A 72,089-nucleotide genomic window follows, 5' to 3' on the forward strand; every position below is an offset into this window, starting at 1 on the left:
AAATCTAATGGGCTACCTTTGGCCTTGGATAAAGACATAAAAAAGAGAAGAAATCTGAATCTGCAGGTCACCCTTAGAGTCCTGACTAAATAATAGACTCAGTGTTGTAAGTGACCCCTCTTATAAGATGGTTACCTGCTGTTTCGCTTAGAGCAAATTGGACCTGCATGTAACCGATCCCACTGATATCCTTACAGCTCTAAGCGCATTACAAGGGCTGAAAGGTTTTAAATGAAAGAAGAAAAATATATGTGTTTTCTGAAATTTATGTCTATAGACAAAGCAGAATGGTGGTAGTTTAAAGAATCCTGTGTAAACAGAAGTCGAGTACTGATCCTCTTTTATTTCTAATCTCTGCAGGAGGAGTAGAAGGCTCCAAAAGCAGCAGAAATTCTTGCTTGAGAGAAGCAGCAACAAGGATGAGAGCCTTTGGATGTCCTCCTGAATACCAGGCGGAAAGCCAGGTCACTGATGCAGGAGAGTCAGGGCATAGGCTACAGGCTTGCTGCTCTGGAATGGAAGGACCTAGTCCTCTTCTGCAGAAATCTCCCTTTCCGTTGTGGAAGCTGCTGCTATGGTAACAGGATCAGAGGGCTGCACTAGTGAACCTGATCTCTCTTGCTGAAGTGGATGGGTTGCTGCTGTAGCTCAGAATGAAGCAACGCCTAGCAGGTAGTCCATATACCCATTGTAATCGCAGTTCTCAGTACAAAACAGGTCCTTCTCACAGCACTCATCACTGAAATACAGCCACACCATGGAAAGACAGTGTCGCAGAGAAAGACGTTTTCCTGCTAAGCAAGAGCTACCCTTGTCAGCATAGACAAGCAGAACATAATGCAAATTTCTGCAAGTTTGCCATAAGTTTGGGAGCCACAACCTCTGTCTTGCACAGCCTGACACTTCCTGATTAAGTCTTACAAATAACCAGGCCTTATTTCATACCTTGTCTAGAAGGCAGTTCGTGAGGAGGCATCATGCATCCCAACATCACTCTGTACATTTGGCTTGTACAGGGGCCACGGAGAAGGGTATGATGAAGTATTGGCTTCAGTGGCCTACGCTGTCTCGAGTGTTTCTTTTGGAGATTTGCTGTCCAGTTGTGGCCATGCAGCCTGCACAGCTCATGACTGCAGACACACCCAGGGTCCATAAGGATTAGGGTTCTGGATGTATTCTGGGAAAATCCAAGCTGCTTGGATCCACCCTCAGTTGACTCCATCAGCTGTTGCAGGACAAACTGTTCTGTATTATACAGGGAAATTCCCACTATCACTGCCTAGTGAAAAATGACATTCTTGTAAACACTGCATTATTAGTTTCGGAAAGTTTTGGTGTTAATTAACAGAGTGGCCCAAAGAATCCAACCACTTTCATTGAGCAAGGCACATGCCAAAAAATGTGCTACCTCAAAGAACTTGTTGCTAGAGAGGACAAGATTAGAAGCAGGAAATCATTACATCTATCTGTCACTCTAAGAACTAAACGACAAGATCGAAGACATTCTTTCCTTTCTAAGCCTAGCACATGACAAAAAAATTCAGCTTGATTTTGAGCCTTCTATTTCATTTTAATTTGACTACAAAAAGTAGTACTGATTATCCCAAGAGGAAGAAAATATTTCTTTGCTTCTTTGAGGTACTATGACAATTAACATGGATATAACTTTTTAGGAAGCTACAGAAATGGAAGGCACTGTAAAAGTTCAAAGCAATATTATTATATGGCTCAGAAAATGATACAATATGCTGACAGAAATTATGCAGTATAGTGCTTAATAAACTTACAGCCAGCATAATAAAAATTCTGTCAGTAATAAACTCCTGTCCCAGTTGACTGAGGACCTGCATTGCCAAAACCTATCTCCTCCTTGCAGATCCTACAGCATTGCACCTTCACAGACAGTAAAACGGTACCCCAATGACATTGTCAGCCTTTTTATTATCTACAGTAATGAAAAATACAAATGCTCCACTTTACAATTCTTGTGCTTAATGCTAAGTAGATGCATTAACAGAGCGATACAAATTTATGCACACTCAAGTGAATGCGTTTGCAACTAAGTGAGTAAGTAACCGTCCTGAATAAAATATCTTAGAAATAACCTCTATTCCCTCCTTACTGATTCTCTTCTTTGCCATCCCAGATGTTAAAATGCTGCGTCTTATTACAAAATCTGGACAATCCATTCTTCTGCTTTACCTGGCCCACAAAGCAACCAACACATGTGAAAGCCTTAAAAAGTGATACAAAATAACAACGTAGAATTAGTGGATATTTGTTCACTACTAGTAAAATGGTAGTTTTTCCTATTTATCATGTAGCCATGTGTGATGTAGCTGTGTGCCCAAGTGATCACAAAAAATAAACATGGCACCACAAATGCCAATGCCCACTAACATCCATGCATCCATTTCTAAGGGCCTTTGATTTACTTGTTAGTTGTAAATGATTTGGTCATTGATTATCTGATTGAGAATAACATCTTGTCCACTCAGCTGTCAGTACACTACAGAAGGAGAACAGGAGGAAGAATAATTTGTAAATAACAGGGAAAGCTGTTTACACAAACAGATCGATAGACAAAATGCATAGAGAAAGTGGGGCCTATTGATAGATGAGTCATAAAGAGAATTGGCTAGAATTCATTAAGTAAGTATTACCAGTTCACAACCTTTAACCATCACACCATGGCAGATGATGTATTTCAGATGACAGGCTTCAGTAGTCGCAGAACAATGTTCTGAAGTGTTTAAATACCTATAAAATACCAGTTTGAGTGAAGCATCAGCACCATTTTTCCCCCTTTACGGAGGATAGGCTACATTTCAGGGTTTTAATTGAATGCACATAAGACTTAGAAAGAAGTATTCCTTGTCTGAATATTAACAGTCATGAATTATCTTCTCATTAAAGGAAAAGAATTAATCAACAGTGTCATGAGTCAAACTTCTGAAATCTAGCACGAGTGCACTATGCATGATCCACACCTTTCTGTTCACTTCAAAGCTGCCAAGAGTAGCTTTTTGTGCTATACTACTTATTTCTGTTTCCATTCAGTACTTTGTCTTGTGGTATTTCAATCTGAAAGTTTAATACAGACCATAAAAGCCCAGATGCAAGCTGTATCTTCTATTCTTACACTTCATTTACCATACTATACCATAACTAACATTATTAACACAGAGAAACTGCCTGTTCTATGCGAACTGAACAGCAATCCATAAGCCAAATTCAGTCTAATTCTAACACAGAGCACAGAGCCATAACAAAAAAAGCACACACAAGCTGTGAGGATTGGGTCAAAGGGGTGGAGTGAGAACGGAGCCCTGGGACACCCTGACACCAGAGTGGAGTTATCCAGTCTCTACAGATACCTTTTATTTCAAAGGCTGTTGCAGCTGTGTGTCTTCCAGAGAGATCACAGCAGGTCAGGATGGCAAAGTACTCGTCTCATCCGTAGGTGGGACATCCAGATTAAAGGGAAAGTCGCTGTCTGCATCATCTCATTCAAGCACAGTAGACAGAGCTGACTCTATCCTTAACTAGTCAAGATGAGTGATAAAGTATGGCTGGTCAAATAGCTTCAGAGGGGAGCAAAATCCTTTACAGGACACCAACTGTGAGGCTGGAAAAGTGCTATCACCAATGCTACAGCCACAAGTCTTTATCTGAATCCTGAATAGCCATCAGCTATTGATGCTTAAGCATCAATAACGAGATTCTTTTCTTTGCATATGTTGTATGAGAGCTCACAACATGGAACTGATTCACAGAAAAAATATTCTGTGAAATATATGTTGCCTAAGAACAGCCTGAATCTTTCTTGTAACAAATATTTTCTTAAGGATCCTAAAAAAACTGCAACAAATACAACAAAATAGATGAGCAAGTCATTTGACATAGGAAATGTCTAAGAAGGAAGTACTTTTTCAACACACTGATGTGAAGAACAGTACAGATTTATTGTACTGTGAGAAATGCATGAATTCTTTTGATATATTTACAGTGCTGTTATCTTGTGTTAAGCCTTCTAAGGATATTATGACCAAACACCACAAGGCCTTCCCAGAAATGTAGCATTAACCTAATAAACACATAAATAAACCAACATTTCTTTGTCATTTATTGATTTCCTAGAGGCTTGTGGAATACAAAAAACAGGCCTCTGGAATTTAAAGCAGCATTGTCTTAGGCAGTTGAAAGGCAGAAATCAGAAGGATTTTCTGCAACCACAGTCTGAGATGTGAAGAGAATATAAGAAGTTGAAAGTTGAAGGAGAGGAAACAGATATAGAGCTTCTGTGAAGCCAGAGATAACATGGGTATCAATCTCTTATTCGCAGAACCCCATCAGTTCTCTCTGTCACAGCGACCTATGATCAGCATTTAACATTGGTAGCCCACAGTGGAATCTAGAATTTAGAGTTTGGCAGTTTGAGGTGAGTTCTCATGCCACAGTGCCTTTGCTGAGATTTCTCCTTTGTCCACAGAATTGTGATATGGATATAACTAGAATAATTCAATGAAGAAGTAAGAAAAAGAGCTTTGCTCTCCCAACACACCTACTTCTTTTCTTTGTTTCCTCTCACCTAAATGGCAGCGGCAAGTGGCAACACATTTTTATCATTATTCAAGCACTCAGTCTTTATACAAGTTGCTTTGAAACGTGGTTTATGAAGATACTCAGTTTGGACAAGAAGAAACATTTGGGGGAGGATTTCGTGAAGCAGAAATAGCATAATTGTTGATAAGTGATAAAACGCTGTGAACACCACAACATCTGTGGTTAAAAAGGGTTGTGGATATAAGCAACAAACGGAACCACAAAACTATAAATGCAAACACTTTATAGTTCTATGTATATAAAGGAAAGCGGAACATAGAGACAGCGGAATAGCTCAAATTCCAATTCAGCTATCGTATTTGCAGAGCTTGATTTATAGATTTTAATAGTGCATCTTCTCTACACTGGAGCTGTCTTAAGCATCATTAAATTACTAAAATTTGTTGCAAGCTAAGAACATACATATGCGCTTACAACAACTCAGTTCAAATAGCATAACTCATCTGACAGCAATTGTAAATTACTGTAAGACGAGTCTGAATCAAGTGAACCCTCATGTATCACCCTACTCCCATTACCCCCAAAATAGCAAATAACTCCAACATCGGAGAAAAAAATAACAACCATCTTCATTTCCAAGACTAAATCAAGGAAATCAACGATCTGAGTATTTTCCTTCTTCTAAAGCCAGAACCGCCAATCTGGCTACTAGGCTGTGTGATGCTCTGAACCACAAAAAATTCTGATCTGCTGCAAAATTATAATCTATCTTTAGGAGAGAGTCTTCCCGTGTCCACTATGAGCCATAAAATCTACAGAGGAAGCACTGAAGTCAAGCCTGTAGTTGTTTGTTTTCATTCTTTTACTTGAACCCAAAACAAAAAAAACAACAAACATGCCAGGTAAAGTGGATTCAAGAAAGGACAGCATTGAAAGATTCTTCTGAACACCTTATGTTCCTCAAGTAACAAATCCAGGAAAAGTATTAGACCTCTTATCTCACCTTTGCACATTTTTCTGAGAATATAATTGACCTAATGTTGCCTCCCAGCCTGCATCCCCCTTGAGTTAAAATCCTGATCAGTATATAATCATTAGAAGCTCAGAAACAGAGATGAGTGAAGCTACAATTTTGCTGCAAATTATAAAATCCTTTCGTTCATAACCATGAAGAAAAATATCACTGCCTATGTCTCTTTTTGTCTTTCAGTCCAACTAGATGCACAGGTGACAGGTATACTATATGGTATATATATTATGGCCAAAAGGATGCTATGGCAATGAGATGGCTTCAAAAGTTGCCCATTGGTGGGTCTTTCTCTGCAGTTTCGGAATACCGAACGTGGCACAAGGAACGCATTGCTATCCCTTTGCTACCCCACCAGCTGCTTGTTAAATATCATCTTCTATGTGTGAAAAGCTGATTCTGATTTACAGAGAACCAGCTGCCTTGAGAGAACCTAGGAAGAAATCAAAACTATGTAGTCATTGTTCTTTCCAGTTTGAATGTTTCCCTGTAATTTGCCAAGATTATTTTTTTCCCCACACCAAGTAAATATATTTTGCCACAGGAAGGAAATTCCACACTGCATTCTTCCAAATGAAATTAAATATTTAGTCATACCTTTTTTAACAGATGAATATCTTTTAGGTCTTGGCCACAATTTCTTGCCCTGTAACAAAAGCAAGACCCATTTTCAGAGCTAAGCTTAAACCATTTTTGCATGCATAGAGGCTGATCTATTTCTCAGTTGTTGAGCTGACATCTCCTAGCTACAGTCCAAGTTTTAGTATTTCAGTTCTCCTGGGTAAACTCTATTACATGATGCTGGCTTTCGACCATGTAAGCTATTATTTCCAAAGGGCAGGACAAGTGTGTGGAATTTTAAAAAGCAAGGGCTATATTTCTAGCATTTCTCTTCTGAGTGATAACCATAATTTTCCTTTGGGGTAGCATTTTTATGAATGGATTTCAACGCTAGAGAAAATGAAGTAGTCTCACTGGTACACTGTTTTACAGACAGGGAATGGTCAGATACAAGAAACTTGCATTCATGGCAAAAACTTTACTCCAAAACTGGAGTCAGGACTGCGTCATTCTTCAGTAATCCACAAACATCTCAATTTTGGGTACACAAGGATTTCTTGCCTCCCATAATGCAGCTCTTCTAAGGCGTTAACAACACTTCTGTGTTTGGCCTATGACTCTACAAGAGTATCAGTACTGCTATTAAAAGCCTATAGCAGATCAAGGTTGAACATTTTGTCCTCTAGGCCTGAAGGTGAAGCCCTACCCCCTAAACTTAATCACCTGGCTAACCTTACTTCCCTTTCAACAAGAGAGTACTAAGGACAGACTGCATTTAATAAGCCTTAACCAGAAATCCTCAACAATCTGACCTTAGAAGGGCTAACTGGCAACAGCTCCAGCTCCCTCAAATCCCCTGTCTTCTCTTCCTCAGGGAGCTGGTTCAATTGCCTCACTTAAACCATTGTATGACAGAGGTTTGTTACTCAGCTAGTTATTCCCAGGTCCTTACTTACTTTCCTCCTTTCCCCTACTTTCCCCAGGTCCTCCTTACTTACCTTACTTTCTTATTTCTAGAGACTGGCATAAGCCTTCTCTTTGATGTGGTATTTTCCATATAAAGCTTCTCAGTAGAAGACTGTGCTCTGCAGAGCGTTATGTATGGCTCCCAAAGGCATTGAATTATACCTCAGCTCTGTTACTAGAACTCCTTGTTATTAACTTTACTGCTCTGTGCTATGTATTACAGTACGAAGCAGCCCAGGCGCCCACCAACACTGGAGCACTGGGACCAAACAGGTGGTTAGTCATTAAGAAGGGAAAACCAGAAACAGAAGTGCTTGCCAGTGGCCAGGAAGAGTAGATTTACAACAGCAGCTCATCCAAGCTCTTCTTTCTCTCTTAGGAGATAAAGGCTACATTTTAAGTCAGTTCCCCCACCAAATAACCCAGAAGGAATTCTTTAAAATGACTCAAAACATTCCTAACGCACTTCCAAACCATATCCACATGAAACACAGTTGTCATGAGCAGTGTTCTGGTGTTATCTTACTGGCTGAGACAGACATATAACTCACCTGCTAAAAAATACTTGTAAATAGCCACTGTTCTCTACAGACCATACCAAACTTTGGGATATCTCTTCCACTCTCCTGTACATTCTCCATTTATTCTAGCACAGTTTTTGGTAAGCAGTTTGTCTGCAAAGTACTCTGAGTCAAAAAGAAAACCTATCAAGTTTTAATGATCATATTTTAGTCCCTTAACAATTTGGAGAATGATTTCTTTCTCACTTTCACAGATGAAGCTAAAAGTATACCTAGGAAAGGCAAAATAAGAATGTGAAGTGCTTCTGAAGATCACATTTTGTCAGAACAAACAACAAAGAGCCATGATCCAGACAAGACAGAGCACCTAAGGGGCTATAAAACTAACAACACTCAGAGGAATTTCATCAAGAAAAATAGACAACAAATACGCAGACAATATTAAGATTATAAAACACTAAGTGAAATTTTTGTAGTTCCTCAAAGACAACTTTCCCTTTCATTAGGCAGTGGGGCACAATACTCCTAAAGAAAACACAATCTTCCACCTCCGCAGAATGTCATATTAAATACTGTTCATAAGAACTCAAGATAAATAAGCATTCAGTTCCCACCCTCTTGTCCATAACACAAATGATGCATTGATCTTTTTGAAAAGCAAACCTCACTGACACCCTACATAAAAGCAGGATGGAAGAAGAGCAACCCCCATTTCAGTTTCACACTACAATCTCCTCCAAAATGGAAAACATTTCTCATTTTGCCTTCTAGGGACTAAGGCAAAGTGATACTTTTCTGTATCAGAATCTTGTGCCTCAGTTTTAAGTTAAACAAAGTGCCTCTGCCACCTGGGTCTGTGTGCCTTCTTCTGCCTCTGCTGGTCCCTCCTGTGACTACAGAGACACCCTGTGAGCCCACTGCCACAGACTTCCCTGAGGCAGCAAGATGCTATCAGCCAAGCAGGGCTGATATAGCCCATGCTTATGTCCAGTGTTGACTGGCCACAATCATGGTCTGTGAAGGACACCACCTCAGGAAGCCCAGAGTGAAAGCAGATTTCTGGCTTATTAACCTAGATACATAAAGCTTTAGAAAACCTGGCAAGAGGGAGTAAATTTCTGTCCAGGTAATCACTGCTCATTTACTCCCATATTTCTGATTGTGCTGTTCTGAGACACTCAGTAATGGCCAAACATTTTCTGCTTTCACATTCCTGACCCCTTGATCTTATAAGTCACCCCAAAGTCAATCATTTCCAGTTCCCATTGCGTTCCTTGTATCCTTCCTTCACACATTCACACAACCTTACAGAGCTTCCATCTCTCCTTGTCTTCAAATCTCTTCGAACAAAGAATCACCTTCTTCAAGGACAAACTGGATGACAGCTTCTCAGCTTGTGCAGACATGCTTATTCGTTCCTCTCAGAGTGCTTCTATCCCTTGAAGTTCATTATTTTAAAATTAAAGCAGAATATTTGAGACCCACTTCAGAGAAAACCTTGAATTGAAATAGTCTTACAGCTGTGTGCTGTGGAAAGCTCTTATGTACCATTCCCATCCATCATCACATCTAATCTGGAGTTTAGTGCCAGATCCCATCCACACACACGTTCTCCTGTACAGCCCTAGCCAGGTACACAAGGCTGCATGAAGCAGCCCAGGGGTGCAGGTTCCTAAGGATATTTTCTGAAACCAGAGCTTAGCATTTAAAAGGCTTTTAGAATACAGGCTCAAACACAAGAAAACCACAAACTCATTGTAACACTGAAAAAAAGTCATTGCAGGTCCTTTCACAACCTGAACACACAACTCAAAGATTACTGAGACTTGGTACAACTGCTAAAGTTGTGCTTCTGCCAGCAATGGGACTTCTTTGACTCATTATAATGACTTTGATCCAAAAAGACTACTGCAGGTGATAGATGCCTTAGAAAGCATTTGTTTTATATATGTTAATGTGCTTAGAGCAGATGCAAAATTATGTTAAAAGATGAATTACTATTCCTTGTAAGGAATGCTGTAGAGCTCTGTGCACAGGAGGCTGTCCATAGTCTTAACGTTGTTTTTCTTCTCAAACAAAGCCACCTCCATCCTTATTTTCCCGGCTCAATGTAGCTGCCCTGAACTCATCCAGACAGCTACTTTTTTTTCCTTGTAATTACACTGCCATCTAGTGCTTCTGGCACAAAATGCAACTCCTCTCTTCGCGAACTTGTACAAAAAGATTAAAAAGTTCTAAGGCTCATGTCAAATATCAATTTTTCATTTGAAAATCTATCTTTGTGATACTGCTATAGATTTTTCACAGCATAGATCCGACTTGCTGTAATGAGGTATTTTTGTAGCCTGAAGTATGAGCTCACCATCCTGACTGCCTTGGCCGCAGGATGCTTTCAAATCTCATGTCAGTCACACTCAAGGAACTGAAATAGCGTTGCTGTTTATCTGGTTTGGGTTAGGATTAAGAGACTTCACAGGGAATTAGGTCTCAGGAGGAAAAGGAGCAGCTACCGTTAAGGAGCAATGTGAACAGTGTTCATTAGCTTCAAGAATGCAGTGTTTGAAAAAAGATGACCACAGATTCAGCAAGTAGACTAGGCCTTTAGTTTTCCTTTCATGTCATTTTACTTTTTTTTTTTTTTTTTTTTTTTTTTAAAGTAAGAATTACATCAGCTTCCTCCATGAAAAGAGAGTGCCTAGAGGTTTGCATTTCCATGAGCATATTAGGTACTCCAGTATTTTATAGATGCATTAAAACAACTCTCATCTCATGTCATGATATATACAGAAACTGTGGAAGCTCTACATCACTCCCACTGCATTCACACAGTTTTTTCCAACCTACCCTATTCATCTCCATTCTACTGGTCTTACTTTCTCCGAAAGATTTTCTTGTAGGCAGTGGCAGTTTTTGATGCTGTACCCAGGTTTCAGCTCCCTTATGCATCACTTCTGTTTTTCTATACTGTGAGACTGTTGGACAGAGGAAGTGCTAGACACCCATGTACTACTGATGGTACATGGCAGCAGGAGAGTACCCTCAGAGGACAAACCAGACATCAGACAGCAACGTGCCCTTGCAGCCCAGGAAACCCACCATACCCTGGGCTTCCAAGGAACCGTGGCCAACATGGCAAAGGAGAAGATCCTGCCCCTCTGCTCTGTGCTGGTGAGACATCACCTGGAGTACTACATCCAGATGTGGAGTACATTGAGAGACACGGACCTGAATGCTTCATTCCTGGAGACATTAGAAGTCAGACTGAATGGGGTTCTGAGAACCCTGAGCAGTAGGTATCCCTGGTTGTTGCAGAGGAGTTGGACTAGATGAGTTTTAACAGTCCCTTCCAATTTAAGCAATTCTGATTCTATAATTTACCTTCTTGCTCTTAATGCAAAGCAGGTATGAGGATTTAAGTTGCAAGATCCCAGTGTTTCTTGAAAATGGTATCAGCGTGTATAATTAGTAAATATTTGCTTTCCTAGAAACAAAGTATTTGATTTTCCATAGGCACTTTTTTTTTTTTTAATGAGAAACAATAAGGAAGCTACCTGTACTTCTCACCAAAAAATGAACAAAGAAATTCAAACTAAATGAGGACATTTCCTTCAATTACTTGGAAATGTGAAGAGTTGTGGTTTTTTTAGATAATCCTTATGGCGGTAATTACTTCATCTTAGACCAAAGGTTCCCAGACCTGGGCTGCACCACATTAACCAGGGGTACTGGGCTCTATTTTCTGTTGACAACTGTATTGCACTGAGCCATCCTCTCTTATAGTTGAGCATTTTGAGATGCGTTCATAAACAGCTAAAAATCAAAATGACTGTTTTCCTGATCTAAGTGCTTACACTCAAACACTGAACACGAACAGAAAAGACATTTTAAAAACAAAAAAAAAAATTACCACTCTAACACTTCTAGACTAATTTGATCTCCAGTTTCCAGAGATATGCCTCATCTTAACCTAGGGCATGCAACAGAAGTAAAGAAGAGGTTTAATGCAATAATTACAAAGTTACTTTTGTCCTCCAGGAGATGAGATTCTGAAGGACTGTGATCATAGTGGTTTGTGATTACCAAATAGTGGTGTTGAATGGTAAGAAGAAGCCTAAAGGGCACAGAAAAGACACCCAAGGGACTTAAATTAAATATCAGATAAGACTCACATAATAAGTTCGGTTGTTTTCAACTCACCATTCCAAATTCAGAACTAGAAATTTACTTTTGATGCAGTGAGAACAAGATGAGGCTGCAAAATGAATGCTCGTGAGTAGCCTAAAGAAAAACAGTGCTGTTTTGCAGAAATTTAAAAACCCCAAGAATTTTGTTTGTAGGAACTAACCTAAAAGTCACATGGCAGAGAATAAAGGACAGAATCAATTTTAATGCAGTGCTATGTAATCAAAGTGGTAACTCCAGTAATACTTTCTTACTGGAGAGACATCTTTTACCAACAGAAGCAGAAAACAGCATTTCCAGAGCAATTCATGTCCATTGGCATGATAGCCAGGAAAACGTGTCTAGCATCATGGAATTTCTCCTCCCCTTTTAAAGTTGAATCCAGAAGTTTGAGGTCTGGAGAGGGGAGTAAAAAATAATTCAAAAAACTGAAGCTAGACCCAAAAGGTTACTCAAGGTAAAAAAAAAAAAAAAAATTCTCATGTAAACTTTAGTATATACCTGAATTGCACTACCTGCTTCCACACTTGTAAAAAGACTGTCAGCTTAAGCTCACAAGACTTCAGTACTCAGCAGTTTTGTACAAATGACCCTTAAGTACAGTTTAATCCCTTTAAATAAATGCAAAGGGAAAAAAAAAAGAGGAAAAAAAACATACACAAAAACCATCATAATAAAGAGAAGCAGAATGTATACTGAGCACTATAAATAATGTTCATATCAACAGCAAAAGTCCTGATTTTATGATATTTGTTAACAAGGATTGTTTGGCATTTGAAAAATTGTTCCAATCCAGTTAACATAGGGGCAATCATCTTTACTAGGAATCACAATGATAAAAACTGGCAGCTTTCTTGCTGGAGGACATCATGATCCATTAACAAAAGCAGTCACCACAAATAAAGGGGTTTTAAATGCTTTATTTGTCCATTTGAAATGATTAGTATTTATAATCAACAACATAAATCTACCCCTCAGTGAAAGACCTGACAGCTTGTTACTGGCAAGGATATTACAGCCTGCTGAAGGGTGAAGAATTACACACAAGAGTGAACAACATTATATCACTATTAGATCCCTTGTTCTCTTCATAAAACAGTTTAATCCTTTAACATTAATAAGTTAAGATTAGAAAAAATAATCAATATTTTCAGTGACAAAATACATTGTGCTTAGTACACAATATGACAGTAGTTTATTACATTAGTGCATTAAAGGGTAGTAAAAAAGACCAACTGGACAACTCCTTTGGATAAACTGCATCTTTGCTAATCTCTCTTATACGACACTGCTTGCAGCCCACACAAGCTAACATGAACTCTTTAAGAAACGTGCTACTAGGAAAAATTATCACAGCTGAAACAAGTTTATTCTGAGAACTTATTCTTCTGTATTCATATTACTTGAATATAAGGACCTTAAGTTAAATTCCTTCACATCTGGATCCCAGTGACATCCCTTCTGAAATCAAGCAAATAATGAACAGATTTGCACCCACACTGTGACTATCAAAATGCAACTCAACTGGAAAGCTGGCTTTCATTTTTTACCCAGTTAAATAAACAGTTAATATTTGAAAGTCCTCTACAAGAGTTTTAAAGTTCAGTCATTTAGATCATTCTTCAAGGTTACTGCTTGTGTGAAATCTGCACTTATGAATGATTCATAACCAATTAATAGTGGTATCAGTGGTAATTGTTGAAAGAAATAAAACACTCATCTCTACTAAGGAAATTGAGATCTCTCCAAAACTTGACTTGGAAGATAACCTTCTTAAAAAAAGTCTAGTAATAATTTGTGTTGCATTAACTCTACCTTAGCTGAAAATATCAAAAAGCAAAGTCAATGCTCACTGAAATTAGCTTTCAAAATAAAATGGATCAGAGTAATATTTAGTATAAGTTGAAGTATATTGCAAATCTGTTTCTCAAAGATGAGATACTGCATGCTACAGAGAGCCTCACACAAATATTAGTGCCCCATCACACCTCCAGAACTTCTTGTTCGCCAGTTAGAAAAAGGATGCAGACATGGGATACTTTTTTGTTATGGAATAGACATCATTTTCATTCAAAAATGACCAACAGAAAAATTCAGAAGCCAACTCATGAAGACAGCATTTGCTATCTCACTACAATCTGGATGGTTTTTTTTTGATAGCACAGTAACTTCAAAAAACAGTGAAGTAGCAACAAAAGAGAATCCCTCTTTTCTGAAGGATCCAGAATTCAATCTGAACTTTACTCCATGCAGCCTAGGAGTAGGGATACTGTTGGACAGTAGTGCAGCCTGATACACCAAGCCATTCCATCTGTATCCATCTGCTGTCACCTTATGATTAGACTTCAAGGCCTTAAGATATGTATATTTTTCATTTCCTTTTATGCAAGGACATGATAGTACCCATACCTTCTCTGTGCTACCAAAACAACCAAGTAACATTTTTATATACTTCAATTTCTGCTCAAAGTTTTAGATCCATCACAAATGAGAGATGGATGCTCAAGCTTCTAAAAGACAGTTTTTCCACATTTAGCCTGGCATAAATTAAGTACCCAGGACCCATTTTTTATTCTTGTACAATGCAAAACAAAAATAAACCACCAAAACAAACAAACAAAACAAACAACAACAAAAAACATCATTCCATAAAGGCTATCAATAATTAATTGATTATTGATCTTTTAATCTATTTCAATCCTTTTTTTTTTTAAAAAAAAAAAAAAAAAAAAAGGAGGTAGTTGAAACTTAAGGCACATCCTGCATTGCCTAATCACCCATAAGAGATTTCCCTTCTGCTCAAAAGAAATATTTATAAGGCTAGAGATAAAAGTTGGAAGTTGTAATCAAACACACCTTTAGCATTGTAATGTTGAGACTCAGACTGTAGCATAAATAGACAAAACATTGTTTTTCTTAATACAGGAAAAAATAGGTTCTTCATCCAAATGAAATCTGAAAGTAATTATAGTACAGCTGCATGGGGCCACTAGATCATTAGGCTTATTGGTATTTAATTCTTACAGTGAAAGGAATGGACACAGTCACGTTAGTGTAAAAAAAAAAAAAATGCAGCTTGAGAGGCCCTTATCTTCTGTTAACTTTCAAATTTGGCTTGAAAATGAGATAGGAAGTTAAGATCTGATCATTCTTGAATAAAAGGATCTATGATTTTGTTTTCATCGTTACCTTGAACTAAAATTTACCCCCAGAATTCTAAGAGTAAAAATTCCATAGCAACCAGGGGATGAAACTTACACTGGTAACTAGTAATGTAAAGCTTTATAAAATAACAGGGTGAGAATTCAGATTCTTTGCCAACAGATCAGTGTCAGTGTTAAGCTGTCCCCAAAGTTTGAGCTGACTCTTCTTCAAAGTATGATGATGACATTCTCCAAATGCAAAAGCTACCTCATCTAGCTTCAACATGGAAGTTGTCAAACTGCGCAAACTCAAACGAGCGAGTTCCAATAGCAGCCCAGCCATTACTTGGTTGAGAAATGGTGACGTTCTCCCAGAGCGGATAACCATTTAACAGTCCTGAGGCAGAAGTGCCCTGGCAGAAAAAAGGGAAAGAGTTTGTTTTGTGAAATCCAGTGATCAAGTGTATTCACACCAAGACAATCTGTATGGCAGACGAGGCAAGTCAAAAAGATGTCCAGTGAATTTTCAACTACACTTCACATGCTTTCCATGCAGAGGCGCTTCAAAATATTGCTCATCCAGTGCCTATCAGCTCTGTGAAACAGATCTAACAGGCTTTTATATAGTGTATATAAAAGATTTATCTTTCCCAAACTCTCAGCTTGCAAACTCAGTGCAGAATCTCAAAGGTAAACTGTTTTTCCTCTTGCATCTGTATCATATTCCTTCAAATGCTCACCTGTTTTGAGGTGTTTAACAAAACTAGAACTACCTGGAACTACAAACAGTTCTATTACATGACACACCTGGCATTAATTCTGCAGAATTAGACATAGGTCAAAATAAAAGAGTTATGTATTTTAGTCATCAAACCAAGGAGAGAAAGGAATTTAGGAACTTTTAAGTAGAATGTTACCATTAATGTTCAGAACAGTTAAAATTTATCTTGCCAATATTAAATTGAAGGGGGGGAACATTCTAGTTTACCTGTACTGAATCTATAAAAATTACAAATATATGTAAAAACAGACTGTTTTTCAAAAAGCATCCTCTACAATTCTTTTATTACCTCAAAGGCATTTTTGGTACATGCAACTCTACAGCATCATGATTTGAAGACCAACATCATTGTTTTCTGTTTTAGATAATTTACTCATTTTTAGTACTCTGTTCAGGCTAGCAAGTCTCAAACTTCATTTTACAGATAGCAATTACTGTCATAAGTGTGGCTATACAAACATTTGTGAATGCCTCAGATAAAAGCATTCCTTTGTCTATCAACACAAAAGCAGAAAAAGCAAATAAACACCAAGCCAAACAGCTTCTAATGTTCATAGACTGTTTATCTGTTAGAGACTTAGCACAGAATTTCACAGAGTTCGTTACAGTACAAGATATCTTCAGAGGGGATTTAAGCTTCCCAATTATTTTAGATCTCTTGCAGTTGCAAAGGTTGTATTAGCCAAGGGGGTTAGGCACCCAGCTGAGGAATTTAAAGCCCTTTAGTTGCAACAGTGTCATGTCCAGATAAATTGCACAGGTATATTTAAAGTTTGGTATCACTCTTCTCACTATGATAAAAAAATGCAGAAACACCACACGAAGATCCCACACTTTGAGTAGGCTTCTAATCAACAATAGGCCATTTTTCACATCAAAACAATGCCCACGCTTTCTCAGCACAGGAAAGAAAAATGGCAGTTCATTCAAGTTCCCTAGATCCAAGTCCTTAAGAGGCATCATACACAGGGCCTTAACATGCAAAGATAATTGGAGTCAGACTTATAAAACAGTTAAGTAGTTCACCAAGAATCTTCAGAACAGGTAGCCAGGTCATAATCATTCTTTTCCAGTTACTTTCTATACCCTCTCCATTTTCTCAAGATCTCTTCAAAAATACAGGAAATAGAATGAGTGGTATTTTAGTCTTTGTTTATATTAAAATATATATCAATGTTTTATGCAGGATCACCTCATGCAAACAGTAAAATAGCATGCTTTTGTCTAAACCATTTAGGAATGGAATTTTCATAGCAGATTTTCCAGCTTCTTGACCATGCTCTTACCTGGATGTTGAGAGTAAGTGTGTGCCAAGCATTATGTCGGACACCAGAAAGCCCTTTCATTAATATTTCTTCTCCAGCTGCAAAACATGCTCTAGGTTAGCAAAGTGTCATTTAACTTTTGCTTAGACTGCCAGATAGCATCAAGCTAGCAAAAGGAAAGCATTTCATTTTCAGACATGTTCAGGACCACCATCTTACTACAGAGGTGTAGTTTACTGTTCTGTTAGGAGCTTTTTTCCCACTGAAGATTTCATCTTTTGGGAGTACAGGTTAACCAAGTGTGACAGTAGCTAGCACACCACTTACTCTACTAAACTTTTTTTATGTATTAGAAGATTTTAAATTCAGAGGTTTTGAGATGCCACAATGTAACATTGTTTAGTTCTAGTCAAAATTTAATCAAAGCTAAAATCAGGAGAGAGACTAGGGGAAAAAAACACAAAACAACTAAGCACTAGAAGAAGAATCTTCAATTATTCAGTTGGCAGTTTCAGCTGCGAGGTAATTTACCACACAGACACCTTCTTAGAAAAATATAAAGATGATGAAAAATAGCTATGGAGGAAAAAAATACCTTATGGCCTAACAAGCATGCCCATCTGAAATAATGAAGTCATTAATCACATTCCCCTCATTTCAGCATGGAAAAAAGTTATTTTCTACTAGGCAATGCTGACATGTCTCAAGAAATAAACAGTGCAGTTCATTCTAAACCCAAGTGTATGCATGTATATACAATAAATATATATATCTATTACACCCAGGTGAAACTTAAGTTGTTGTGGATTTAAACATGAGGTTCCCCTGGAATCAGTGTGTTAAGAGAAGGTAATAGAATTCCCAAGCTACACGTACTCTGCCTACCCATAGAGAAGAAGTAGAAAATGAGCAGGGGTCTTACCAAGACTTATACATATCTAAAGAGAGCATTAAGAGGCTGGGGCCATGTTGTTTTTTCGTGGTGCCCAGGGACAGAACAAGGGAGAAATTGGCACAAACCAGAATGTAGAAAGTTTCACACAAACGAGGAAAAACTTTACTTCAAGGGTTACAGAGCACTGGGACAGGCTGCTCAGAGCAGTTGTAGAGTCTCCTCTTAAGATATTCAAAACCCTCCTGGACATTTTCCTGTGCAACCTGCTCTAGGGAGCCTCTTAGCAGGAGAGTTGGACTAAATGATCTCCTGAGGTCCCTTCTAACCCCTACAGCTCTGTGATTCTGGAAATATTTGAAAGGATATCCAGAAAGCTGAGAATGAGAAGTAGAGCAGCCAGTAACCTTCAGATGATCTAGCCATATACAAAATGCAACCACTGTTACAGCACAATGAATCAAATTCATAGTGATTGCAGCTGAGTAACAAAACCAGAATGTTCATCATTTCTATCAAGGCTATCAGTGCAATACGTCCATCTATCAGCATCCAGTTTAGGAAAGGGCTTCTTACCTAGGTCACCAGTGACTCTGTAGGTGCCATCTGCATAAACCCAGAAGAAAACTCCTTTGGTACGACGAACATATATCCCACCATTGTCTACTCTTCCAGCAATGAACACACCCCCATCAAGTGGTTTTTCTATGTAGATGTCACAAGTGACTGTCAGATTTACCCTGTAAGAGAAACAGTGTGTTTTAACAGGCTGAAATTATTTGATTTTTTCCTGAGGTAATACTTCATCTCAACTGTAAAGTACCACATTATACATTTAATTACAACTGTTAAGGAAAATAACCTACCATCAGGCAAAGAAATACCAGAATAATTTGATAGCACTTAGAAAATTTACTTAATAACCCTCCACTCCTCAGACTGCAGTACAAGCCTCTCACAAGTAAAAATTAACCAACCCTATTAATGCTTGCTCAAGAAATTCAGTACCTACATTCCTTATCTTAAGTTACTTGTGATGAACTGTTGCTAGTATGGATACAGTCAAAAGGTCATACATAAAGAAAGTTTCCAACTATACATAGGTTTTGTTTTTTTAAATGTGTGAAAAACTCCTGTATAAACTCAGCTTACAGATAAATCAATAATATGTATTTATGGTAGTCTTCTCCTCCATCTCTTGCGTCAGAATTGAATAAGATTTTTTCTTACTGCTTAAGCATCAGTTTATTGGATACATTTTCATTAGACAAGTCATTTAAGACCTTTCTTATCTTCCTTTGTATTAAACACAAGACTCCCACATTTTTCACAATATTATAATGACACTGGGAGCAAAGTGTATTAAATATCAATAATTACAGCATGCAGCTAGGTTTGAACCTAGCTTCATGCTTCATCAGAGCAAAACAAAAAATTTCAAGAGTAGCTACATAAACTTTCACAAAATTAAAATCCGAATTAAAACCAACTAAACTCTTGAGTGAAATCAAAGAATTGCTATTGATAACTGAAATGAAAACATCTCAGAAATTCAGAGCAAATTTAATTTAATATTTTTATATTGTGCATTAGTAGTAGAAAACATGTACCCAAGAAAAGATCAGGCAAACTGGACCTGAACTTGAAAACTTTCCTTATAAAAGTTAAGAGGTGAGTAAAGCTTCAATAATCAGTTGAATATTCAAGAAACAAGCTTTATTTTGAAAAGACACTAATCCAGAAAAAAAATAGAACCAAAATGAAGTGGGAAGTTTCTAGAGATTTCAGTGCAGTAATTTAAGTGTACTATCTGTTACACAGATCATGAGATATGACTGGCTCAATGAGGGGAAGCTGGTTATAGGGGAAAACACGAAGCTTCAATACAGGACTGCAAAAGTACACATCTAGAAACTCAAAAACAACCTTCAGCTACAAGACAGCGGTGTGCTTATGGGCTTCAAAGCAAAATGATTCAATAACTTGTCAAGGCCAGAAATAAGAATCATAATACATGTTCTAAAAAAGCATCACTGATCTGATAACAGTGAAAAAAACAGACAAAACAGTTATTTGATACGTTCTCTAAAAAGAATTAAAGTCTCTTCCAAATCGTAAAAATAATAAATCAAACTTAATGCTTAAGTTTATTAATTACTGTTACTAAGCCAATTATTCAACAGGTTCTTATCCAAATACTTTTTAAATTTAAATATTATGCCAAGATCATAGAATCACCAAGGTTGGAAAAGACCTAAAAGATCATCCAGTCCAACCGTTCACCTATTCCCAGTAGCTCCTCCCACTAAACCATGTCCCTCAACACAACATCCAGCCTTTCCTTGAACACCCCCAGGCTCGGTGACTTCACCACCTCCCTGGGCAGTCCATTCCAGTGCCTGACCATCCTTTCTGAAAAGTAATACTTCCTAATGTCCAGCCTGAATCTCCCCTGCCATAGCTTGAAAGACATACTGCTTCATTCAAAATTATCACCACTATACCTCCTAGAATGAATGATAACTGTACTCTAGTAAATCTTTGCTACATCTACCCAAGAATACAACTGTTCTAAGCAGTAGGTAAATTAAATATACACAATTCTAGGAACTGCTCAGAAGATGGCAGTCTGCAACAAATATAACAGAATTAACTCCCAAACTATCACAACATGAGATAGATCAAATTAGTAATGATCAAGCAACAATTCAAAATCAAGTAAAATAAATTGAATCAACTTTTTGTCTTTTTTAAAAACAGTGGGGAAAAAAAATATCTGTGCAAACTTCAAAATTCAGATCCTGCTTTTTTGTTAGTGCTATTTTAACTTAGTCTCCCTAGTGAGCCATCTCACATAATTATTCCCAAAAGTAGCTTGAACAAATGTGCCCCATAGGAGTCTAAGAAATCTTTTCCCAAGGCAGTGGACCACTAGGAGATGAAACGAAATCTTCATCTTTGGATGTTTTGAAGACTTGTTTAAATAAGGTCTTGTTGATCTGACCTTTTAATAGTGATGGTAATAGCACCATGCAGGGCTCAAGAACTTAAGTCCCTTTAATCATCATTTCTACATGACTACAGACTGTTTGAAGGTAAAAAACATTCAGTGCAGGAGAAATATAGAGAAATAAGAGAAATGAAAAAGACCAACAAATAATAATTCAAACTATTAAGGACACCATTTCCTCAGCTGTCAACAAAAAGTAGTATTTACATACCACTGAAAGTTTCCTATGATGCTGATTGTCTGGTCTGCATCAGAAACCCAAGTGATGGGTCGCTGAATCACCACCTGTCGGAGTGTGAAAACATGATCTCCTGGGTCAGAGCCATTTACGAAGTACTCAAACACACCCGTCTGATCTGCAAAATTTGGAGCTTCGCTGAAAGGTGGATTACCTGTTCAGAGAATAAGATGTCAGCACCAAAACATTTATTTTTCTTTTGTGGACCTTGATGTCAGAGATTTCCTCTGAAGCTACCCTCCAGGCTTCTGATTTATTGTATCAAAGTAGTCTTTTACACTAGAAAAAGATGCAAAATCAAGTTTTAGAAGTTGGAAACAGGACCATTTTTGTAAATATACAAAGTTTCTTTTTTTTTTTTTTTTTTCTCTCCCTTTTAATGTAATCGTGGAATTGTTTGGGCTGGAGTTTGAGCTGGAAGTGACCTTTTAAAGGTCATCTAGTCAAGCTGCCCTGCAAAAAAAACAAGGACACTTGCAGCTAGAACAGGTTGCTCAGACCTTGTCCAACCTGACTTTGAGGATCTCCAGGTTTCTTGGTATCCAGTCTAAATCTTCCCTCTCTTAGTTTAAAACCATTTCTCCAAATCCTGTCACCACAGATCATGATAAAGAGTCTGTCTCTTTCCTTGTAATAGACATCCTTTAAATACTGAAAGGCTGCTATCAGGTCTCCAGAGACAATCTCTCATCAAGGCTGAAGAGCCCCAGCTCTCTCAGGCTATCCTCAGAGGGGAGGTGTTCAATTCTTTTTACATTCCCTTAAAAAAGTAGTTCACTACATTCGAGATATAATTTCGCATCAAGAATTTTAAAACTGTAGCAGTCACTTAGTTAAGAGCTAGAATAAAATTAGCTGTCTTGGAACTAAGGTATACATACACAAATTATCAGAGAAAAATAATGAAACATTCAAATTACTTCATGTCTTCTACATCAGATGACTCAAATACCACAACTGTTATGGCCTTCCTACAGTGAGACTATATCTGTATGAGAATTAAGCTTTTGATAAGAGATTTCTGACTTACGAATATTAAAGTCATCTTTGTAATTTGAAGGAAAGGGTTGAGGTGGTGGAGGCTCTGGGCAGCTACACTTCCGTCCTGTCTTAAGTGTAGTTAAAGTATAGACTTCATCCACATCTAGGTCTAAAGAAAAACTTCCCCTCCAGATCTGGAATTAAAAGAAAGTTCAAGTCGCAAAAATCAAATTGCAACATAAAAAAAAAATCCAAGCTTCTGAGTTCAAGGATATCCTCTAAAGTTCGATTTAAGGCAAAAATTGCCTCAACATTTTAATACCCTCAAGTTTTTATTGCTTCCAGGTAAGTTTGTATACAGCTAGTAAAACTTTAGTCAAAGAGAGCTAATAAAGCATGCCTGAAGTATACAGTTAAAGCATAGAGGTGCAGCAGTTCAGGAATGGGGGAAAACACACACCTGAAACTACAGAGAGTATACTAGAATACTCCTTCGCGGGCAAGATTTAAGTCACAGTACATACAATGCTCTGTTTTTGAGAAATGCTGCTTTAACAGAAATCAGTTTGTGTTGAATATCCTGCATTCTCACATTCTCATATTTAGGGTAGTACAAAAAAAAAAAAATCTCAAAGGTTCTCTTCTAAAAAATATTTATTATAAACGCACCCAGTGAGCACATAATTCCCAAAGTCTTGGAAAAGAATACAGGTAGAGAGGCCAGAAAGTTGGAAGGTTATAACCTTTAGGCCACATAAATACTATAGATATCATCCTGCAAATCCTTCTGTAGTAGGAACAAAATTGCTAAACCTGACTACTTTTAACACTCAGCAGAGTATAAGGTAGCATAAGCACAACAAACAACGCTGAGGTACACTATTGCAAACATTTCACTGTAATTCAAATGTATAGGTTGAAAATGTAGTAAAGTGGGTCCAAAAACTGAAAAAAGGACATCCACAGTCTTCATTATCACACTAGAACCAATTAAATCATTACTCTCAAAGCACATACCTATTGAAATGCTGCAATGTTTCAGACCTACAAAACAATTTGTACTACCAGCCTAATGAACGCTTATCTTCATGAATTCACACGAAAGACCATAAAGCTTCTCTGAAAAGTTACCTTAGATTATTTTGATGTGTGGGATTTTATTTCTTACTTTGCAAATATTTTGTAAATTGAAGTAATTTTATTTATTTTTTGCAATACCAATTCCAAGAAGTTACAGTAGAGTATTAAAACTAATCAACTTACCTTTACAGGATGAAGTTGCTCAAAAAGACTAGAGTTTGCAGATTCAAATCCAAGCCTAGAGTGCCACACCTGAAGAGTTTTCAGGAAATACTACAATGAAACATAGCATTAAATTAAAAAAGAAACCAACACAACAACAATTTTACTTTGGCTTTGAAAACTATCAGTGTCTAACTTTTGTTATTTTAGAATTGCTGATCTCATCAGCAGCCACCAATTAACTCAGATAGCCATTACAAACCTTACCTTTTCTTAACTATGCAAGGGCCGATTCAAAAGTAATGCTTCCTACTATATTACATTGGCCCACTGATGCTTGCTGAATGCTTATGGGTACACCAAACAGTTGATGTGAGCACAGTGAGGTGGTGGATGGTACATTTCAGCAGCAGCAACATGAAAGACAAGTCACCCAGAGAACCATGCAGATTATTACAAGCACAGCATGAAATCTATTGATCACAGCTGATAGAAATGTATAGCTAATGGTGATGACTACATTGAAAAATAGTGTTCTGAAGCTGAGAATTTGCTCTATTGAGTTGTGTTCTGTTGTCGTGCTCTTTGTTTTATATGTTGTGGTTTCCATGGAAATAAATAGGAGACTTTACTTTCAGAGCAATCTACATATATCAGTAAGCTATTATCCTAATAGCATAGTAATATTACTAATATGAACAGAATATTCTAATACAAAACATGGAGATTCTCAGAATATCTTTTGCTGGGACAGAACAACAAAACCTGTGTCATATAGTCAGCTGCATCACCTAGTTGCTTTCCCTGGAAAGCAACTGATGACAGCTAGAAAGGTCACGACCATGCCAGCCAAACTGTATCAGCACTTCAGAGCAGTAGCTGCAGAATAAATCCTAATGACAAACCAAATTGTATCTCTGTTCCAGCAATTTTTTTCTTCAATATACACAAATATATTGGAAGGTAGTAATAATACAAATTCAGTTTTGACATTGTGTCTTATGGTAAAAAGCAAAGAAGAACATTTAAAAGTTCAGCAGGCATATAACCTCTAGCACAGGAGATGAACAATTCTGATCTCTTGACATCTTGTCATAGTTTGTGTGTACACACAAGATGCAGTGCAATTCACATTACAAAAGTGACCAAATGTATTTAATGCCTACTTACAAAAGACCCTCTGAGGTAGAAAGTTGCTCGCTGAGGTGAAACTCGGAAGTGAGGCAGTGGAGGTCTGATACATTTAGAGTGATTGTGTGTCTGAAGAAAGGAAAGAACGAAAGGAATATACATTACTGGAATCTATCAGATGACAGTGTTCAAGAAAAACATAGTACTAACTATAAAAAGCAACACAGGATTAATTTGTAAATATTTATTTCACTATCTTAATGATGATTACTATTGCACAAACTATAATATTTTTAACTCAGCTTTAAAAAAACACAGTTTCAATTTCTCACAGAGTGTCATCAAATAAGTTTGTGATATAATGATTATACAATGTTTAGATAGAAAAAAAAAGTACTTCTGGTGGTCTCAGTAATGAAGCTACAGAAGCATTATAGAGGATATTTACAGACAAGGCATAAATTGAAGCAGGCACTTTGTAACAAAATATTTCCTTTATTTATTCTACTTCTGTTGATGTACATTACCATAGTTTCAATTATTATTGTAAGGTTTCCTAGGCCGTCTGTCAGAGCTACAAAGCTTCCACCTCCTTCTAAGTGTCCATCCACCTGCAAGTAGGACCATCCTGGCTGTGTAAATTGTGTTGTGTGCGCTGAGATGGAACAGAAAATCATAAGAAAGTAATTAAATCTTAATAAAGATAACTATAATTTAATATATGAAAATTCCCAAAATGAAGTAACGGAATTTCAAAGCAAATTCTACCCATACGAAAGCTTACAGAATTAAACCAAAACACATTTTAAAACATCTGTTCTGTGGCAGAGAAAACAATCAAGTCAGAAAAAGTACAGAAGAGCTTTTCCTCCAGGAATAATCAACTACATGAGGTAGGGGTTTTTTCAGCATAAGTAACTGCCAAGCGTATGACATTATAATAAGCGTATGACTAAGCAACATGGAAAAAAGAAAACCAGCTCAGGTATTCCAAACTTTTCAGATGACATTATAGCCATTTTTTTTTCCTAATGCTGGGCAACTAGCAGAAGTATAAATATTTAGACATTTGCCTCCATCTTCCTTAATGGCATAGTATATGCCATCTGCTCTGTGGCAAAGACAGTAAAGACTACAGAAGAACTACGGAGTAGCCACCCTGTTTTCAGACAACACAGAATAAAAGTATTTCCATTTTCTTATGTGCAAAGAAATGAATTACAGAGGCCAAGAACCTCAAGTAGTACAAGACTATATATGTTCTTCATTCTATTTTCTCAAATTGAAAGGTATCAGATATCTAATTTAGGATAAAATAAAAAAGTGAAGCAAAAAGAACTAGGAAAGTACACTAACCTCTACAGGCACTTCAGAACAAAATAGTTTAATAGTGATAGCTGTAAAAAGCAGCAGTTTATTTCTGCATATAACCTAATGGTCAAATTTGCCTCCTTTTAGATCTTTCTGCTTCCTATTGAAATAAGCAATTAAATTCTTTAAAGAGTTTATAAGACATTCCATGAAGCTTCAATGTGTTTTTGTACCACTTCAATGTGGTATAAAAAATAACACACACAGAAAAAAGACTCTCACAATACTGTTATGGAAACTTTTTTTTTTTTAACCTGTAATCCAAATAGGTGCTTCTACTTTATAGTGGCCACTCCATGGTTCTTGTGCTGTCATCAAACCACATCGACCAAAGGGCAATTCTTCATAATAACTTGCCACTAAGTTCCATGCAATAGTTCTGGAAAAAAAAAAAAAAAGGTTTTGCTTATTATTAATATGGATAGCATTAGATAAAGTTAAAACAAGAATTTACTGTTTTTTTCCCTCCAACACACAGCGAAAAAACAGCTTCCTAGCTCACAGTAAAAAATAAAATAAAGAAGTATTTCAACACAAAAAGAATTTTCCCAGCTAAAAGGAGAGAGAATACAAACAAGCCCTTCCAGAGCCCCCTCCAAAAAAAGCAAAATGATGGTAAATCCACAGCAGAGACAAAAAGAATCAGTTTCCAGAGTTGAGAACTTCATTAAAAAAACAACAACAACAACAACAAAAAACAATACATCCTCTGGCTGTATCACCATTAAAAGCTGCACATTAAAGGAAATGTGCACCTGAGGATTAAAGACTCCATCCATACTTCCTAACCAAATCAGTAGGGAGAAAAAAAGTAAAAGTTCTGATGCTTCACAATTTTTTTTTTATTAGCTTTGTGATTGGTGGTGATCTTTTGATGGGCTTGCATTTATTTGCTTTTTAAGCACCAGTGAGAAATATTAACAGTCTTTTCTGCACACATAAATAAAGAATGTAATATAACCCTAACCAGCCATCTTCCAGGATTTATTTTGAGAATTTATTGGGACAGCGACACGGTCAATTCTTTTTAGGTCTTCTGATTTGTTCTTCAAAGCAATCTCATGCTAGGACCTTAAAGTCTGTGCAGCCATAGGTATGCAAATACAGTTTATGAAAGGAGTTCTATAGGAAACAAAAGCTGGCATGAAATAACGCATTTGTACATAGATGAGCACAAAAGGCTCATGTTCTGAAGTTATTACCTAAGACTTATCTATCACAGGATATATGCATTTCAGGAAAGATTATAAATTCCTCTAAAAATGTGCTCAGAAAAAAGCCCTCAACAAGATTTTCAACTCAGCAGCTTCCTCAAGATAAAGTTCTGCAAAAATTCAATATAAAACAACCATAATGGAAAGGAACTCAAACTTCAAGGAGAGGAGGTTTATATTTTTGCTAATAAATAAATTCATTTCATTAGGAAGAACTGATTTTCAGTATAAAAGCTGAAATGAAAGCAGTATTGAATTTACAGACTTTGATCTTTTTGATAATAATTTCTGAATATATGATTTGGTTACCACATTGCTAATCAAATGGGGCTTATATAATTGGCAAAGGGCTCGTAAAAAGAAGAGAACAGGAATAAGGCAGAAATAACCCCATATATACTAAAGGACATGAGTGACAGGAATTCACATAGCCAATATGTTAAAATTTTAAATTTGCTCAAAAAAAGATTCACAGAAGATAGTCAACTTGAATTTCCCCTTATGAGCATGCAGGTGCTTGCTGCTGTGCTTTGTTTCAAGTATTTCAGGTAAAAACATTTATCTTTATTAACCCAAAATGAAGTTACATAAAAGCTAAAAGCCTTGAAAGTAATTTTGCCTAAATATTGATGCTTTCATTATTAGCTTTTCACTGAAAACAAAGTATGTGTCCTATTCTGTTTTAAAACTGATTTACCTAATTTCCCAATAACTTTCTTCCATATTTCAATTTGGCAAGAAAACATACAGAAGATAATAAAGATATCAAAAGATTACAGCAAATTTTAGAATGGATCCTCAGAAAGATGTTGTACAGAAAACAACAGATAATAAAATCCTTACACCTATTACCTTTAACTAAAGACAAATAACTGATAGAGACCCTGAGAAATATTCAGCTAGGTTAACTTCATTGTTATTTTCCTCCTGGGTTTTCATGTTAGTTCTTCTTAAGAAGAATTACTTTGAAAAGTATCATCAGAAACTAAAAGATCTGAACTCAGTTGTATAGGCCCACATGAAACTGTAACTCAGAAATGCCTTACAGCTGCCACAAATTTTTTTCTCCAAGTGGTTAAGTACAGTAGTCTTCACATCTCAGACTATCTGAATTCAGACTGACGGAGAAAAGAGTTTATCTACAGTCTTAACATAGCAGATGGATGTGTTACGTGGTACTTTAGATAATCCTTACAAATGAAGTCCTAAAAGCTATCAGCAATGCACAATACTTACGAGGTCATGTTTCCATTCACGTAGTTTTGGTTTAGGATCCGAGCCCAACAGCCTGCACCTACATCATCGTTGAAAGTACTATAATCTTCCGAAGCCCACAGTTTCTTCTGAGTCAGTAAGGCATTTGGCACTGTTTTTGTCCCAGGATAGTGAGCCCTACACAATATTTTAAAAAGAAAGAGCACTTATCACAAAAAGAAAATTCATTGCTGCTGTTTGTATTTCCAGGCTTAATTGCTCTCCTCCAAAGTGAAAGTTAAAAACAAACTTGCTTTAGAATAATTCTAATAGAATAGAAAACTTGTACTACAGAGAAATCTGTAATATACCACAGCTTGCTGCATTCCCATCAGTTCAAGATTACTTCTTTTAAAACATATCAGCCTAAGTAAACCTAGGCTTAAATACATCATTCAGTAGCTGCAGCTTGCTGAAGTAAAGCTTTATCTTGAAATTGACCTTGTGACCTTGGTAGCATATTACAGTTACTTTTACAAGTTATCCGACAGTGTCTTAGCCAAACTTTTAAATAATTATAAATTAACAGTAAGATACAGCACAGGAGATTACAAACACTGCTGCATTTAAATCTTAGCAGCAAAACGTGAACTTGGCTCTTCTTGCACACATTTCTAATATGCTCAGGTTTCAAGAACGCATGCTGAGTGGACCGTAAGAGCTAAGAGGTGTAAACTGAAAACAACTGAAACATAATGAAAGCTAGTTATCTGCACAAGACCTTCCTTAGTATGAGCACAGATACCTTCTCCCACATAAAGACTACTGGTCATATTCAATCACAACACTGATTCAATGGGGCAAATTATTCTGGCTGAAATAAAATCTCTTAAAACACTTGCAGAAATCCGTCATTCCTCTCGGTTTGGGCCCACTGAACACACTAAACACATGCTAAAACTTTAAATACAAGCTAAGTTTTGGGGGTTTTTTTTTTGTTGTTGTTTGTTTGTTTGTTTTGTTTTTACTAATGGGCTAAAACTTGACAAATTTAATTAATTCATGAGTCAGGAATAAATAATAAAAGATAATAGAGGTATTTCTATGGTTGATGGCTGGTTTCAATTATTTTCCCCTCTATTCAAAAACAGGCAATTTCCCAGAGTTGTAGTCATTTGTACTTAGCTTCACTAGAGGTAACATAACATACAGTAGAGACTTCAGCTATATCCTTGTCTCTGCTGTGCAGGATGGCATACATTTTCCCTTTGGCTTGGAAGCACAAGTAATACCTTAGTACTGAGCGAAGGTTTTTGTAATGGCATGAAGCTAGCAAAGACAATGCAAAGAAGGAATAGATCTGCATTTCTACACTTTATGTCCTGCAAATCTTTTTCTTAAATATTGTCAATATCTCTGCCAAATAAAAACTATAAGCAGTATCTTTGCTTCATTCAAAACCCACTTGTTAATAACATTCATTTTTTGTCCCATCTGCAAGCAGGTAAAACAGTGTCACCATCAGTTATGAAATTTATCCTTTTTCTCTGCTCTTAGACACACTTCCAATTACTATTAATGAACATGATTTACACTGTACTTGCATTTTACTCAGACACAGCTGTTAAACAAGATGATTTTTACCTTAATGCCTAAACTAGTTCTAATGAAGTAGGATGTAATTAATTAGTAAGTTATTTTCAATCCATACAAAAAACTACATTCGTTTTTAAAAAGTAAATAAATTATTTTTAAAAGACTTAAAAGCACTGTAGCATATCTACTTCAAGACCCACCCAAATGAACAGAGTCAACATTTGCTATCCATTTACAGTGCAAACTTTCACAAGGGTAAATGTTGATTTGTTGAATTCATTGTAAATTAAAAAAAAAAAAAAAAAAAACCAACAAAAAACAACAAACAAGACTAGGCTAAAACATTATTTTGGATATCTGGTGCCACTCCACAGCCTCAGCAATTAACAACTAGCAAAATAAAGGAGAAAAGCTGTAACCAGAACAATAGGTCTTACTCCTTTGACAGTGAAAACAACCTTTTTATGGCACCAGAATAATGGATACATAAAGTAATTGATCAATTTAAGGACCACTAGCATCTTCAGGAAAACAAGACTCCTAAACACCTACTCTTACCACTGTCCAAGAGGATGAACTGTAACAGGGCACTTACGCTTCATCCTTATAGATATGATGCGTCAATAGAAGTAGTGGGATTTTGGATTCGTTGCCCAAAAGGGCAGGAAACTATGCATACTATAACAGAAGACTGTTTCATAGAGGGAGCAAAAAAAGTAATGCATACCATAAAAAGGATGAAAAACAATGAATCTTAATGGAGATAATGAGTGGAATAGTAGGAACAGAATTACAATGAAGCCATAGGCTTAAGCTTCCTACCAGCACAAAAAAATTTACTAAGTTTTACTATCAGTGCTCACATTTTTCAAACCACTGCTATTTACTTAAAGTAGTTTAATAATATATTTTCATCATTTGATTCTCCTTTCAGTTTCCTGGAGCCAGAGAAAAGAGAAAACAGATGCTTCATTTTATTTTTATTTTAAATAAATGCACATAATGGCTATTTTTTGTTTTCAACTTTCATATCTTAACAGTGGCTTATTACCAGGGCCTCTAATTGTTCAATAACAAGTGGTAACAATTTTTAAAAGTCTTATCAGATTAGACGTGTTTTATATAGCAGATGATGAAGCAATATACCTCATGTGGAAAAACTCACATGTCCTGTGAAGAGCAGCTGCATTAAATTGGTGTATAAGTAACATTATGAAAAACTTATTTACTTAAAGGCTTATGTGACTGCATCACATAACTGCCTACAGTGATTTTTTTTCTTAAGAAAATAAAAGCCTTTGCAGTATCTTTTATTTTGCATACAGCAGTGTGTTGAAGAAGAGAAGGGAAGAAAAAAGATCATTAGAGAAATAGTAGATTGTTCCACTGTTTTTCTCTTATGCACCAGTATAAGAACCAAGAAATTAGACTAAAATGGAAAAAAAAACCAAAAAACAAAAAACCCACGACTATATAACACTCTCACTGCTATAAAGCTTTGCAGAAAAGCAGTACCTGCAAAAACCTGAAAATCAAGTACCCAACATCTCTAGAAAATTTGCCAGCTAGCAACACTTATTTTCCTACTTTTCATGCTAACTCTGGCCTGAAAGTACTTCGGACAGTTCCAATTCCTGCTATTACAAGTATCACACCATGGAAAAACACAATGTTGCCATGTTACTCCTAGATTATTAATTTGTGCATAATAAGGTTTTGAAAAAATTCTACAAAAGCCTTGGCTTCTGTGACACCTATGTTAAACTAAATCCATATTTAAATCAGGTCTGCTTAAGAACACTGATACTTTTAACCAAAGTGACAAGAGTTGTCATCTGATGGTGTTCTGAACTCAAGTGAAAAATGAAATTTTCTATTATACTTACTGATGATCTATAACAATTTTGTTTTCTCTCAACAAACTGCAGGAAGAGAGGGAAAACTTTTCAACATGGAGAATCTGAATAACTTGGTCTCTAACTTTATATAAAACATGTTATAAACAAGTACTACATCTGAAGTACTAAGAATTAGTGCAGAATTTGTAAGTCCATCTTTAAAAAATATCCTCCCTTCCCCAGCACAAAAATTGCAGTGGCTGATTTTTTTTTTTTTTTTTTTTGTGTAGTTTCAAGTTAGAAAGAATCTTAACAATATTTCTGTGATGAAACATGAACCACTGAAGCATGTTTCCCATCAGCCCATAAGCCAGCTGATTATCTATTACATAAGTCTATTTCAGCTTCCTACTAAGACTGAATCAGAGTAGGGACTATAAAACTTAGATCTCTCACAAAGGCTAAAGCAACTATGGTTTACTGGCATGAAAACAGTTAAGCTTCAGGAACTGACACTGAGTGCATGTTTGCTGTTGCCAAGAAAGGAATCCGTATCAAAATGCTGGCATCATGACAGCTACAGATTTGTACCTGTCAGAGAGAGTTGGTTATTGCTTTCACTTATCGACCCTCTTGTGGACCTGCAAGAAATTATTAGGATACTTCTTTTTCAGAATGAGAGGAGGGGTTGATTTTTCCAGGGCACTGACTCCTATCTATGTTTGGAAGGAAAGACTTCATTTCTACACGTCCCATGGGTTGAACAAAAAAGACTCAAGTTGAAGCAGGAACAGCCATGTCTGAGAAATGTGATTGGGTCAGACAAGTCTACATAACATCATAATTAAAATCTAGAGCTACAATAAAAGTTAATGACCAGATCTTATGTGTTTTTATGCAGAAGTCAGTAATCAAATTTAGTCTACCTTTGCAAAACATGACCACCAAGTGATGAAAACAAGAACTGGAAAAACAAGTCAGTCAGTTTAATGCTTGGGAAGCATACAACTTCAATCATAACAAAATGGGATCTGAGAATCAAGACATTATTGTAACAAAAAAATAAAAGCTTCATTTAGTTTCTGGATCACATTAATTTCTCTAACAGCAGAGTGTTGGAAGTCAGTAAATATAAGGCTGCACATAAAGCTGTAAATTTAAAGCACTTTTTATATGTAAATATAGGAACTGAAGCAAGCTTCAGGGTAAAAAGATTTTACTAAAACCCATTCAAATCAACAAAAGTGCAGCCACAGCAAATAAGAGTCTTGCACACTATAGGAAACTCATTATTCAGTTAAAAGTCTTAAGCTGCAATCAGGCTAGCATTTGAGCTCTCGAACAGACTGGCTCTTACTAAACCACTTGACGAAGGTTAGTGAGAAAGACTACAGCATCAAACCCACAACAGTACAGAGGTACAGCTTTGGCTGTGCTATTTATAAACAAGCAAAATAAAGACAAGTTGTGAATAAACCAGCAAGAAAGATAAAAGGAGAACCCCCTACCCAATGACATCGACCACTTCATGGAGCTCAGAGTCAATCAGCAAGACAAAGGAAATGGGCTCCCACAGTCTATCGCTGGCTATGATCCTCACCTGCTGCAGACCATTCTTATCCAGTGTGTACCTCAACAGCTTTAGGAGAAAAAAAAAGTAAAGAACAAAGAGAAGGAATACATGAAAAAATGTTTTTCAAATTGTCAAAAGTTCATACTGGGAAAGGCACCAGCTCCTTCAGAACTCTTTGAACATACTCAAAAAAACCCAACAAAACAATCATGATTCAATTCTTGTTCTGATAACTGGAACAAAAAACTTTTAGACCAAACAACATTTAATAAAGCAACTGTCAAGCACAAACTGCTTTCAAAAAAGGACATATAGTTCTTTTGTCATGCCAAATCCCAAATTACATAACAAAAGCAAAGTGAAAAACATTTGGTGGCTGTTTTCTCACACACACAAAGCTGCAGATGAAGCTAAGGACAGACAAAACACACACATTTTCATGCAAGACATTCTACTTGCAGATCAGCCACTTCAGTGATAAGAGTGTTGAGGGCTAGGCTACAATAACCACTAACAGCAGGACAAGGACAACTGAGTATTAACAGTATAGGACTTGCAGAAGCAAAGCAAACATTAAGGGATTTGGCTTCACCTATTTTTCCATCTAATCAACTATTTCAGTTTAACTGAAGCAGTACAAATGAAATCAGCTTCTCCTAAATACAACCAACAGAAGAAATTAGAAAAACCCCAGACACATTCATACCACATTACTCAGCTGCATCTTATTTGAAGAGATAAAAACTTGAACTACTGTATACTTCAAGAGAAATGTTAAGGCCTTGAATATGATTGAAACAATCTGAAGCTCGAATGCGCGAGCAAAGCCAACAACAGTTTCTTGAAATTCAGAAGGTCCCTAAAAAGCACTTGCTATACTTGTAATTCAAGTAATATCAAATGCCTATTTTCATACTGTATGTTTCTACAATATATAATCTTCTCAAACAATGGACACTACCTACAAGAAAAATGATGCAAGTTCATCTTCACAGATTACCATCTGAATAAGCTCATTCAGTCTGACAATGGCATGAAATACATTCTACTAATCCAAAGCCTTGAGAATATTGTCTGAACTCAGTATTATATTTGCACTGTATTTTCCCATTACATCTTGTACTAGAATACAGCAACATTCTGTTTGCAGACTTGCACACATCAAGGCTAAAGCATTTAGCGATTAGTGTCTGATCCCAATGACTACAGAAAGATCATTGTAGCCCTGTCTTTAAGAAAGAAGAAGCTCCTGGCTGTCAATCTAGCCTTAGTCCCGGAGAAAGTCAGTAAGAACAGTTTTTCTGAAAGCCATTTCTAAACACACGAAGGGCAGAAAGATTACTGAGAACAGTAACATGGATTTACAAGGTGAAACAACATCTGACAAACTCAATTGCTTTCTGAGAAAAGATGACTACCTGTGTGGACAAGGTTTAATCAGTGGACATTATGCACCTTGTCTTTAGCAAGGTTTCCCACCAAGCTGGACTGAAAAACTCCAAGTGGGCATCAATTGCTACTGATATCCCCACAGGCGAACATCAGGGCCAACACTATCAGATAAACTTAGAAACAAAAGAACTTAAGTTCAGCAGATGCAAGAAGTCCTGTGCTTCAGGTAAAATAATCCCCTGCAATGCTACAGGCTGGAAACATTGGAAAATCTAGCTATAATAACTTAAAAGAAAAAAAAAAAAAAAAAAAAAAAAGGAAAAAGATAAAGGGTAAGAGAACACGAGCATGGTCAAATATGTAGAGTAAGTTTCCAAAGAGGTTGTGAAGATATTGCAAGTTAACTGAGCAAGCCTCAGCACCAGAGATAACTGCACTTCCTTCATTTAAGGAGGTTCAACCAGATATCCTCCAAACATGGCATTCAAGCAGTTAATCAATAAATATAGGATACATCCCAGAAATTCTACTTAAAAAAAGACTATTCTATCACTAAAATCTATATTTCTAAATTGAGATAGTTCATGTTCCTGTTACATCTTGGGATCAATTATATAAAACCAAAACAAAGTTTCCAGCTTGTGTTTTGAACTATGTAATAAATAAAATCTTTTTTAAAATAAATGATGAAGGGCTACATGGTCCCAAAACTAGAAACAAACAAACAAACAAAAAATCACAACATAAATCCTGAAGATATTATTTTCTGTAATTATATATTTTTTTCCCCACCAGCTTAGCATACTATAGGGGAAGTCAATTAATCTCTCCTCAGGAAAGTTTTCCACCATAGAAAAAGACAATGGCAGGGAACTGAACTCATTCCTCTTACTGGACTAAGGAAGCCCTCCTTGACCATAAGGCTAGTGATACCCCTAAAGCTGCAACTATATTAAGTACAAAAATCAACAGAACAACTACTCTCTACACATAAGCCATAGCCATTATAGAATGGCTCATGTCACCCCTAGTCATTCTTTCAAAGACATACAATGATTTTTCTTATTACAATTTATTTTTCTTTAAACTGGCAATAGGAGAGTGGAAAAACACAGATATAGCAACAATAATTTCTGGCATTTCAACATTGTATTAGAAAAGACTCAAGATGCATCAATTAAAAATAAAATGTGATTTGTTATTTCTAATAAACAAAAATCGGCCTAACTGCAGATTTCTTCTCAGTCACCCAACATATGAGCACTGCCCATTATTAATGGCTTACAAGTCAATGATAACAAATTGCTGAGAACTATGGAGAAACATTTTTACTTTGTTGATTTCTAAACAAGCATCAGAAATAATATTATGTAATACATTCAGGTCTAATCACATATTGGCAAATAAGCACTTAAGAAAACACTTGCTAAAGAGCGAGGTTCTGTTAGATATGGATTTTGTTTGTGGTGCTCAACACGGAACAAGTGGTACAGAGTCATAAGTAATAAAACTTGGAGAAGATTAATATGAAGGTATACTACTATACAAACACAAAAAGTCAGCCATTAAAACAACACAGGAAGACAGTAGTGAAGACAGTCTTGCAAACAAAACATAGAAGTATAACAATACATTATTTTTCCCTTTTCTTCTGAAGAAATTCCTGTCTCAGTGGCAACTGCTGCAACTCATTGGCATGAAATAGTGAAAAGGACTATGTTCATTAAGATTGCTCCCTCAGTCAAAGGAATTGAAGCACACTGACTGGTAGCAACTTGGTAACCTTTGTTTTAATTAGAAAATACTAGGTCCTCTGCCTTCGAAAATCACAACCCAGCAGAATAAACACGTAGGGGCAGGGGTAAACAGACAAAAATCCTACTATAGATCTGCAGTATGTATGCATCAGTTTACAAATAGTATTTTTGGTACAGGTAAAGTCACAGGGAAACAGTGCAATCAAGGAAGAAAATGAAAGGAAACAAGTGGATGCCGAAGCAATATTTCAATTGCCTTCAAAATTTTTAAGTAAAGTTTTAATTTTAATCCCAAGTTTCCATATCCTAACAGACCTTTAAGATGAAGTCACAGAGAGGGCTATAGTTGGAAAGAGATTACAGAACAATGTACAGTAAACAACTGCAAATAAAATAATTCTTGAGAAATCAAACTGAATAGCTGATTTTTGTAAAAAACTAGACAGATAGCTAAGAGACAATGTTACAGTGTTCTAGAATCTTTATGAACTTGAGCTGAAGGACAGATGTGTAACTACTGTTATCTTTTTCTAGGTCAGCAAGAACTCCAATAGTTAGCCATCCTAAGGTTAGCACTGTTTAAGAAACATGGTGTTCTCATTCTGCTGTCTGTTTATTAAGCTGAATGTCTTAACAGATAACACCACTATTCAATATACACTTCTATCTCTTCACTCTGATCAGTGGAGGTAGGGAAGTTGGGACAAAAGCATTTTCATCTTAACAAATAGAATTTGTCCACAGTTCTAAAGGACGCCAACAAAGCAAAAGCCACACGCACCAAGGTCACAATTTAAACTCTGACTCCATAAAGCTCTTAAAGAAATAATGAAATAAGAACTACACAAATTCAGCACACTGATTTTGCAAGTTCTGCTAGCATCAAAATCATAACTAAAACATTTCCTAATTCACTGTAAACTTGCTGAGGTGCAAGTATTGCCTGTTCTAGGTTAAGTTAAAAAGAAAAAGAAATGCAAAAATTACTTATGCAACACCAGTATTACCATTAATATTTCTCTGGAAGCTAATTCCAGGTGATCAATATTTATAAGCTCAATGCACAAGAAAGTAGTTTCTTTACAGAATTCCTGCTCAACTGTCTTGCTATAACATTGTATTATAGATCAGCTTAAAAAAAAAAAAAAAAATTACAAGACTATCACACACCCCTACATATAAATGAGGGCAAACAGCACACCAGGGACCATAAGCATGTTCTTGATCATAAGGCTAAACGCATAGGTAACAAATACACATATAAATGGCTCAATTGTGTTGCAGAGTTAATTTCCATTGTGAACAAGCTATAGCTTTAAATAAATACATTAATTGTTTTCAGAATCAGTGATGAACAAGAATGCAAAAGCAAGAGAAACCAGTTAGCAAAAAGCAAGGTAGAAACAAAGTGTATTAGGGAGCAAACGTGCAGACAAATAATCAAGTAGCCTGTTGCCATAACTGCAACAATAGGCACTCCTATCTGAAAATAGCTGAAATTGAGATAGTGTGTATCAGTTTTAAAACTAACTTTGGATGTTACCAGATCAAAGCAATAACTAATCTAGCTTCCAGATACAGCCAGAAAGGTCACAAGCAATGGATGTATAGTAGCGTTGCAAGGGTATAAAAGTGTCAAGTAAAGTTCAAGATCATCTGAAATTAGAACCAATTCCAGATCAAGAATCCCATCCTAAAGCTTTCCTGACTTTGAAGGTGCACGTGCAGATTAGCTAGCACTAGTGAATGACAGGAGACTTCTAAGGTAAGAAGCTTAAAACCTAGCTCCTAGCTCAATACTTGAGAGAAGTGATGGAAGAGTTATAAGATCACCTTACACATGCACAAAATTGAAAGCTGAGAGGAAAACAGGAAATAGTAGTCATTTACCACTGTACATGATGATTTAAAAAACAAGTGATTAGGAATTATGACTACATGACTATTCAAAAATGGAGGTGAAGACTTATTTACAGAAATGAAGTGATACATAATGTGTAATACTCCTCCCTTCTCCCACACTTACCCAACTACCTGAACAGCATCATTAAGATATGGATCAACTACCATCTCCTTTGAGACGTTCCAATCTCCATCCGCAGCGATGATGCCAATGTTGCTTAGACCCAGTTTGTCTAAAGACTGCCGAAGTACCTTAGTAACAGATAACAACACTTAAAGTACAGCCTTTCATTAACCATGCAACATGAAAATTTAAGTCTGAAAACAATTTTAGGAGCAGACAGCAGAACCATTTCTTCAGAGCTAGACAGGTAAGTGAAATCTTCTCTTCTCAAAGATGAGCTATAATGACAAATCAGATAAAGTTACTGATAAGTGCTTTTAACACTGAAGTGTTCTCTCCAATATTCAGAAGGCCACATCAAAAGAGACTGGTATTATAAACGAGTCTTAGTCTAAACATTAATTTAAGAAAAAATTAAAATAAGGTTCAGCAGCTTCCACCTGCAAGAGCATCTGGGAAAATACATCAGTCCACAGTCTAAAAATCCTTCTTCCATACTTAGACACAGAGAGATGATGCAATAGGCACTCTAAACAAGCATAGAAGGAAGACTTTTCAAGTCATTTGAACACCAGCAGGCATGCATCCTCAATTTCTTATAACATACTTCTAGAAACACGAAGAAGAACACAGAGCTTTTCTGTCTTGGTATGTAGTCATGATAAGGACCTAAGGCAATGAGTTGGTGACAACCTTAACTTAGAATTAATGGATACTAAACTTATAACATTTCAGAAAGAGAAGGGGTAATGGAGTTTTGTTCAATTGCTATAAGCCTTTGAAGCACAAAGTTTACAAAAAAAAAAAAACGATGGTAGAAACAGTGAAGTATAGCGAAGTTCCTGTAACTTAAAACTTTTAGCATGAAAAGTTTAAATATCTCTGTCAAAAGCTGTTTTTTGAAAAGCATTTTTTCCACTAATCAAACAATATGACACTACATGTTGTATTTTAAAAACTATGACTTTGGTACAGTACTTATTCATAATGGCAAAACCCACAGCAAGGCTAGATCTTGTATCAGAAATAGCATTGCCAGCAGAAGCAGGGAAGTGATCATCCCTCTGTACTCAGCCCTGGTGAGGCCACACCTTGAGTTCTTTGTTTAGTTTTAGGCCCCTCATAACAACAAAGACATCAAAACCCTGGAGCAGATTCAAAGAAGGACAGTGAAGCTGGTGAAGAGTCTGGAGCACAAGCCTTATGAGAAGCCAAGAGAGCTGGGATTGTTTAGTCCAGAGGAGAGGAGGCTCAAGGGTGACCTTATTGCTCTCTACAACTACCTGAAGGGAGGTTGTGATCAGCCTCTTCTCCCACATAACTAGCAATAGGACTAGAGGGAACGGCCTCAAGTTGTGCCACGGGAAATCCAGGTTGGACATTAGGAAGAACTTCTCTGAAAGAGTGGTCATGTGCTGGAACAGGCTGCCCAGGGAGGTGGTGGAGTTACCATGGCTGTTGGACTGGTTGATCTTAGAGTTCTCTAACAACCTTGGTGACTCTATTATAGTTTAAGATTCTGTTACAGTTAACCTTCAGTGCATTAAGTCAAAATTCTTCACCAAGCAGAAGAGGCAAACAGACTAAACATTTCAGAACTATGAAGACAACTCTATGTTATTTTGTCAGTCTAAAACACTGCAAAATGTTAAATCCCAAGTTCTAACCCCAAGATTTGTCAGATACCTTCTCTTACACTTGGCTGCAGACTTTCCATTTCTGGCCCCAAACAGTTGTAAGATACTAAGCACCTGACTGGAACAGAAGTGTTGCCAGTTCAATTATAACAACACCTTGGAAGTCTATGCATGTGCTTGGCTTCATTGGTAGAAAAAGATTGGAGAAGATGCACAGGTAGACAAAACCACATTTCTGAAAATAAAGGTGCTCTGCAGTTCACTAGCAATAAAATCTAAAGGAACTGAGACTTCTAAAGATGTTTTCGACAGTGTTTCCTAGCTGATGTCTAAAATCAAGGCTATAAGTACTACAAGTAGAAAAACTACTAGTAAATTAACAGGGATGAATCCACTTGGGGTGAGGAGCAGCAAAAGACAGGACCACAAAAATCTCTGAACTAGGATTCAGAAAGGACTGTCACAAATTGCTATTTTAATTAGACACTTACTGAAAAAGTACATTCCTTAAGTTCATGCAAGATCCATAGCAAGGAAGAATTTGACTAATTGTAATAGTACCATGAAATAAATAATTTACTTGTTCATAAGCGATTTTGATTTAATAGTATTAACTGCACTGATAGGTATGTCTGTGTTGTACGCTATATAAAGTATGCAGAAAGTCTGCTGAAATGATTCTGAGGATCGTGGAGGTTCACTAAAGGAGAAAAAGTGTCAGCTTACTGCAAGGGAAAAGATCAATTGTTAGTTGTTTCAGAACGGATTCTAGATTCTAGAATCTAGAATCTAGATTCTAATCTAAATCTAAATCTAGATTCTAGAATCATTTGGATTCTTTTTAACTGTTCTTCAGAAGAGATAACAGATAAGACAAAACATGATCTAAGTAGTCTTTGAAAGAAGAACGACATGATTAGATCTCTGGAGTAGCTAGAATTAGGAGAAAAGAAAACCCAATGAACATCCAGCAAAACTTACGTTAAACATATGGAGAACTGTCCAATCATGGAGGTAGTTCAGTAGAAGAGAACAACTAGAAATACTGCAGAACATCCATGTGAAAAGACAGGTACTGAGGACACATCATAGATACCCAAAACACACACTCCACAATAACATACGTCGAATGGTGTTGTTCCAGCCACTCCAGTGCGTGTATTTATACAAAGATACACTAATCCTAAAATTTAAGGCGTACACTGATGGTATTTAAAGAATCAGAAGAATAGTATCTTATTCAATAGGAATTTAAAAGCACCTAAATCATTGCTTGTTTCATTTTTCTTCTACTTTGTAAGAAATCTAACTGGAATTTTAGTGGATGAATAAAATAAATTCTTACAGTAAAACACTTAGCAAGATAACCAAGAACTCAAACATATGTATGTCATAACAAAGTTTGCTGTACAGATGCACACTTTGGTGAACACATCTGTTCTAAAATGACTGACTGCAAATGAAATTGTGTTAGATAAAGAAGAGATGCCACACGACACTGCAACAGGCAAGAGAATGAATGCTAAAACAGATGTTAAATAAAGCCATAAAGTAGAGGAAGGCTGACATATTTCAGTAAATATTTTGGTGATTTCAAGATCAAACTTAAATTTAGCTCCAGAAGCCAAAAGCTGTTCCAATTCAGTGGTATTTAAAAAGCTAACAAACAGAATGCCACACCTTCACTTAATAGTTTGTTCTTCGCATTCATTCTCTGCACATCAGGAAGCCAAGGCAAATAGGTTAGAAAGCCTCCAAGTAGCACTGCAGAGAACTGAGCAAAAGAGAATCAATTTCTTATGTGATGTAAAGAAAACTAATCAATGATTTAGTGAAACATGAGTATTTTATTTATGGTAAGATCTGCCTTCTCTTTGATGATCCCTTTTACAAAAGAACATATCATCTAGTCTATGAATAAATCTAAATTGCAGTACAGAAAACATGTTATGTTGCATCCTATGTGTTACATCTTACATTGCCTTATTCCCTACAATTAGAATTATCTTTTAGGAAACTACTAATATCTTCAGATTTCTCCATTAGCCCATATCTGACTAGTGAACTACTTTTGTAGTAGCCTACAGAAGTGATAATATAGAAAAAGCACTTTAATGAAATTAGCTGTGTAATGAAGCACAGATAATGTGGAATTTGGTCTAAGTTGTGATAAGCCATGTAAACTAAACTCCTGCAGTAGAGTGACCACATAAATCAGTTTAAAATACACAGTTGATTAACATATCTGTTAAGAAGAAACACAAAACTGGATAAGGTGTTTCTCTTTCTCTGTTATCAGGTACAATGCCAACAATTTTCTGCTTCCTGATATCCCTCACCCAAAGCAGTTCATAGGAGCTGTAAAGAAACTTGCATACTAGGAAGGAAATGAAGTGTTTCATAGGAGAGCACTCTTACTTTCCAAAAGCAGGCAGAATTCTGTATATGTCAGCTTCATGAAAGACATTTAACTTATGCCTAACTTTTTTTCCCTGCTAATGAAATGTCATGTCTAAGTGTTGCACACAACTTTCTGTATTGTGCTAAAATTAACCACTGAATGAAATAAGTACAGAAGTTGCCAAGATAAATAACACAACTGACCTTATGCAGTATATACAAATTAAAAGAACTTATCTAATAGCCACTAACTAATTTTAAGCAGAAGGGATCCAATTTCTGCTGAGTTCTACATTAAAAAAAAACAAACACACAGCAGTTTCCTTCATATTCACCTTAACTCTTCGTTTTAAGAACAGGCAATGTAATTGCTTCTTAGCTGCAAAGCAGCAACAAGGAAATGAATATAGCAGAACTTATGCTGACGTGGAATCTTAAGTATAACACAACTCAAACAGAAGTGAGCTTTCAAAGAAGGGCATGCAAGGAAGGAAGCAGTGATAGCTTAGTTCTACCTGATGTGAAATACTGTCACTCTCCAACTCATTTAGAACAAGGTATTAACTTTCACACAGTTAAAATATAGAGCTTTTACTTTATGGAAAAGGCAAACCAGAAAGTGTTATAAGAACCTGGACTGGTATATCAATAATTTAAGTGTATTATATCCACTGGAATATCACAATTTAAAGTAATTGTAGATCTTAGACTTAACAAAAGAAGCTATTTTTCACCTGGTAAGAAGATGAATTTGTATGATTCAACTGGGGCTTCCATTCAAGTGTCCTGAATGTTTAGCACACACTGATCTACAAAGTTCAAAATAAATTTTTCAAATAAAAAAATTCTAAAGATCTGACCCTATCAGTATTTTATGCCTGCAACCACCACAAGAAAGAGTTCAGTCAGCAGTCATGGGATTAAGGCCTTCATTCCAGGGGAAGTGAGACAAGTAAATCACGTGTAAATGATAACAAAGAAACCTCAGAACTAAATTTCACTTTTGAGAAGTATACATACCTTGATATATTTGCTGTTATATGCCCTTTCATTCCATATCTATAAAGCAAAAAGTAAAAGGCCATTTAGAGAAGTCAGGATGCATTGATACATAATGCAATCCCATATACACTTATATAAATCTTTCACAATCGTTTCTAAACTCCATGGTTTTAGTTTGCTAAGGGAAATTGCTCTGATTATTTTTATCAGCCCTCCACAAGAGATTTTTACATAAAAATTCAAGCCATATGCTTATCTATCTAATTCTTATGCCTATTGTCTGTAATCTTGCCAAAAAGAACACTAATGCTGTGGGAGCTCTACAATGGTTAGCCTTGTTCCACATTACATATCACTAACAATGGGTCTACAGTTTGGTAGAAATCATGGAGAAAAACACTGTAACTTCAAGACATGGTCATAGAGAACATCAAGTAACAGTACAGACACCAGACATTATTTAAATAGTTTAAGTAGAACTTACCTTCCACTCTGAAGGCAGAGCAAGGCAAGAACTAAAAAGTTGTGCACATACCTTCCTCCCCACTGCCTCCCTACAAGTTGTTACCCAGAGTGCAAGACTGACACTTTCTAATATAGTCAGCAACATAGAGACATGCCAGAAGAGCTATACATCATACATACCTTCTCACATTACATTAAAAAAAAGTCAGACTTTCTTAGTGGGACAGGAACCATAACTTCAGAAGCTCAACCCAGGACCACTGAGTTGACTGTCAGCTTTACTGCAGTTAAACTATTCTGCATCAAAACACTTGGAAGCCCAAAATGAGTATTTCAGAAAGTGTAAGACTTATTTTAGACAGATTATCAATTTTCTTAATCAGAAGGAAAGAAAAAAAGGTTGAATCACAATCAAATAACAAATATGAAAAGTGTTTTTCTCTCTCATCTCTAAATAACACTCTTCTCAGATACTCCCTCACTACTTCCATATAACCCCTTATAACACAATATGGCAGTTATACTGTAACACATGCACCCTAACTACTTAATAATATAGGTAAAAATGGAAGAAGTTGTAGAGGACTGCCTTTCAGCAAAATAATAACCATATTTTATGCCAAGAACTCACATTAGCTGAGTTTTGCAAACTCTAAGCCTTAACTAACATTTTTCGTCAGCTGGTTACTTCTAAAGCCCAAGGAGAACAAGTGAGGCAGGAAATTACACGCTCAAGTTTCAAAATCTTTAAATTTTCTGGTAACTTTTTTCTAGAATTGGGAAGTCAGGAGTCTAGCCACTTTACATTGTTTCCACATTAACAGCCAGTACTGAGGAAAGGCAGGAGTTATGCTAGGTAACAGTCTCATTGCAACAGAAAGTTATAACCACAATTACAGTTTTTCATCTCTCCCTTCCCAGTATTCAAAGAAACAAGAAAAAAAAAAAAAACTTAAAAATGAAGACAGATAAAATATATTTTACTGACCCCAATATAATCAATATCCAGATCATGATACTGTTTAGCTCCTAATATCCAAGAAATAATATAGTAAACAGTGACATGTGGATAATCATAGGGCCAGTTTTCACCCTTCCCTATCCATGATGGAAATGTCCAGGGCAATCCTGGAAAGAAGAGAAGAAAAGCAAATAATTACTAAAGTGGGTGGTCTGCATTATTTAGTACAGTTTAAAAGCATGCTGCACTTTATCTTTCCTAAACTGAAGGAGCAGATAGCCCTTCTGATTCACATAGTTCCAGCAAAGACAACAAAACACACTTATTTTACCATAGAATATGCTGTAATATAAACTGGAATCAAACACTTGTGGCTTTTATTTTAAGTCAGAAACCCATCGTTATTTGAGAGCTACTGACTACATATAATCTTTCTACTGTGTAAATTCTAACAGGTTTAAAGTAAGAAAGACTTTTGAAAAAACATTTTACAGCATTACAGACAAAGGATCAATACTGAAATGCAAAAATCTCCTGAGTATGCCTTCCAGAGAAAACAATGATTTACTCACTGCAAAGGAAGAAAGATTAGGACTATGAAAAAGCATTTCTGAGTTTATTGGCTCTTGTGGTAAATAAGAACAAGTTATTCACCTAAATAGATTCTCTCACATTTTCAGCTAATTCAGTATAAGACACCAGATCTCATTAATTAAAAAGGCATACTCTCCTCCCTTTGTTGTGGGCTTGATTTGAGGGAAGAAGGTATTAACAATCACAATTAGTCACAGATGGTAAGCTTGCTGTTTGCATAGTGCTTGTCTAAAAGAATCTGACCAATAAAACCTGCAGCAAGTCACATCTTGTGGATGGGTAGGAAAAACCTGCTTCCTGGATGAGAGGTAAGGAGACTCATAGGCAGGTGGAGTAAAATAGCAAAATTGCCATATTTATGAAATTTCACAGGTACTTAGAATAACCTTTGTTTCACCAGTCTTTTAGGATAAAGAAAATATACATTTGTATTTCCATTTGAAAAGCGCTTTTAAATACTGCTGACTGAAATTTTAAGCAATAACAAATCACAAAAATCAAAGGACTTCTGCTGTTGAAACTGGAATAGTACATTAGACTACAGAGAAAGGAAGTCTGATAATACAGAGAGTGGACTATACTCACAAAGCATGAAATGAATATAGGGGATAAATTATGTAACCAAAATTGTCAGAGTGGAAGAATAAACATCAGTGACAACCTTTCAAGCTCCTGGAAATAAAGCTGTCAAAATATTGCAACAGTTACTTTTAAGTATTTTTACAACTTTCACACTTGCGCATTTGTTACAAGTTTTCCTTTGGAAGGAATTTCTCATGCATCACCTATTCCTAATAAACATCAGGAAATAAAAATCTGATTGGCACTTGACTGTAAGAGCACTGAGGATAATCAAACTACTAAAAAAAGAATAAGTTGCAAACCACACTTTTTGCCTTGTCAATGCTGTGCTGTACATGGAAATTTGCTACTCAGAAAAAAATAGATTGAGACTTAACTACACAATCAAGTGATGCAGTGCATTTATTTTTAATTATGAGGTTTCTCTGCCCTGGAGACCACAGAAGTCTGGCTTGCTATTACAAAGGTACCTGATTATTACTATAATAGCTCTGCAACCACTACCACTACCACATACAAAATGGAAACAGTACACTTCATGAAAGCACTACCAATAGCATAGGGCACTTGTATTCAACACCAAGATCAATTTCATTCTCTCAAAAAGGTAGGAGAGGAAGGCAAATATCATAAGATGTCAGGTCTAACAGCTAATCTTTAAATTTGTCAGGGAATATTGAAGGCCTGGCACACGGAAGAGCCCAGCATTTAGCTCAGGACTAGTTCAGTGTTAATGTTTCACTAAAACATTTGCTCAAAACAGTGCTGATATTTGTGCTTTTGCCTCAGAATTGAGTTCTATCACAATTAGTAAGAAATTATATATAGTTTCAGGAATTACATGCACGCCACCTGGCATCTCATTATAAAATCAAATTATTTATAACCAGATTCACTTTTGAAACACTTTTTGGAGACAGAGTGGAAAAAAAAAAGTCATCCTCTCTTTCATGTAAAATACATCCTGTGAAGTATGTCATCAAAATCCAGGATTCTGTATTTGTATTGCCACATACACTGAGAGAGTGGTGAGGTGCTAGAGCAGGTTGCCCATACAGGTTATGGATGTCTTGTCCCTGGAGGTGTTCAAGGCCAGGTTGGATGGAGCCTTGAGCAACCTGATCTAATACTTGATCTAGTGGTTAGCAACCCCACCTGTCACAGGGGGATAAGACCCTGAGGTCCCTTCCAACCCAAGTCATTCTGTGATACACAACCCACAATCAAAACAGGAAAACAATAAAGTTATCTTACAACTCAAATATACATACACACATATATACACACACATAGCAGAGCAGAAGACAGGAAACACTCTCACAGGGAAGGAAGGTGATGCACTAATGATAAGGATATATGACTGAACTTAGGGCACGAAAGATTTACAGGTTCATGCTTCCTTTAAATTCGGGGGAATAAATTAAATTTTTTATTCTACTGGTTATTCAGAAATTCAGCCCTCATGATAAATCATTTATATTCATCACTGCAATTAAATCTAAGCACTAATATCACCTGATGCAAGCAAAGCATTGATCACCACCCAGAATGTTACACTTCTATAGAAAAGCAAAAATCTGTTTATGAGAAGCATCAATGCAAGCGTATCAAATACTAGAGATTCTATATCTTGTCTAGAGCAACAGCAAAAAAGTCTATTAAAATAACTAAGGGTAAGATATGTTAGTTAGAAAACATATATATAAAAATTGTAAGACTTGAATAATTTACCAATCAGTTTAATTTGGGGGTTCCTCTTTTTAGCTTCTTTCATCAGCCACCATTCATAACCTCGGAAGTAGTTCTCATCATTTTCATAGTGCATATGGGAGGGTTCAGTGCCATCTAGGGAGGAAATAAACATTTCACAATTATCTTCTGTGTCATAAGCTGTTGCACATTATAAAGTTTTCTGCATTGCTCACTGCCACAATACGCAGTCAAGCACATAGCTCCAGTACGGTTCACACATTCTTTGCTCTACACCTTCAAAGCAAAATGAGTAGTGGAAGGGAACATGTAAAACTGGCCACCCTTCATTCTTAGCATGTTAACTTAGCATAAATGTTTGGTTTTTTGGAGGATGGACTTTTTTTTTTTTTGCAACAGAACATGATCAGCTATCAGGCATTTCCTGTTCCCAGATATGATAATGCTAAAATATGCATTTATGATTACCTTGGTCTCAACAACCACCAGGAAATTTAGAGCAATAGGATCATAAGGAGAGAAAAAAAAAAAAAAGATAAACAGTGATCAAACCCCAGTGAAATGTAGCAGCTCAATAAACTAAAAATGAAAACTCTTTCTGATCTTTGCATTTTCATGTTTTTAAGCTCCATACAAGTTTCACGGGGTTTGTATTACAGAAACAGTATTTGAGAAACGCTCTGCAGAGAACTCATTTCTCTAAATGCAAACTACTTACCATATTATAGATTTCTATATTGAAGGGCAGGGGGAAGAGAACACCATCTCTAAGACACGAGTATAAATTACTTTTACAAGTCTGCAGACACCATTTCTGATATTTCTGTGTAACTTCAGTAGAACTACATAACATGCATCTCCATGTCTCAACTGAAGAGAAACAGGTGCAGGACACATTACTTACAGCATCATTGCAAATGAGAAGCTAAACCCTGCATAATCTATACCTGTTGATTGTCCATCACCACCAATCTCTACTTTGAGAATGTGTAAAGAAGCACCAAAATTTGGCTGGAAAAAAAAACAAAAACAACAAAGAGAAATCAGACTAATGACAAGATAATCTTTATGAGGAACATTAAAGTATTTTTAATGTTATTGTAAGCCAAGCTTAGTGCTTTCTTTCAAAATAATGAAACTATTAAACCTACTACCTTCATAAATTTCTTTGATATAAAGACCTTCTATATGTGTCAGAAATAACTTTTTCTGTAATTAGCAGGTTACCAGAGAAGAAAAGTTGCCATACTGAGATACAAATAGCCTCTTGGTCCACTATCTCTTTTCCCTTGCATTTGACTGGCAGACAAGACACAGAATTTAAATACACAATTCATCCAACTCCTACTATGTTCTTGCAATTGGTGGTTTTAGAGTTGCTCAAGCCAGAATTTACAACTAATCATTATTTTAATAAGCACAAATGCAGCTGGCCTTCTCCATGAAATTATCCTAGTATAAGCGTTAAGATTTAGTAATGAACTTATTAAAAGAAAATATGAGTGAAGCCCACACCTACATGGACAATAGTTTGCTCAGCCTACAAGATCATTTAACTTTTTTAAAGAAGAAGCAAGTATTCCTCAGTTTACATCTCTCCTTGTGCCATCTTTTATTTTAAACTTCTACACATACCCTTTTCCATCTTTATCACAAATTGAACAACATTAAATACAAGAAGAAAATAGAGGCAAAGCCTCCTTCCGCATATGTCATAGCAGTTTTTGTTTTGGTGAAAGAAAACACTAAAAAAATTTTAAATACCATGCTCTCACAACTGGATTTCCTTTTGTCATATTTCTGCTGACTCCTTCAGAAAACTCATACTTGCAACACACAATTTAGGTCTTCCAAAGAACATGGATTTGCTCCCCAGTTATACATTATTCTTTGCTATACCCTTTACCCAATTTCAAGCTACACAGTAAATTATTTTCCTCCAGCCATTTGGATTGCAGTACTTGAAAGTGACATGACATTCTCCTTCAGCAGAGTAATTTACAGTGCCAAAAGCAAAACAAGTTATTACTGTCCAGTGCAATAGCCTTAAGTTGAGTAACTCCACAGGTTATACTTGCTACTTAAAGCAGCTTACAAAACAGTAACATTAATATTCCTTCTGCAGTAACTACACTTTTTCTACTAATCTGGAATAGATATTCTACTGAAGTGATGCCGCCAGATTCACAAAATTGATAAACTACTGTAGTCTAATCAGAACTGTCCTATCGACTTCCTACAATCATAAAACAGCAAAGCCCTCATTAACCCAAAATGTAGGATGAAAATACATTGAAAACAGGAATAAGAGAAACCCTAATAATTTGAAGAAATAAGCTGCCAAAAAAAAAAAAAAACAACCACCCCACCAGCAACAAAAAAAAACACGCCATCAAGAACAGCAACTAAAAATGTAAAGTTCTGATAAAAACCCCTTTAGTACAGCCAGCAGCTATCAGCTATACATTAGCAGCTGTCATACTCTGAAGGAAGGAAACTTTCCTTCAGTTTTAGAGTCTGCACACTTGACAACATTTGTTGGTTTTATTCTCTCAGAAAAAGGAGCTTCCCAGAATTTCATACAGGGATCAAAACTCTTAGAATCATAGAAACGCTCAGGTTGGAGAAGACCTTAAAGATCATTGAGTCCAACCACAACCTAACCAAACTATCCTAACAACCCTCCGCTAGATCATGTCCCTGAGCATGCCCTCTTGTGAAGAGCTAGAAAGTTTATTCTTTATGTGAAAGGAATAAAAAAGGTTAAAATATTTATCCCACAAGAACGCATAAAAGCTTATATAATAATAAAAATAAAATCAGTAAGACTAAAAAAAAATGTGTTTAATACATGTAAGTGTTGTATTCATAGTTACTAATCATAAAAAAAAAAAAAAAAAAAGCAAGCTCTTCATGGAATATACTTGCATGAGTAGCTTACCACACAATGAATTGGTGGGCAAACCAGGGTTGCCCTAATAGGTTAAAACTCTCTTTGGGCTCAACCATTCCACTCTTTTAGCTACAAAACCATCTATAACTCATAGGTAATAACTATTCATCTTCAGTGCTCAGTGTCAAGTTGAAAAAACAGTTTTGAACAGATTTACAAGATCGAGCTTGCCTAACCTTAAGAAGGCCTGAATATACTACAGGCATCCCAACAGGTGATAGTAAGAAGCTCTGCATGAAATCAGACGTTGGAGCAGCAGTAACACAGCACTTACCTTGAACAGATAATCTAAGATCTGGGAGCGATACGGTTCTTGGTAGTTCACAAGGAGTCTAGATGTGGCCTAAAACAGAAAACAAAATTACAAACACCTTAACAGTCAAACATCCAAGTGCATCTTCATTTTTTGGTCTAGGCAGTTCCACACAACTAATAATCCTACAAAATTAAATACAACATAAAGAACTTGCTAAACACAAAGTTCTTCCTAACCCTCCACTTGCACAGTTGTGCTTTTGCAGATTGGAGGAGCCCTGCTCACCCGTGACACCAGCAAAGGGAGCCCAGAGGGCAGGGATATAGGGAGATCCCGCAGAGCCGCAAGCACAGCACCTGCACCAGCTCTCCTGCACTCTCCCTGCCTCGACTCACCCACGCCGCCCTCAGAGCCTCCCCAGCCCCACATCCCCCACATCCCCCCTGGTAGTCCCTCAGCCCGCCGATACCCCTGGGTATCCCCTAGGTTTCCCCATCCCCAGTTGCGGCAGCCCCAAGGAAACGATGTCAGCCCAGTCCCGAGGAGCCCCGCGCACATCCTCCCCGCTCACCCCACCGCCGCTGATCGCCCCGATCCCGTCGAACTCCCTGCCCAGCCCGCCGGCATCATCCAGCACGTAGGCAGCACCGACCCCGGGGGGCCCCAAGCCCCAGCCGGAGCCGAGCAGGAGCCAAGCACAGAGCAGAGCCGCAAGGCAGAAAGAACGCCCTACAACTTCCATCCCGACGGTCCTGCACCGCTCTGCCCCCGGCCCCACCCTGCCCCTTCACAACCCGCATCTGTCCCCGCCCCCGTGCGCCGCGTGACCGCGCAACCTGGCAATCACCTGAGGAGGGCGGGGCACGAGCGGTCCTCGCCGCCATTTTACTATAGGGAATGGCGTCTCAGCTCTTACTGCGCAGCAGCGGAATGAAGCTGGTGACTGCCATTTTGAGAGAGGGCACGAGAAGCCTCGGCCCCTGGGGAGGCGTACTGCCGTGCTGGAGGAAGGTGCTGAACAGTGAGTGAAGCTATTGAGGAACCATGATAGGTGTGGGAAAGCTGCCGCGTGTTTCAGGAGACGCGTAGTGAGACAGCGTGTTTGCATCACAGGTGGACGGAGCTTCTCTGTGAAAACAGCACTCTGCAGCATGAGCACTGTTCACAATACTTATGCCAAAGTGACTTTCATCAACTGCAAAATTGCTTCTTCTTACGGATCCACATCCTCCAACAGTTTTCCTGGAAGGGGAGTGGCGTACATCTCTCATTTCCAGGCCTTCACCAGTAGCTGTGACCAAACCCCTTATGCTGTAGGCATGATCGGTACAGCATGGTGAGAGAAAGACCTTTGATCTTTTGTACGAGCGGCGGAGAGGCTGGGAGCAGCTCTGGGGCGCAGGGCACCCAGGAAGAGGCTGTACTCTGAGGACTGCTGGCTGGCCTCAGTTCTTTCATAGAACGCCTTGAGTAGTAAGGGGCCTTGAAGGTCAATGAGCTCCAGCTGCTTGCCATGGGACACTGGTGATCAGTCTGATTATATAATATAAAAATCCTTAAAGTGGAGCTTTCTGACTGTTGACATTGGTGTCCTGCAGAGCTCGTGTTCCGCATGTTTCAGGAGGAATGAGGCACTGGGAAGTGCAGTGGCTGACATCATGCAGGCAGTGTGTTAATGCTGTAGAAAAGCCCTGGTTTTTCATGTTTCCATTCACAAAGAACGCTGTTATTTGAGGGACTGTCCATCTTGTCTGTGTCATTGAGGAATTTCATGCCTCAGTGATGACATTTCCTGATCGTTTCCTGTTTATTTCTTTTTTAATAACAATACCAAACACTCATGAAACATTTGCACTTTACAGCAATATCAAGTATTAACTAATGAACCTGCTCACACCCAAATGAGCTATATAGTGTCATTATTACATGTAGAAGCACAGAGTGACTTCCTCAGGCTACAGTGAGTCATGGCAGAGGCAGAATTTGCTGATGGTTCTAATTCACCTTTGTTCCAGCAGACTGCAGCTTTGCGTACATAGAGTGTGCAAATAAAGAAAGTAATAAATTGATTTTTTTTTTCATATAACTTTACTTCCAGAAACATATGGAATGATCATATATTCTCTTGCTTCCTTTGATTTTTCAGTCCCCCATCAACTGTTCAATAAAGGCCTTCAGAAATACATCAACCACATTTCTCTATTTGTAATAACAATAAAAATTGCTTTCTCTTCAGTGACCTATAGGAACCCTCAACTACCCACCAGACATTATTCTTAGTAGATGCCACGTTAGGAAAAGACAGGTGAAAAGTGATGAAACAGGTCTTTGTCTTATAACTTCTGTCTCCGTGAAAATAAAGCTTTGGATGAATTTCTGAATTAGAATTTTAACTAACCCATCTTCTTCCAGGTAAGGTGCTGAAGAGCCTCCATTTCACCAAGCTGGAGGGCGCTATGAGACCAGTTCAGGATCGCATAAAATGGAATTGAATTGTTTGACAATCAGTAGAAAAAAATGTAACTAAAAAAAAGTCATGCTCTGTCTGGGGAAAAAAAGGAGCTAGCCAAATCTCTGCATCCAGTAATTTAATATGCAGATACTTGGTACTGTTTTCAGAGAAGTACAAATTTTAGAGCTTTTAAATTTGTCTGATTCATTTCTCATTACCATCTGAATAATCAAATAGATTGGTTTTTTTTGTTGTTACTGAATAGATGTGCAATTAAAAATTCCACCCAGTTTCTTAGAAGCCAACAGAAATCATTATAAACAGAATTTACAAATAATAATAATAATAATAATAATAAAAATCAGAGTACACAATACATTATTCTGAGCACAGAGGGAATGAACAAACTATGCCTATATAACATTTTTTTCACCTAATTATCTATTAAAAGAATCACTTCATAAAAGCAATGTACAGTTAATTTTGTATTAAAAAAAACACAAATATGCAAATTGAAGTGCATGAAATTTTTGTTATCCTATGTTAACTAGCACTGTTCACAAACTTGCTTCCATCAGTAAGCAAACAGAAGAGAAACAACAGCACAGCAATAAAGGTTCAGAAAATAATTAGATTTTTTTGAAGGAACTTCTGAAATCTTTATGATATTTTTTATGAATTCCTCATATGTACATTTGTCTTTGATTCTGTAATAAATCTGTAGGGAACAGCAAGTGCCAAATCTTTTGGTCAGAAAAATCTTCTATATTTTGAACACATACAAATTAAAAAAAACAAAAACAACCCAGTGTTTTATTTCTGTGTACGATTTCTCTGCATAATGCATTGTCTCCTAAATAAGGGGTTTGCAATATACTCCACTCATGCAGTCTGGCACTATTTTCATTAAAACTTTTCTAAGTTTACAAAAAAAAAAAAAAAAAAAAAAAAAGATCTACCAAACTGGCTAACATCATTTTTCATATTTCCATATGAGTACATCGTCTAAAAAAAGAAAAAAAAGGAAAAGAAAAAAATCAAAAGGCTTGTGAGCTGTTGCTTCATTAGCGCACCCAAGAGCGGCTTCCTGTTACTTTATCTGTTGAAGCAGTTTCTCTTCTCAGAACCAGACCCTGATTACCCTACTGATGGTAGAGGAGTAAAACTGCTCTGTGGGAACATTTGATTCTCTAGGTAAGTGCACACACTTCAGGAAGTCAGTGAATAGACTATTTATGTTGTGGTACAGGTTTTATTGTAGCTCTCCTTTAATGGGATGCTGATATCATGCAACAAGAAGAGACACAAAAAGATGCTGGAAAAACTGCTCTGGGGGAAGTAATATTCCATCCCCCAACACGAGTGAAATATTTCACTTAAAAGTTAAAAAAGTACAAGGACAAATAACTTCAAAAGAATGCGTTAGAAAAGACGTGACAGCTTGATTAATTGTTGTAATAGTACTGCCATGATCAAAATACCTATTGCTCAGAGAAAGAGGGAGGAAAGGATGGAAGGATTTGGGCATGAGTTTTGAGGATACTGAGCTTTCCTGTACTCACTGTAAAATTGCCTCACAAGGCATTCCAGTCGCTCTTCTATTATTATTCTTTAGTATTTTATTGCATTAACAAGGTACTCAGCATTATTTATGAGAATATACACCATTCTTAATACTTGGCAAAAACACAAGCTGTTCTAAAAGTAGCTTCCTAGATGCTAGAGTACCAGTCATGAACGTGAAAATATTTTCTACAGCATCTTTCTATACACACAGAAGAAAACTTGATGCACAGAAACTTATAGCAAAATGATGTTCATTTGTGTGGTCCATGTTCTTAAGTATATATATATATATATGTACACACACACTTAAGAACATATATATATACACACACACACACATTTCTATTTGGTTACATCAATGAAATCTCTATGCTTTATAAAAAAATGCCTGAAGTGTATCTCAAAGTTAAAAAGGCTGAATTCTTTCATACCCAATTGAGTTTCTACTGAATCTCAGCGAGCTGTGAGCAAAATTTACTTCGTTGAACTTGTTTAGGGAAAAAAGGAAATAAAAAAATAATCTGTCCTTCCATCTTATGGCTGATGACACAATGACATTAGCACAGCAACTACTCTACTGATTTAGCTGATATGATAGTGTTTTCTTCATTTGAGTCTGATCTAAAAAGCCAAGTACATGCAAAAATGTATCATCGTATAATGCGATATGCTGCTTACTCAACTTCCCCTTTTTTAAAATTGAACTTTAATGAAGGACATGTAGTGAAAATGTATCAGTTGTGGATGCTTCCAAAATTAAATTGGTGGTTTTAGTGACCAAACTTTCCTGTTTTTAACACAAAATTCTCACAGTCTGCTCCATCTTTCATAATTTTCTACACAGTGGCAGATTTATTGGAATGTTTTTTTTTTTAAATACTCTTCCAGCCTTTCCATAGAACTTTTACAGATAAAAGTATGGAACATCCATTTGTATTTGTGCTTCTGGAAGGATAAGTGTACATTTGTTACATTCAAAATGTTATAAATTGTCTGACTGTGAAATCTTTGAATCTAAATTAGATTCTGTGGAAATAAATCAATACCAATACATTATGGAATATTCCTGAAGTTAATTTATAAGCTTGTTTCCATACATTACTTAAAGTATAGCATACAGTAGATCATTTCTCTAAATTTTACATCTGATTGCAAGTTACTTTTTTTTTTCTCCAGAGTTCTCTTAATAGCAGATTCTCTGTAACAAAATGGCAATGATTTTGGGACAATTACAGTCATTCAATCATTGGTCTAAAAGAGAGCATTGACTATTGAGAAATATACTAAGGACAAAACTAGCAGGTGTACTCAGAAGATGAGAAAAATTTTCAAGCTTCAGACCGTATTTTCAGGTAAGGCAAATCATTTTACATTACACAGTCATAATTATCAGAGAAGTGCTAAGCAAGGAAGTATGATATGAAAAGGCTCCCCTAACATAAGATCTCAGATAGCTATAAAGAAATGTGTTGCAATCAGTTGCAAAACAGATCTTTCTGCTTTTATGTTTTTGCTCAAGAAACTACAACGTATGTTGTAATATTCTCCACTTGCTGGCTCTGTGACACACTTCATTATAGGTCATCAATACATACCATAATGACACACTTTTTAGCATATCCTCATATGAGTAGCATTGATAGTGTGTCATTAAAGTTGAGACATGAATTACCTGGGAAGTTCAGATGGCCTCCTGGGTCCATAGAAACTGTTGAAGATACTGTTTGAAAAGAAAGCCATGAGGTGCTGTGAACTGTGAACATGAAGGACAAAAAACTGACAAGGTGGGAAATTTCATGTGATCTCAGCTTGCTTTTTTTTTTTTTTTTCTTCTCCTGTTTAATATTATCTTCAGTGTCCCAGCCATTATCCAGTTATTGCTTACATTGTTCATTCCTTAAGGCAGGTGGCAGGAGAGCAAAACAAGATCTTGCCTTGAAGAACACACAGTTTGTTCAGACAGGTGCAACATACTGAAAAGTATGTTTACCTTATGATCAGCGAGATGAGTAGATGAAAACTGTTAAAAACAGTGAGTAAATAGTTGAAGCTGGGTTTATTGATCTGTAAATCAGTATGAACAAGCTGATAAAGCCACCTGTGGAGACAAGTCAGGAGCTTGTAAGGATGTTGAGTCCGTAATACAAGTCAATTAACAATGGAGAAAGACTTTTGGGGGGAAGGAAAAGGAATTCCTATTTCTCAGTCACATGACAAATGTAAACACTGCCTCATGCGCTTACTGCTGAATTACATACATGCTTCTCAAGGGGTATGTTTCCCTGCAAGGTTTGTCACAGATTAAAAAAAAAAAAAAGAAAAGAAAAAAAAGACAATAAAAAGTGATTAGAAGAAGAGAGGTATTTAATCTGTTATTTATCTAATCAGTCTGCAATCATTTGCTTTGCTTTTGTGAAAAGTGGGCCAGAAAAACCCTGAGATCCAATTTCTAGGCTTGAATTTTAATTTGTGATGCTTATCTCTGTTGGTAAGCTTAAGATGCCCTATTTACCATGCGGTTTTAATAAAACAAACCACACCGAGTAGCAGATATATTATGTGCGTCTTGCATACACACACTGAATTTTCTTGAATAGTCATCTTGTAAGTAAAGTCTCTCACTTGAACAGATTGACAAGTCCTCAAGAATTTTCATTGCGTTTCAAGCACGTGAGTGATTTTTCGACTAACTGTGAAAAGTGAGCCAACTTGATCAAATAAAGCACTGGCTGTTAAAATGAAGTTTGTTCTTTCTGGCCAGTTCTCTCATTGCTCCATTAAAAATACATACATACATACATACATCAGTGAGAATTTCTCGATAGAAAAGAGACATCCACATAATAACCTCTCAACATTCACTAAGCCTACATGGATTTCTTTGACAAACCCACAAACCTCCACATGCATCCATTAGACTCATAAAGGGCAGCATGAGTTTACCCATCATTTAGGAAAATTCCTATACCACAAACTGTCTACAGTTTGAACTGGTCCATATGTGAGAACACTGGCAAGCAGTTCTATCTTACAACCTACTCATTCTACAGCCTCTTCATCTCCTCCGCTGATATTCTAGGCTCACAATAGAGATGAGTTGCTAGAGGTGATTTCTGAAGCAGTTGTTATATTTATCAGCAGAGCTAGACCACACTTGGTGTTTCCAAATGACAGAGGCATGATATAATTAGTGATTGCCAACTGTCTCATATGTATGGTAGTACCCCCTTTCTTACTGAAAGGTCAACTCATATAAGTGCTTCCAAAACCTATGCACCCAACTTTTTCAGTTGCAGTGCTCTTGTTGGGGCTGCCATTTAACTGGTATTTTCATGCCAAAACTATTGACACCCATGGTTCTGTTAGTGCCTAGGATGAACTTAACTGCTGGTTTTACAAACTCATGCAAGGCAAGTACAGTTTCTTAGAGGAAAGAAGTGTAAATGAGAAACTGTACTCAGACAGTGTCTCATTGGAGTCTTGGGCATAACAGATTTTCCTATGCATTCAAGAATCCAATAGCTTGACATATTTCACATAAATATTCCTGGACATGCAGTAACCTTTGCTGGAATAGCATGACAAGTTACTGGGGGATTGCATACGAGTGAAGAGATAGGAAAGCATAAGGATGCATCAAGAATGATTCATAAAATAGGTACAGCTTGGCCACTTGTTCTCTTCCAAGCAGATCCCAACAGCTGTAGGTACCTGAATCCCCATCATTCTATCCTTGTCTCACCATTGTTTTAAAGAGGAGTAGGGCATCAGGGATACAAAATCTGCCAGAACCTTTTTACTTTTTTTTTTTTTTTTTTTTTTTTTTTTTTTTTTTTTTTTTTTTTTTGGTTGTTGCAACAAAAAAAAAGAAGTCACAGGTCTCTCCTGTGACTGCAGGACTCTATCTTTCTGGATGTGTTTCAGACACTCAATCTACTTCCGCTGTATAAAATTGTGTCTGACTGACTTTGACCTTCTTAGACATTGGGGTTCTTCCCCTGCATGTGTCCAGCTAGAGATTTTTAAATCTTTTGATCTCCTACAAAAAGAAAAAAACAAAAAAATTCCATAAAGAAGCCCAAAAACATTGTAGTAGCTGATTATTTTTTTTTTCCTCTCCAACAGAAAGATGGAATCATACCAACCACATCCTGAAAAACTAACAGATGAGCACCAATCAGACTACAGGCTTGTTTTTTTATTGTATCTGGGCTGGAATTAGCCCAAAACTACATATGGTGGACAATGAACAACACTGTTAAGTGCCATGATGATCACACCCTGGATAAGTATTTGTTTCCATTTGTGTACAGCACTGTGATGGTGATCAGTATTCCCATCAACTGCATATCCCTCTACGTGTCTTGCATTCAGGTGAGGAAAAAGAATGAGTTGGCAGTCTACCTATTTAGTCTGTCCCTGGCTGACCTTTTGTACTCTGTGATTCTGCCTTTGTGGATTGATTATGCCTGGAATGGAGACAACTGGACACTCTCTGCCAGGCTTTGCCAGTTTTCTGCCTTCCTTACATACATGAATTTTTACACCAGCACTGCATTTCTTGCTTGCATCTCTCTCGATAGGTACCTGGCATTAGTTCACCCCCTGAAGTTCCAGCACTTACGTACAAGAAGAATTTCACTGATTGTCAGCATAATTGTTTGGCTTCTGGAAGGTACCTTTAATTCAGTTATACTGATGAATAAAGAAGTATTTAATGATCCTTGCAATTCTACTAATCATATATTATGTTATGATAAATACCCCCTGGAATGGTGGCAGGCACAGCTGAACTTATTCCGGATATGCTCAGGGTACCTGCTCCCTTTGATAATCATTTTGTTTTGCTACCATAAAATCTACCAAGCAGTGAGGTGTAATCAAGCGACAGTAAATGAAGAGAAGAAAAAAATCAAGAAACTTATACTGAATATCACAGTTACTTTCATTATTTGTTTCACTCCTTATCATGTTGTATTGCTTATTCGGAGCATCAAAGAACCTCAGACCTCTAACCTACAGCTTTTACAGTCAATTTATAAAATCTACAGAATCACACAAGCCTTTACAAGTTTGAATTGCATTGCTGATCCCATTCTTTATTGCTTTGTGAGTGAAACTGCACGAACAGACATTCTGAATTTGCTCAGGTGTTGCTTTTACCTACAAAAGCCTGAAGGAAACCAACCAGAAGAACATGCTCTGTGTAGTTCTGCTACAAAGAGCAATGCACTGGTCACCTACAGATCTTCCTGTGAAACTGAAACTCTGTAAGACATCTGTGAGAGCACAGTCAAAGAAAAAGTGGATAACGTAAAGGGAAAAAAAGTAAAAATAAATCTTCCCTTGCTTGTATCTCAGTAAACAACTCCAAAGTACTCTAATCTAGGTGAAACCAGTAGCTGGAACTAATAAGAATATATTGCAGGTCAGTTAAATCAGGGAGCATTTCTCATAACATTTCTTAAAATCAGGTGTGTTATGTAAATCAGTGTTAACGAACAGCCAAGGAAAATGAACATAATACGCTGACAGAATTACAGAGGGTCCCCTGAAGAACGTCCTCCTGTCTCAGCTTGCTAGCTAGCCCATACACTCAGTACACTTGTACTTAGCTGCAAGAAGGCTGAAGTCCTTTCAATCTAGTTTTTCAGTTTTAACAGAAATCTTAAAGTTCATCTGAGAAAGATTCTTCTGTATGATTTTTTTCTTAAATCAGTACTGTGATAGAAATGAATGAAAAATGCACACACACAAAGAATATTCAAATGATTGATAAAAAAGCAGAAAAACTGATAGTGTTATGATGATTCCTGATTCAGTAATGACTCAAATTCTCCTTTAGTATAACCTCCCCAATTAACCACCTCTTAAAATTGTTTACCCCACGTAGACAGTTACTTACCTGCTCTTATGCGTTTTTAGCTTTTGGGAAATGTATGTCCTAATGTATATTATCATATGGCATGCAGTTTCATTATGAATACTGAATTTCAGACAACTGAAGATTCATTACTTAGAATACATATAAGGAACCAAATTCAAGCCACAGATGGATAACTAAGGTGAAATTTTACCTCACATGTTCAGGGAGGAAAGGAAAGAATTGGAAGGTGAGGTTTCATGTCTCTATGAAAGAAAAGACCTCTCTTTGGTCTAGCTTACTGTGACTGAAATCTGGAGTGCAATTTTGTTTGTAGAGTCAAAGGAGCAAAAAGATTTATATTCATTTACTTACTCTCAGTCAGAAAATTAAATAAAAATAATAAATCACTAAGCTAACAAACAATACTAACAAGCCAATAAAGAATAAGGCAATAAAACAACACAAATATTGAAAAGGTTGAAGTTCAGCACAGATCAAAATTAGAGCCGTTAACGCAGGGATTTGTTCACATGGGTCACAGACAGCAATGGCTGCACGTTCCCATGAAAAGATAGTCAAAATTTGTCTCCTTTCACAAACTTTTCACTTTTGGCCAGATTCCAGGAAGAATGTTCAGTTGTGGTTGTTTCCCAGTTTCATAAAGGATTAAAAAAATATATATATTTCCACCAAAAATGTCCCTCTAGCAAGTCTGTAATGGAAAGAATTTTGACCAGCATTTTTCAGCACACATCCAGGACTGGCATTATACTTGAACGGCCAGCATACTGTGCTCACAGTCAGCATGGAAATTCTTAAACAAGATCCCTCTGCACAGAAAATATCTCCATTACAAAAAAATCACTTTCATTCCACTGTTCCTGATTGCATCTATTTATATTTTTTATTCATTTCACACTCTGAGATGGGAACTTGAGTGGCTGAGGACACTGGCACGTTTAGCCTGGAGAAGAGAAGACATTGGGGGTCCTAATGGCAGTCTTGCTATACCTGCAAAGAGTGTTGAGAAGATGGAGCCAAGCTTTTCACAGCAGTATGTAGCAGGACAAGAAATTGTACATAACTCAAAGCAAGAAGGATCAAAGTTGATAAAAGTAAAATTTTTTGAACTACGAGGACTGTCAAGCAGTGGGGCACGTGGCAGCAAGAAGTCCTGCATGCTCCATCTTTGCAGATTTTCTAGATCAAACTGGACAAAGCCCTGAGCAACTTCATCTGGCCTCACAACAGACCTTGTTCGGAGCAGGAAATTGAACTAGAGACTTCCTTAGGTCCCAAACAGAATTATCATGTGATGCTATGAACTTTCATAAACATTTGTGTCATTACTCTGGCTGCTACCTTCCTCTTTAAATAGTTATATTCCTTTCCCTTCTTTGTTTCCTTCAATCTTTATACTGGATTTTGTTTTGATGTGCTTTTTTCTCTAATTCCATTTTATATATTATGAAAGAAAAAGAATGCAAACATCAGTGCAAATTGCTTCACCACAGATGTGTCCCTATACTAACCTAAGAACATAATGTGTTATGCGATAGGATGAATTTTCACTGCAGCTCTGGAATAAAAGCAGAACCAAGATTCCCTGTAGCTTCATGGGGAAAAAAAAAAAAATCTCAGTAATTTATTTCTACACCTTCTACGTGCAAAAAAAGTTTGAAATGTAAATCTGTTGGGGATTAAAATTATCCTAAATAAGGGATAATGACAACTAAAGCTAAACAACAAAGTTGATTCAAGTTTAATGTGTCAGAGCTGGCTGCTCTGCAAGGGACAGGGAACCAGGAACCAGAAAGCTGAATGTGGAACTGTGCAGTTCCACAGCACCCAAGCAAGGTGTGCAGATCAGATCTGGTGATGGTAACCAGCATCAGCCAGCAGCCCTAGACAAATCCATAGTGACAAGGCATTCTGAGGTTGAGATGAAAAGCCAAGGCAGCAAGCTGAAGTCAGGTTCAGTGAGGTACAAGGCCAGACACTATGTTTCTGAGATGTAGCTCAGCATGGTAAGTGCTTGAGCTGACAAGTAACTCCTGTCCCAAGGAGGGGGAATTGCCATCAAGAATCCTCCAGCTTCTTCTCACATAACTTCTACCAGCAGCCTGGCCCAGGTTGCATGGCAGCACCATGCCAGCACTGGCCTCCTCACAGGCAGCCAAATCCAAGAAGGCAGGGGAAGAGACCATAGTGTGTGTATATTCAAGGTCCTGATCCTGCTCAAAGAGTTTCACTTCCACAGAATTTGGCCCTGTAATTTTATACCTTAAAGTTTTCCACCACTGTTTATCAAAACCTTAGCTTGGATCAACTTTCAATATTACTAATGAACGTTTTTTAATCGCATCAGTTCTTGTAGTCTCTCCATACCTTACTGAAGATCATTTTGAGATAAAGGAAATCAATGACAACAGCTGGCCCGTAGGCTGGGCTTCATGAAGAAACTCAAATAAATTAGGGGTCCACTTCAGGAAAATAAAACATGGGTACCTAATCTCTTCGGCTGTTATGAAATGCTAGCTTTATCTGTTTACTGTTTGTTAAAATGAGGAAGCTGAGATGTGGAGACTGCAATGCCCTGTACTTCAATCATTTCTGTATTTACTTCAATACTTTTACACAGCTAAAGATTTGCACTCTTTTTCATTCTCACTCCAAATTTTTTTGTCCCAGCTGGATCAAATTTACTGTATGAAAATAAACATCTGTATTTTTTCAGAATCACACAATAGGAGAATACAACAGTGAAAAATAAATGTCTTCATGAAGGCTTCAATCCATGTACTATTATTACTGAATATTTTGTATAAAACTCCTAGTAGCTCTGCAGTAAAACAATCAGACACAAGTTCACAGAAACTCCTTCAAAAGCAAGGACATTTCTTACACCAAAGAATTTATAAATTCCGAAGATCTATTTAATGGCAAGAAGAAATAAATGAATTCAAATTCCATTTTTTTCCCTAACAGACAAGTCCTAAAATCACTAATGTATGACTTTGAGGAGACACTAGTAACTGTCTCTCTTCTCAAGATATTCAATAAGGATATGGATAATTAAAGGATTATGATGGTAACTTATTTAATAACTAGTGTATGAAATGTCAGTGCTAAACAATACTGTGTTCAGCACAATAACAGCAGAGATTTATATATCAATAATATACTTCAAGCAGAATCTACCTTCCAATAGTCCAAAAATATAATGCAACTTCTTAAGTTAGGAGTTCTTCAGAGAATTGTAGTGACTTTGCTGGTGCAATTTCAGTCTTCATTTGAGCTGTGTTTCCTAGAATCCTAGCCACAAGCTGTCTCATGACATTCAAGATGCAGATCATTGTTTTTTTTCTGATCCAACAACACATCTTAACATCAGTCCTGACTCACACAGCTGTGGACTAACAGGGACTAACAGACACTCTCACTTTTTTTTTCTAAGTCTCTAACACATCTGACTTCAGAGCAACTGAGAAAGAGAAGCTTGAATTTCAGCTATATTCCAGTTCCTGTTTCCACTCACAGAGAATGACATTTAAAAATGATTCTAACTACTCCAATGACAAGTTTCTGAGACTGTTACTCTTTTATGCCAGTAAGGAGAGGAGTACAGTGCCATAGTTTAGCTACATGCCACTATTCACATTGCTTACCAACATCAGTGTTGTCACTGGTCTAGTTCTCCAGTTTCTAACATAGCAAAGCACCATCTCCTTCATTTGCTCCCAGTCTCCACTCAGAATAGAGAGGATAAAGGAGTGTAAGTGTTACAGAGCTTGGTACCAGCACTTAAGAAAGGGAACTGAAGTGTGGTTCTGCACATATCAGGAGACTGGAGTGACTGCTGCACCCACTGAAGATGTCCAGGGTTTTCCTTCCATGAGACATCAGTCACCTGTAGTTCCAGAGCCCTGTGAAACTGCAGCCTAATCCTGCCCAGTTTCACCCGCTGCCCTGTACCACATGTGAAAAGCCATGGCCTAGTACTGATAGAGGGTGGGGAATAGTGATACCAATAAGGAGTTCTTGTGCATCTTCTAAATGTTTCTACGTTTTTCTACAGCTGCACTACAATGTCTGTTTTACTGATATAATGCTAGCCTAAAGGAAAAATAGGTCACCCCACTTTTTTTTTTTTTTTTAATTGAGTATTTTGTTGACAGAAAATACAGCTATCCAGCCTCTTTAGGTGGAGTGTGAGAGACCTCAAGAAAAAAAAAAAAATCTCTTACAAGCTGTTACTTTAAATTTAGTATTTTTAGAAATATTATTGCTATAGCAACAACAACTTGGTTAAAGGTTCAATATCAGGGACAACAGATTCTTTTTCTTTTCTTGTTCTTCTTCCCTAGTGAACACAAAATCTGTTGCTAGATGAAAAACTAAGGTGGTGACAGATTTCGTTGAACTGCAGTCAGATACTGAACTGGTGTCTGGTAACATATAATTACACATATAAACATAACATTTAGTTTTACGTCTGTCACAAAAGTCAGTGAACCTCAAAGTTTTTACTGTGGATCTTTAGATACCTAGATGTGGTACACTGTCCTTTAGATGAGATACTGAGGATCATTCATCATAAGCAATCACTTATTGTCTTTTTCCAAGAGCTCCTGGTAATATCCTCAAATGTGCTATATTCAATTTCAGCTGAAGCTTTGACTTGTGAAACCACGACCTTACCTTTTGTTTCTCACAATTTAGAAGTTTCCTCCCCTTTAACAACAGATATGTGAAGTAACGACTATTTTTCTTGTCCCACATGAAGAATGACACCTAGAAATATTTCAAACTTCTAGCATTTTACCACAATTATTTGTGCCTTGATTTCAGCCCTAATCCAGAGATATATTAAGCTATTAGAAGAATCATCCCTTCAGTTTTCTTCATCTGCCACTGCAGACATCAAGGCTAGTACTAAATCCAGAAAGTCGCAGTCTACAGGAGAGGTGCAATCAACATGTCCCAAAGCCATGGGGACACAACCCTTTTTCAATTTTCCTCTTTTTCCCTTGACACCTCACTGTACCTTCTACACTATGCTTCACAGAGCTCTCACATACGATATCTCTAGGGCCTCAGGAAGCAGGTTGGTTTACAGCCACTCATCTTTTGAGATAGCTTTCACCTTAGTAGACCCAAGAACTCTTTAAGGAGAAGGACAGTTTAAAAAAAAAAAAAAAACAACAAAAAACAACACAACAGCAAAAAAACCACTTGGAGGGCAAGAGAAAATCCAATTATTCCAAGTATCAATTTATAAGATTAATTTTGAAGAGAGAATAAACATGGCTTCACCTGTATGCCTTACTCATCTTAAGGGACTGCAATGCACTAAGTAACAGCCAGCAAACTAAGGTTTCTACTCCCTCTTAGAATACACAAAAGGTCAAACTAAATATGAATACTGATACATTGATAGTAATCCCATGAAGGCAGAAATGACCCAAACTTCCTGGCATGCAGTGTGCGTGTACACATGCCCATCTGAACACTCAGTAACCAACAGATTCTGTACATTGCACAGAAGTATAACCAAAGTAACTGTTTCACACCACGATGTTGTACAGGAAAACAATATTGCTTTTACACTCACATTTTTTACAGCATTAGTGCCGGACATGTGAAATACAGCAATTTCCTACTCACCTATTTTAACAAGAATAGTGCCAGTCTTCCTTACCTGTCTGCATGGCTATCAGTGCACAATGCACTGTCACAGTCCAGTCTACATATCTCTACAGGAACATAAAACTAGTAAAATACTGCAGCGTATATATTCTCAAGGAATTCCTGGTGAGTCAGTGTTTAGAGCTGCACTGAAATTTACAGCTGTTGTTAATTCCCCTGTAACGTTCTGTTTGAGTAACACATTTCTTCAGTAAGTCTAACATTCACACTTGGAAGACTTATTACTGAGGAAAGCAGGAAATAAATTTAGGCAGTAGCATTTAGCAGTTTAAAATTAACTCCTTTGGAAAATGAAAAATTCAGCTCTGAAGTTTTTTTTTCATTATTATTTTTATCCCTTCTACATCATTAGTAGATTCAAAAATTGACTTCAGATGGGCCTGGCACATGCAGCTTTGAAAACAAAGGAACAGTTATCACCATAACTCAAACTCTACCAAGGAAAGTAAAAGGCAATAGTTTCCGTTATTTTCAGTTATGAGTTCACCAGAAGTTTTTCATGTGGTTATTTAAAAGTTACAACTCTATGTTACAACTATGAATACCTGGATGTTCTCATATTTTCCCTTTCCTTGTGTTTTATCACTGCAGAAAGAGAGTCTTGAAATTACGACTCTTATATACCTAAATGAAGCAGTGGAGGAAACGAATTCTAAGTAAACTACATTTTAAATGTCATTATTTTTAATAAAATCTTGACTCTTTGATAAAAATAAGATTTTTTTTTTTTTGAAGCTTGTTCTTTTTATTTCTGTACAATAACAGGAAGTAAGCCACAAAAAAGCATCAGAATAGAAATAAGAGGAAAGTGATAGAGTGCAGAAGCGAGGATTCAAAAACCCTATGAAGTGGATTTAACTGAAAGCATTTACAGAATTTGCTAACTTGGTCTGTATAGGTTTATCATTGTTGTACATTCATTTTAACTGATTACAAAGACATTAAAGATGAAACCACTTCCAGATACTTCTGTGGATTTCAGCCAATTACACAGTTTACCTGTTTCTAGCACTTCTTTCAAAGAAACGAGGACCAAGAGCCCTTCAAAGACTCTTCAAAGCACAACCCACATAGGAAACATAAGATACCCAGTTCAGACACTGAGTGTAGCCTTTTCCTCAAGACCCCTGTAACTATACGGCAAAGACATTCAAGTAATCAAGTTGTAGTTGCGTACAGAGGTGATAGTTATCCCTATGCTTGGTACACACTTTCTATAAAATGCCTATTTTCCTGTTCAGCAAATTAATTTCTGCTTAATTTGCTCCTGCACAGAACAAATGACGTAGCATCTTCAGTCAAAGCAACGTAGCAAAATACTTCGCAAATATAGTTGACTCAATTGTAATTGCAGTAGAAAGCCTGAAATGAGACATCTGGGAGACTATCCTCACTAGGTGGCGGCTTTGGTCTGCTCAGTCAGGACTTACAGAAAAGAAGAAAAAAAATCCTCATTTTAAGATGTGTTTCTTACATAGAAATAAAAGGCAGCATGCAAACAGAGCTGGCCCCTAAGTTTCCAGGAAGACAGGGTGAGCTGTTGTAGTCCTTTCAGATTCAGCCTTGAGATGCTGCAAGCTACCAGGCTTTGAATCACCAGACCTGAGAACTAGAAGTTAAACTTTAAAAAAAAAAAAAAAAAAAAAAAAAACACACCAAAACAAAAAGAAAACCTAAAGACCTTACCTGCACATTATGAGCTTCCCACAAGCCTAGATTTACAGACAGCTTGCTTTTATATATATATATATATTTATATATTTTTTTTTTATATATTTATATATAAATATATTTATATTTTTATATATTTTTTATATATATATATATTTTTTTTTTTTTTAGTAAAAAAGACTTTTATCTCCTTCCCTGCTATTTATTGCAAAATACATAGACAGACACCAAGCATTTGTATTGCTAAACAAAGCAAGCACTTCCAGTCTGCAGCCCAATAGGCCCCTCACATTCCTGTGTTCAACCCATCAGACTTCTCCTTCATACGTCTTGCACGTGCTGTGCTCCTGGGGTTGGCAACAATTCCAAGGCCTCACTTATGCTCAGTCAGAGCTGCTGAAAGGCTTCTCTATGTCTGCAAAACTCCTCATCTGATGTATCATGCAACAGAGCATATAACGCATTCCACTGGACATTCATACTTCACCCGTACCCCAGCTCCTCTCCTCAGCCATTTATAGCAGATAAGCTCCCAGGGCAGCAGCTCACTTATTGTCAACCTCAAAGTACATTAAAGCATATTGAAGGACCCCTGAAACAAATTCATTCTTTACCCACGTTAAAATTACATGTTTTTTCACAGACACTTACTTCACTGAAGTACAATTAATTATTTTCCTCTAATTCCTACAGGATCAGACCTTTCAAGTGCTGCACTAGAATCACGTTCTTCCACAATATTCTTCCATTCTCTGCAAGAGCTAACTCCACATCCAGGACAGTACCTGCTCCCTAAGGAACTCACATTATGATAAAGCTTTTCAGGTGCTCCAAACTCATCACACCTGCTTACAAGGACGATTAAGCCTCTTCCTTCTATTGGTTGGAATACCAGTTCTGTTACCCATTATGGTTTTGTTCAGTTCTTGTACTTTCTTTTCCCTATAACTCTAGTTGATATTCCTTTATACTTTGACTTATTGATGGTTTTCTTCTTTCTATATGTGAGGAACAAACAGAACAATTACACAAGCCTCTTTCAATACTTCAGTGACAATTATGAGTCTTCTCAACTCCAAAAGACAAAATTTCATTAATTACCTAGCTTTTAAACAATTTTGGTATTTGTTTCAAAGTGATTTATGTGTTTCAGGAAGCAGCATGGAATGATTTAAATTCTCAGAATTTATTAGCTTTGTTCCTTTGTACTTAATTTTTTCTAGACGATTCATATGAATAAGATGTCATTTCAATAATGTGATGCACTGGGATGATTGCAAATGTCTGCAACTACAATGAGAAATTAAGCTAATAAACCCTGGCCACTAAATTGTAAATAATGACTTGCAGTATCCCATTAGCTCTTATTTTGCTGCTCCTATCATATACAGTTAAATTCTAAATTTAACAAGAAAAGAAATTGAATGTTAAGTTTTGCAGGTCCGTCCCATATTATACATTAGGTTGCTGTTATTCCTTTCTCTTCTGTCCCCATGTTGCTAGTCCTTGATGTCTGTTTCCTTCTTTTCTTTTGTCATTTCCCCGAGCCATATTGCTATATTTCTATATCTCCATGTTTCTTTGCCTTGCTCCCTTATATTTCCAGAGGAACATTTATAAAATTGTCTCTATTTATCTCCTTACATCTTTATTATTAAACAACCCTGAACAACTGACACTAGGAAATACACTATTATAGCTTAAAGTTTGTTGGTGTTTTGGTTGTTCTGGTTTTTGTTTAGGGTTGTTGCTTTTTTTTCATTTGTTTTTGTGGGGCTTTTATTTATTCTTTATTTATTCATGTGTGTGTGTGTGTGTGTGTTTGGAGGTTTTTTTTTGGAGGGGAGTGAGCAACCCAAACAAAAAAGTTCACTAGCCGTTAATGTTTTGTCTGAGTTAAGAAATGACACATTTGCCAAAATTACACTTACAAGCAAGGCTGAAGAGAATTTTGTCAGAATTGGAATAATCTCCTAAACTCATCACCACAAAATCCTACATGCAATGAGAAAATAAACATGATGTAATCAAAATCTGGTTCCTCTTTAATGCAAGAGCAGACAACTTTCTGCTTTATATTTCCCCTTTTCACATTTCCTGTTATTTGGTTATTTTGGTTCTTTCTAGCTGTATGGGTGAATACCTTCTTTATACAAAGCTGAAGTAACATTAAAAATGTAGTTTTAACATTTTAAATTATTTGTAAAAAGTTTACATCTTAACCTTAGTATGTAAGTACCACAATCTAAATTCGTGTTGAATTTCAAGATATTACTAAAACCAGATGTCCTTAGAAAAGGTACAAGATGTTAGGTACAAGATGATGATACTAACTTGATTTGCAATAGTTTCTGAGAAGCCTGTGAGAGGAGATATCCAGAGCACACTGCAGCATGATCTCTGAGTCGCACCAACCAACAGGAACAGCTCTGAAGACTCAGACATAATTCTACAGATGGTTTCAGATCTTTAGGTTAAATTACATTTCCCTTTTTAAATCTTTAAATTTTGCATAGATAAATGAGTACTTGTTGGTTGATACGATGAATAAAGCATAATCCAATGAAAAGCATTAGCTTTAATTATTTTTATTCTAGTCTAAGTAATTCACAAACTTCAAGAGGAAAACTTCAATGTAAAAGGTTCTTCCATAGAATTATGCCCACTTGTGTGGAATGAAATGAGATTATAACCTGATTCTGGAAGAGTGTATTTTATACATATGAAGTCTACAATGTATACAGATATTTGACCTTCAATACTTTCCAGTTATTTGATTAAATAGCTATTTAATCTGATAGTATTTCTTTACAAATATCTCCTTTAGAGGGCATATTATTTCTAAATAACTATATATCAGAGTAAGACTCTGGTTCTTGGATAAAAATATTCTTGGGAAAGGGGGCTGAGCACATTTTATTGATTTACATGTTCATTTATCTTAACGAGAGCAATCATGAGTTCCTAAGGAGTTGCTCTGGTCATCCGTTTTATAGTAGACGAGATCCAGCGGTCAGATCTCAAAGTCCTGCCATCCAGAAGAGCTACCAAGAGCTACTTTTGGTCAGAGTTGAGGCTGTGCTTCAGTGTTTCCTCCTAGGTGAAACTCAGGGATGCTACAGATTATGCTACCTGCATAAGACATGCCCTCAAGGAAGTCAGATCCATTAGAGATCAATAGAAATTGGACTTTGAATTGACTACAATTCTGCAGTCAGGAACAGATCTTATTATGTCTTTGGAGTATGCTAAGGCTCAAGAAGTAAGCTCCAGAGCTCTGCAAACTGGTATGAACCCTCCTAGGTCAATGGAGCTGGACATCTGCGATGGAACTAACCTTTGCTAATAAAGCCTGCTGCTGCTATGAGAAACTCTGGCTTTTTCTATCATTTCAGACCACACTTTTATTTCAGGAAAGATTCAGGCTTACAAATGCTAGGTGTCACTTAGCACTCTGCTTGGTGCACACTCAGTGGAAAATTGTCAGGTGCACACTCACCGGATAATTGTCATATGCACACTCAAGGAGCCAGCAGGACAGACCATTACCCTTTAAACATCACACTGCTCTCCCACACAGTGCTTTAGCTCTTCGGTAGCTCAGTGGTAGTTCATTTTGCTCTCATTTGAGAGGGATAATGAGAAGAGTCTTGCTGAGCCCTTACACGATGTTAATAATTATATGGGGATAAGCACAGTATGAATAACTGCAGGGTGCTATGTTGGGCAGAAATAACATCTATTTAAAATGAGATACTTTTCCCTCTATGCTATGAAAAGCAGAAAAAAAAAAAAATG

General features: G+C 36.8%; 2 protein-coding genes across 3 annotated transcripts; one reads left to right on the top strand and one right to left on the bottom strand.

The window, feature by feature from the left end:
* Positions 1-14,558: 14,558 nt before the first annotated feature.
* On the bottom strand, positions 14,559-51,784 carry GALC (galactosylceramidase). Of its 2 annotated transcripts, none has more exons than XM_042863644.1 (17): positions 51,599-51,784; positions 51,046-51,114; positions 48,766-48,829; positions 47,840-47,953; positions 44,960-45,099; positions 43,525-43,563; positions 33,228-33,358; positions 28,328-28,483; positions 26,132-26,256; positions 25,034-25,161; positions 24,546-24,635; positions 23,397-23,486; positions 22,183-22,327; positions 21,126-21,306; positions 18,481-18,644; positions 17,034-17,110; positions 14,559-15,379 (listed from the first exon to the last, which is right to left on the bottom strand). In XM_042863644.1, the coding sequence occupies exons 1-17, from the start codon at positions 51,767-51,769 to the stop codon at positions 15,236-15,238; spliced, it is 2,028 nt and encodes a 675-aa protein (XP_042719578.1). In that variant the 5' UTR covers positions 51,770-51,784; the 3' UTR covers positions 14,559-15,235. The 2 variants fall into 2 exon arrangements, with proteins under 2 accessions (XP_042719578.1, XP_042719586.1); XM_042863652.1 differs by lacking the exon at positions 33,228-33,358 and adding an exon at positions 38,468-38,595.
* A 2,832-nt stretch (positions 51,785-54,616) lies between these two features.
* On the top strand, positions 54,617-60,793 carry GPR65 (G protein-coupled receptor 65). Its single transcript, XM_042866849.1, has 3 exons — positions 54,617-54,673; positions 56,222-56,397; positions 59,171-60,793. The coding sequence occupies exon 3, from the start codon at positions 59,291-59,293 to the stop codon at positions 60,317-60,319; it is 1,029 nt and encodes a 342-aa protein (XP_042722783.1). The 5' UTR covers positions 54,617-54,673; positions 56,222-56,397; positions 59,171-59,290; the 3' UTR covers positions 60,320-60,793.
* Positions 60,794-72,089: the final 11,296 nt, after the last annotated feature.

The sequence above is a fragment of the Lagopus leucura genome, unplaced genomic scaffold, assembly GCF_019238085.1.
Source record: "Lagopus leucura isolate 7727_CA_CO unplaced genomic scaffold, USGS_WTPT01 Super-Scaffold_1, whole genome shotgun sequence".
Classification (NCBI taxonomy): Eukaryota; Metazoa; Chordata; class Aves; order Galliformes; family Phasianidae; genus Lagopus; species Lagopus leucura.

Coding starts and splice junctions, on each gene's coding strand:
- GALC (XM_042863644.1), bottom strand. CDS start 51,769: ATGGAAGTTGTAGGGCGTTCTTTCTGCCTTGCGGCTCTGCTCTGTGCT. Junction 33,359..43,524: donor ATAACAGCAAATATATCAAG/GTATGTATACTT, acceptor TTTCTCCTAAAG/CTGTTGAGGTACACACTGGA. Junction 24,636..25,033: donor CAATAATAATTGAAACTATG/GTAATGTACATC, acceptor TCCTTTCTTCAG/ACACACAATCACTCTAAATG.
- GPR65 (XM_042866849.1), top strand. CDS start 59,291: ATGAACAACACTGTTAAGTGCCATGATGATCACACCCTGGATAAGTAT.